A 60,948-nucleotide genomic window follows, 5' to 3' on the forward strand; every position below is an offset into this window, starting at 1 on the left:
TGAAGTCCGGAGGGCCCAATTAGTCAAATCCACTCTCCTCATCTCCACGCTTGGGCCCCCTGGAATTTAATAAGATGCGAAAGAGATAGTGGTGTGCGGAATGCAACGGGATGTTACCGCATTTAGGCCTATCCTTCCCAAGAAAAATCTGCAAACATGAACAAAGGAAGCTTTTAATAGAAGAAGAAGGATATTCTGCGGACCTCTGGAAAAAGAACTAAGGAAGAGACTAGTGAAGTGCTTTGTGTGGAGTGTGGCATTGTATGGGGAAGGAACATGGACATTACGACGAAATGAAGAGAAATGAATTGAAGCATTTGAAATGTGGATGTGGAGAAGAACGGTGCGTGTGAAGTGGACAGACAGAATAAGAAATAAAATTGTGTTTGAAAAAGTGAGTGAAGAAAGAATGATGCTGAAACTGATTAGAAAGAGAAAAAGGAATTGGTTGGGTCTCTGGTTGAAAAGAATAATAGACGACATTAGGATATGTGGATCATATGCGGAGACTAAGAGGAAGGCAGAAAATAGGAAAGATTGGAGATTGCTGAGTTTGCAATGAAAGACCTGACCATGGACGGAACATTTATGTGTGTATGTTCAGAATGCCTGGAATATCGTGTCTAAGAACAGTCGTTATTTGCAAAGACTAGTCAATTCCATGCCCACTCGACTACAAGATGATCGAGATAAGAGGAAGATAGACTAAATATTGAATTGTAGTTTTTTGTTTTCTTTTCTGAACGCTTAATTGTTTGAATGTTTTAAGGCCGACGCCAGTAAATTTGATTTGTTTATGCCACGAAAGATATTTTTATTGAGAATAAAATCTTTTTTCTTTCCATTTGCAGCCACAATATCATAATGATAAAGTCATGGCATAATATATTAATGAACCTGATGTTAATTACTAAAATAATTGTAAAAGAGAAAGGAGCCATTATGTATGGTTTGCCTCTCTCAAAAACAGAACAAAAAGAACATAAAAAGCACGAGGTTGTAGTCGAACGCAGGACCTCATGAATAAGAGGCCTGAACGATACCATTACGCTATCGAATAATATACAAAATACTTCAGTTATAACTGTAGATATCAGGCAACGTGGTCCAACAACATGTAACATCGCCTGTCTCCGAATTGTAGCGAAGATACCCGAAGGGAACTTTGTTTCAGGAGAGCGGCCACCTTTTCTTTTTATAGCTGTACAATATTCTACAGTGCGATAATATGCACATTAGAACTGAAGCTTGTATCGAAATGAATGGCCACCATTTTAAAAAATGTGTTTAAATATCCATATTATGATTATTTTTCAATTTAAATTCATTCTCTAAATTGTACGCTAATGTGCTGTAGACAGTATAATATACACTGCATAATGAATACGTCCGCATGGTTAACTCAATTCGTGAGTAAAAACACTCATTGTTAATATAGTACTGCATTTTGATTAAACAAAAACCTAATGGAAATTATCGAACTCAAAATCGCGATATTTCCTAGTTTACGTATATGGTGGAAGTACTTTTCTTCCCTCCTATACCTAGTAAAGTGATTTGTTTGTGTTTTACGCCAGTATATCGAACTCCAGTAGTGGAAGGGCGTAGCGAACGGTGTTTCCGGTTCTCTAAAGGTATAGCCAGGTTAATATTAAAAATGTTAGTAAAAATAAAATGATGTCCCTGTATATAGATTTGTTATGCTTCGTGCGTACATCCTTATTAATATTTTAAGATTAATTTTATTTATCCTTGGTGCAATGTGTATTACGTTATGGCATGTTGGTTGGAGCAGTGTTTCTAAATCCATAAGAAAGTCGATGGATTTACTACAAAAGAGAATAATCAAAATTTGTCTGAAAAAAACTACTTGATTACCCTACTAAACTTCATTATTTGGATTTTTACGTTTTCAAATTTGAGCTGATATATAAATATACATTACTGACTTTCTTTCATAAGAAAAAGAAAATTTTCAACAAATATTTGCATGATTATAATGCGAGAAGAAACATATTATTTCATTTTACCAGAATCCAAAAGTTCAGCGGCTGCTGATATTAAACATGGCTTCAATTGCGGCTTAAAACTTTACAGCAAATTAAGTTCTCAGTACCCTATTTCAATTAACATAAGTATGATTAAATTTAAACTTAAAATTAAAGAAATTATTAAGAGAACTTAACATAAGGTTAGATAATTAATTGTTAATATTAGTCTTATATTATTATACTAGTAAATATTGGTTATGAACGTTTTCAATTGTGAATACTCTTTGTGTAATCTGTGCTATTTTATTGCTTATATTAATTTGTTTATTTTGTCTTCTTCTTTCTGCTTATCTGCAGAGCGGATTTGAACTCCCGACCATGAGCGTTTCTTCATACGGGGATAAATTCTTTAACTCATATTTCTGTTTTATGTATCTAATAGTTTTAATGTGTCTTTGTGTCTGTTACATTTTATACGTATTTTTGTGGTTTTCTTATTTTACTAACTGTAATTGTAATAAATTAATAAATGTATATTTAAATTAAATATTAACTTAAGAATACATTGAAGTGTAGTTTCAATTTCCTAAAATTTTCAAACTAAAGACCTGAATATTTTTACAGTTATAATGCTGTATAAATATTCTCCGTAGAAAGTTTAATCGAATCTGGTTAAGAAATATAAGAATTACTAACGTTTTTGTAAATTTAAATGGCATCTTGGAAAATCGCTACTCTTTCCACAAATTTCAAAATTTTTGTCTAAAATTTTGTCTGCCTTTGAGATTCTCATTACATGAAGAGAATTTTATGATATGAAGCACTTCTTTTAACCACATGTCTGATAAATATTTCTACTGATAGGATCTCGGTTTTATAATTGGAATTTGTGAGACGATTGAGTTGCAAGAGAACCTTGACACATCATGATAAATTGTAATTTACAAGTTAGGCCTATTATGTTCGGAACAAGAGAAGGAAGAAAAATAATTTGAGTGTATGTACTGTAAGTTCTGGAATCTTGCCAAGAATAGCGAAATACAGCTTCCTTAAGTTTGGCAGAAACTTTTGTTTCACGCATTTTATCCTCAAACTCAGCTGAAATTGGCATGAAAGGAAAAAGCTTAAAGTGTCGCTGCGCTCACAGAGATAGGATAGTTAGGAGTGACTAGAGTATTCGAAAAGTAGACACACGTGAAACCTTATCAACAAAAACTTCCTTTAATTTAGGAAGAATTCCGGGAAAAGACTAAAGCTTCGAAAGAAGCCGAAGAAAAGTAATAACAGAACTTTACTGTAGAGTTTAAATTAGAATGTGTACTAGCATAATAAAGAGTGAGGTTCTGAGAATCAACCCAGCCTCACATAATAGCTGTGTTAAATCAGTAAGACCCTTGTCCATCTGTCCACTACATACACATACACGCATATACAGTGTGTTAACAAATATGTGCAAAAATTTTGAGAAATGTGTAGAGGACTTAAAATCGAGCAAAAATGTTCAATTCGCAGGCGGAGAGTTTCTACATCGTTCACAGGAGTCGAATACACAAGCAACTTCAAGTGTCCCCACAAGTAGAAGTCCAGTGAGTTGAGATCTGGTGAGCGTGGAGGCCAAGCAGTTCCACCTCGCCCTATCCATCGGCCAGGGAATGTTGCATTAAGATGTCTACGTACATCCAAACTGAAATGTGTGCTAATGGAGCAACACTGTCGGACAATACGTGCTACGCCAGGAATTTGGGAGCAGGTCCAGATGTCAATGCGACAAACTGGTGCCTGTATTCAGGCAGGAGGTGACATATTGAACAGTTCCTGTAAACAAATATACAGAAACTGAAACTAATACATCAGTTTTGTAGTTCGAAATAATCCTCCTTGTAACCCCTATAGAGCGGCAACCAGGCATTTCCGGACTTATGTTTATATAACCTTTTTTTCTTCTCTACATATGAGGAAGCGTTACCTGAAGTTTTACCCACTATTTTCGCTACATTCTGTATATATTATATTAAACACCCGAAAACAACTTTCCAAGTTCTTAAACTTACTTTATCATCATCATCATCATCATCATCATCATCATCATCATCATCATCCAATTCAAGCACTAGATCTATACTGGGATCTATACTGTTCCATAAATTGCTATTCTCTCGTTAAATAAATGACCTTTAAACTATTTCAGTCTTTAAAGTATAGGTAATTGCAAATGTGATATTTAACGACCTGTTAGCTATTTCATCTTTAAACGGAAAAAAATCAAAACGACAGAGCCATCGTAGCCGGTGCAAATAATTCCCTTATTATACGTGCGTGTCGCTATGGTAATATCACAGTCTACTACTGTCCGTTACTCAGGAGAAGACGAGCGGAAAGAATGTGACCTTCTTGATTATCGCTGTTGATTATTATAAACATCTCTCAGATAAGCATCCCAGTAGCCAGGTTATTACTCGTGCAGGAAACATGAGTAACAATGCGTATGGAAATTATAGCTAAGTTGAACAGAAGGAGACCTAATGTTTCCGCTTACTGCAATACAAATATTGCACGTGTTGTCATACGTTATCTGTTCACATCCCTTCCTCCTCAGTCCGCTCTTGTCTTCTCCCGAGTCACCGACAGTATATACAGTCACGAAGCTTGAGTTTATGAGGGTACTAGGAACAATAGGCTGTGCAGATACTATTTCGCATTGTCTGTAATGAGGCGATAGTAGCGATCCTAGTAGTTAGCAACTATCTATGGATGCATATTTACTTCGTATTGAGCTTCGTGACTGTATATACTAGACTGTGGTAATATTGTGTTTTTGGATATTCATTGTTTTCAAACTTCGCAAGTAGAAGACAGGCTTCAAATACTGACCCAGGCCAACTTGCAACGATTCTTAGTACAGATTGATAGAGAAATAACCCTTCCTGTTTCGGTACATCTCATTCAAGTGTCCATTAGGGCTTTGAATTTTCATATGGCTACAGTCTATGCACCAATAACTTGGGAAAATTGCAAATTGAGAAGAAATTCTGTTTTACTGTTTGTACAGAATTTCCTTGAGGCATAGTAATGTATTGTTCTCTCATTCTTCAATGCAGTCACACATCTTATTATTCTACAAACTGTAGATTTATAAACGTGAATATGATCCACTTTCACATTCTGAAACGCTCCTATTGCGTAATAGCGCAAGGCACTCAACAGCTGTTACTTACTGATACTGTCTTACTGCGTGCGCTTTGTTTTCCAATATGATGCCCTATTTCATTCAAGAGAGTCATGAATGTGTCTTTCGATAATCTAAATGTAACCTTAAAATCAATATTATCGTATTCTTCTAGAGGATTCGATCTGTCTCTCAGTATTCTTGGTTTTGTTAGATGTTGTACCATATCAAACATAACCTATACGTCAGACGATTCTATAATAGTAATAAAATTGTTTTATTCACAAAACGTTTCCTATACACACATGAATCTCGGGTTCATTGTGATATGTAAGTTATATTACATTTTACTTACCTGTTTCTGATGATTTCCACGAATTTACTTAATACTGTCAGATACAAAAACAAGAAATATAGGCCTACGTACAATATGGCGGCTAACGATTCACTAACAGTTTACAGCTCCGATTTTCGACCTATAGTTTACAGAGGGCTTTAACGAACCAATAGCTTTAAAGATCATTCTTGCATCGCTTACTGACGCTAAATGAACAGTTAGAACCGATAGTGTTTAACGAACCTATAAATGCTTTCTTGCAACCCAGCATAGTTTACTGCGGTCTCAATGGTCTCATGCAATACTTTTAATGGTCTTCTAACAGATCGTCGTCCAGAAGGGCGGTAATGTAGCACTACCGCCTTTGGCCATCTTTCTGTTGGCACTCTCTCGACATGCTATTTCCAATTAATTCTGTAGTTTTGAATACAGTTTTATAAAGCAGATCTAGTCTTTCAGGTAAAGCTCCCTGAATAGCAGATTTGAATAATTTCAAGGGAAAAATTGTTCCGGGGCCGGGTATCGATCCCGGGACCTCTGGTTGAACGTACCAGCGCTCTACCAACTGAGTTACCCGGGAACTCCACCCGACACCTTTTCCCTTGAAATTATTCAAATCTGCTTTACAGGGAGCTTTACCTGAAAGACTAGATTTGCATAATATATACGTCACGTTAACAGAAAACCACAATTCCAAGTCACACAGAGATTGTGTGCACTCGATGTGGGTCTCTGGCGTTTCGTCAGCCCACGCGAGTTGTGTGGATATAAAGAGTTGTGTGGATATAAAGGGAAAAGTTGAGACGGTGTTGGGTGGAGTTCCCGGTTAGCTCAGTTGGTAGAGCGCTGGTACGTTCAACCAGAGGTCCCGGGATCGATACCCGGCCCCGGAAAAATTTTTTCCTTGAAATTATTGAAATTATTCATTACAATTTTATAAAGTTGGACGTTCAATTCTTCCAAAATTTCTGTATTTCGTTTTATATCGCAAAGTGTTTATCCCACCATTTTCCTATGAATCTCCCCCCCCCCCCCCACGGGTTCAAGTTTCTGATCTATAAGTCGTGCTAAAATGTTCTACACCTTTAATCTTGTATGTTTCTGTACAAACTTAGATTTCAAAACTGAATTTATAAGTTAATGCCGATAACTTTTACAAAATTAGTAATTTTAGTATCAACATCCTTTTTTTTTTTTTTTTCGTATGAAAGGTGGTACCCTAAACAGTTAAATGTGTTCACTTTTTGTAGGATTCTGTTTTCAATACAAATTTTACTTCTTGTTGGATATTTAACTTTATAAGGCATAACTTTGTACTTTTCTACAGAAACTTACTTATTATAAGTTAATATATTGAAAAAATAATGCTCATTTAGTGCTGATTGCCTTACAATGAAATTAATTACGATGAGTTACAATATATTGTTGTATTAAAAGTATCCTATTATCCCTTAAACACTGTATCGAGAAGAACTTCTCTCTATATCACATGACGGTACTGGTACATATCGGAAATAAGGAATATCGCACAGAGTTGCATTGCCAACATTTTCTTCAAAATATTTTCGACTTTCATTCTCGATCTTGTAATAGCAGCACGATAAGGTGACAATATACACATTATAAGATTTGGGATAAGTATGATCCTTCCTTGATCGACAATCTGCACTGAGGTCGGGCGATACGAAATACGAAAACTTTCCATAAATAGAATCCTAAAATCTTTTCAATTTGTTGAGCTGTGTGTTCGGATATCGGAAGAACTTGTCCAAGGTACCATATTTTGGATAAAATAAACGTGTTTATATGCTACACTTTTTGAATAACATTTAAATTTCGACTGAGATATCTTTGGATTCCATATCTGACTTTTCTAACAATATCCTTCCAGTTTATCTGTATAACATCCATGACATTGGATGTAAATACCATCCCTAAAATTTTCATTTTATTGACATTAGTAAATCTAGTTGGTACCGATTGTCCTCTTCGAGTTAGGACCATGAAAGTAGTTTTCGTATAATTAATGATAGAGCTTGCCAGAACTATTGGGTTAAAACTGGATGAGTGTTGCTAGAAATAGGGATGAATGGCGGAAACTCCTATGGACAGCCAGGACCCATGATGGGTTGTCGAGCTAAGGATGATGATGATGATGATAGAGCTTTATGTATTCTCCAAGGAAATTGTTAATAGAAAAAGGAACATCTTCTGCGGACCTCTGAAAAAAAAACTCAGGAAGAGACTTGTAAAGTGTTTCGTATGGAGTGTGGCATTGTATAGGGCAGAAACATGGACATTACGACGAAGTGAAGAGAAAAGTATTTGAAATATGTATATGGAGAAGAATGGAAAGTGTGAATTGGACAGGCAGAATAAGAAATGAAGCTGTGTTGGAAAGAGTGGACGAAGAAAGAATGATGCTGAAACTGATCATGAAGAGAAAAAGAAATTGGTTGGGTCACTGGCTGAGAAGAAACTGTCTACTGAAAGATGCGCTGGAAGAAATGGTGAACGGATGAAGAGTTCAGGGCAGAAGAAGATATCAGATGGTAGACGACATTAAGATATACGGATCATATGAGGAAATAAAGTGGAAGGCAGGAAATAGGAAATATTGGAGAACACACTAGTTTTGCAGTGAAATACCTGGCCTTGGGCAGAACATTGAATGAATGAATGAATGAATGAATGAATAGGGACATTGCAATCAAAATAAAAATCTTAATCACTTGTTATTTATTTTTACATATAGGCTAATTAAATAATAAACTAAATTGAAGGTTTTCTAGAGTATTTGTTACACAATACTACCAAACAGAAAGAAAAAAAAAACAAGGGACAAAAGTTGGGATGTATCTGTGTTAAGTATTTATTACAATAAGAACCAGATTGACAGGTCTTTTGTCACATTATTAACTAGTTTGATTTACTCGGGCATTTGCAACAGCTTGACATCTCTTTGGCATGCTTCGAATGCAATTATCAATCTGGTCTTATGACATTTCATTGAATGCTATGGGTAGTATCTCTGATGATAGCTGCGTGTGGTAGATGGTTGTCAAGTTGCCTCTGAAGCAAATTCTCAGACATGTTCAATTGCATTTAGGTCTGGGCGAGGTGGAAGTAGAAGATGATTGATCTGAAGAGTCGACCTGGGTAGCGCAGTTAGTATAACGCTGGCCTTCTGTACTCGAAGTTGCGGGTTCGATCCAGGCCCAGGTCGATGGCATTTAAGTGTGTTTAAATGCGACAGGCCCATATCAGTAAATTTACTGCATGTAAAAGAACCCCTGCGGGACAAAATTCCGGCACATCGGCGACGCTGGTATAAACTCGGCAGTTGCGAGCGTCTTTAAATAAATCATAATTTAATTTATTTTGATCTGAAAATCTTCCAGGGCTTCCATAACTACTGCAGCTCGATGTGCACGTGCATCATCATCAAGAAATATAAATCTCTCTTGACCAACGGCATCACGCCTGTTCAAAATGCACTCCCTCACCATCTCTTCTGCGTACTTTGACCTCTCAGTGCTCCATCGTTTATATGAAGTTCAGTTCGACAGCCTAAGGACAAACCTGCCCAAACCATAACACCTTCTCCACCATAAGAAACTACTCGTTGGACATATTGCGGCTAACTGCGATTGCCAGCAGACCTGTATACTCTCTGACGTCTGTTGTCATTAAAGAGGCAATATCTGGACTCGCCAGTATAAAGGACATTTCCCCTAAGAATACCTTCTTCGATCCTCTGATTGACCCATGCTAATTTTTGTCTGCGATGTATTGGTTCAAGTGATAGACATCTTAGCGGTCTATAGGACGTCAAACCTTCTTCCCAGAATCTATTTCTTAATCTTTTGATCAGATACCAAAAGGCCAGTGACGTTCTGAAGGTCTTGTTGTATATGTCTAACTGTAGCAAATTGTGTTCTTCTTGCTGGTCCTGTCGAGGCGTAGCCTTACGATTTTATCCACTGCCAGGTCTTCTGGTTACCAAACCTGTCCCCCGAAAACGAGAAAGTATTCCTACTCTAGAAATCACACTCTGGGATGTACGTATCAAATCTGCTATATCAACCTGACGTTCACCTCGCTGCTCTAATCGAACTACCATTTCTATCTGATCGCTTGACAAATGATGCCTCTGCATGTTCATTCAAAGCATATTAATGAAAACAGCAATCTTGATGTTAAAACACAATTTAAAATTAAATTAGAACTTGGATGTGTGAAATCTGATGGCACAAATTGTGATTATTTACAAATAAACAATTGAATTAGGCTTCAAATTCTTGTTGATATGCAACATTCAGTTGTTTTCATATCCAAACACCACAGTCTAGTATAGGCTATACAGTCACGAAGCTTAATACGTAGGGAATATTTAGCAAATAACAGTTGTACTTTAGTTGCTAGCCACTAGGGTCGATACTATCGCCTCATCACAGACAATATGAAATAGTACCGGCGGAGTCTATTGTTCCTAGTACTCTCAGTTGCTAACCGCTTGGAGCGTTGTATCGAGAGAAATGCAAAAATTCACCTCAAGCTTCGTGACTGTATGATATTAGACTATGATAATACCATAATTATTTCGAGAAAATATTTGGAAGTAATTGATATTGCAATATCCCTATCTTTAGTAGTTTATATATTATTATTATTATTATTATTATTATTATTATTATTAGGGAAGGCTTCTCACGTGATAGTCAAATTACGTCGCTGGTTCAGGATCTAGCTGAAGGGGTAGATAGAGGCGGAAGAATCGATGCAGTTGTGATTGATTTTTCGAAAGCATTTGATTTGGTGCCACATGACATATTAATAGATAAGTTAAGTAGGCTAGGAATAGATAAAAGAGTGGTGCTATGGATCCAAGAATTCTTAAAAGGTAGAACCCAGAAAGTTAGAGTAGGTCATGAAATATCGGAAATTGGAAATATAAGTTCAGGGGTGCCACAGCGTTCTGGGTCCATTACTCTTTATAATATACGTAAATGACCTATGCCAGAATATTAATATTACATCAAATGTGAGGCTATTTGCAGATGACTGCATTATCTATAGAAAGATTAGAAATAATTCAGATGTAGATGCTATTCAAACAGACTTGAATAAAATTTATAACTGGGCGTTAATGCATAAGATGAAAATAAATGGTTCTAAGAGTAAATCTATAACATTTTGTAAAACCCGAGGGGAAACTAGTCTTAATTACGAATTCAGTGGTGTTGTAATTCCGCAAGTACAATGTTGTAAATACCTAGGAGTGAATTTAAACTCCAAACTTTCTTGGGGAGAGCATGTTGATAATGTTACAGGTAAGGCATGGAGGGCACTTCACTTTATTATGAAAATCTTGAGAAAGGCTAGCCCCAAATCGAGGGAAATAGCATATCTAACGTTAATGCGACCGTTAATGGAATACGGAACTACATGTTGGGATCCCTATAGAATATATCAGATAAATTCCTTAGAAAGAATCCAGTATAGGGCAGCTAAATTTGTTAAAGGTAAAAGAGAAGATGGAAACGATACGATAAAAGAACTTAAATGGGAAACTTTGGAAAACAGACGTAGGAAAACTAGAATAACAGCATTGTATAGAGCACATCTAGGTCAGAAAGCATGGGTAGACATAACGGCTCGGTTAGAAAAGCCAACGTACTATGGTAGAAACGATCATGATTTTAAAATCAAATGTAGGAAACAGAAAACGGATGTAGGTAAATTCTCATTTTTAAATAGAACTATAAATGATTGGAATGACCTACCTGCATCGGTCTTTGAGGGCTGTCCTTCCTTAAGGAGTTTCAAGAATAATTTAAAAAGTTGTGTATCAAGTGCAAATTAAAATTAAGGTGACATTTAACATTAATTTTTTAAGGTGACATGTATTTATTTAGCCTGACGAGTTACTTCCTTGGTTTGAATTGTAAATTATTTAAAAAAAAAAGCGTGTAAGAGGGCCTTAGACTAGAAATGTTTAGTTTAAATGTAGTTCTGTTTATATGTACAGTATGCATAAGGGTGTAATTATTTGACTTATTTGAACTGTTGTATCAGTGAAGCGAGGTGAGTCAGTGAAGTTATGGTTTTATAGTGCAGTGAATAGTTCCTATCAGTGATAATTTATAGCGTCAATGAAATGTGTTCTATAGTGTCAGTGAAATGTGTTATAGTGTGTCAGTGAAATGTGCCCTAAAGTGTCAGTGAAATGCGTCAAAGTGCCACTACAGTGAGTGAGATGAGAATAAAGTGAAAGACTATTGAAACTTATGTAGGGCCTATACATAATTATGTAGGTTGTAATGTAAAATTAGGTATTTTATTTATGTTTTATTATTATTGTGTTAAATTATATTGTGTATTCTTATTGTATTGTGTATAAAATTGTATTGTGTATTGTATAATTGTATTGTGTATTGTAAATTTATTGTGTATTGCTTATCATTTTTTTTGTGTATTGTTTATATTGTGTATATCACTGCCACAGGGTGCTTGCCCACTTGCAGTGTAAATAAATACACACATACATTATTATTATTATTATTACTATTACTATTATTATTATTATTATTATTATTATTATTATTATTTTGTTTCGGTAAAGGGCCGCAGATTATGCAGAGAGAGCTATTGCATATCTGGCGGGATAAAGTGATTTTGTGCATTAATCGATGCAATTGCCCACTTTCTTTTATTTTCTATTTCATCTTTAATTTTTTATTGTAAAAATCGGAGATATGCTTCTGGTTTATCATTTTTGATATCCTCAACCCATTTTAGTATACTTCATTTTCTCTTCTGCCTAGAATATTTTAGGCCAATACTTTCAACTGCAGCCTTTTTTTAAATATCTGTTAAGTTCTTCCATTCTTTTTCTATATTTTCTGAAATTTTGATTTGTTGAAGTTGTTTCTTTATTCTACAAGTATAAAGACATTGAATACTACTATCTCTCAATAAAGCTACTTTAAAAATAAGTCAATTATTTTCTTGCTTGGAATTTTTTTATTGTTTCTTTTATTCCATAGTGATGGTATTCTAATAGGGATACTTCATTTACTCCAAACAGTTTAATACACACAATTGAATGCTTTGTTGAAGTGAAGACATTTCGTGGTATACAAATAGCTTCTAGCCACATAACTTATCCTTTTCATTTGGAAATTTGAGAACTGTGACATAACAGTCTCACAGTACGCTCTGTAATTGCTGGTACACACAAGCACACAACATTTAGGAGTCATCTGTAAATAAAAGAATATGGATAAATTAATTTCATTTTTTAAATAAAAGTCTAAACTTCCTTTATTTCAGTTCCCTGAATTTATTTTTCTTTTAGGTTATACTGTACCTATACTAGAAGTAACCGTTATTGTGTAATTCATCTTTTGATTCCTTTTCAGACTTTACTTTTATGATTCACTTATTGTTAACAGTTTGGTGACGTACATGTTGTCATACTACTGTCCGTCCGAGTGTTTATGTCGCAGGGTCGTCCAAACAGGGGAAATCACATGTCAGTTACTTCCTTAACCGGGCCTTTTGTTTTAAACACATTTACGTCTATATAACACTTTTAAGTTGCAACAAAATAATTTTTCATAATGGTTTTGTTACATTTATGGCTTAAAAGCCCTGTTAACTTAAAAATAAAGAGGTGTTCAAAATAAAGGTTTCGTTTAGAGAAATATAACAGTGAAAATCGCAAGTTTCTACGACTTTCCGTTCTCTTAAAACTGCGTGTATAATGATACACAGACTGTAGTCGTGACGTCACAACTCCAGGTAGTTCACTGCGATTCTTGAGCTTCACTCAATAGCGTTTCGTACGGTGAAGCAACTAGTGTCTTATTATTTTATATATAAGTTTGTGTGCTATTCTATCGGAAATGCCTCATTGTCTTATTTTTGGGTGTTCAAATATTACGAACACATTCATGTATTTCCTAATCGCCAAAGATCACCGATTAGATTCAAAGCGTGTGTGAATCGAATAAATCGGTGTAATTTCGAACCCACCCGGAATTCTGTCGTTTATTCTGAACACTTCACACCAGAAGATTTTGAAATTACATCTCGGCTTAGAAATGAACTTCTGCGTATCAAAATAAGTAGATCGGTTTAAAAAAAGTGCAATTCCTTCTTTCAAAATTGAAACCGGATGAAATTAATGGACCTCATCAATGCCAGAGAAAGACTGGTGCATATGTAAGGAAGAAGATTATAAAACAAGCAATAGACTAGTCATTTACAAGTTCATGCAGCGAACTTTGTGAGGCAGTGAACGAAGAAGCAGGGACCAACAAGTGATGATACCAATTTAAACACACATACAAATTGCAATGAATTAGGTGTGCAGTGTGGGCTGGGGAGTGAAATTTTTAGGGGTATTTCAAACTGTGAAAGTGAGGAAGTAAATGATATCGATGTATCCTTCTGTGAAACAACTAGTAGCAGTAGTGACGAGTGCACTGACTCCATAGGAGAAGAGGTTTTACCGAAATATAACAATTTAAAAATAGACAAGAGTGCCATATTTTTTATTGTGTAGAAATGTTTATTCTCTCTATTCGGCCTTTGTCCAATAAAAATTTCGATGTGTATATTGATACAAATTTATCAGTTAAAACTTTGAATTTGCTTTGAAAAATGCAGGTTGTAACAAGTTTTTGAAATTGATTACTTTTTTCTGATCGAGTTAACACTAACATTGAAACAATTATTATAAATGGCCAACAATATGTTTATAGGAGGTAAAGTTATTAAAACCTTATAAATGGAAGGAGCAATTTATTGGTTAAAAATGTATCAATTAAGGTAATTTTTTAATGTTCTGAGTGTTGGTTGCAAAATATAATAAATTATGGTGATTTTTTTAAATTAAGAACAATTTCTAATTAATAAAAATTCTAAATTTCCCTTCTATCGGCAGTTTGAAAGTTTCTCTACTCATTGTTAGGTCGGGGTATTCGTGACGAATTTATTTTATTACACATAAAGGTATGACTTTTCTGTTTCCTATTCCGAGGGGATTCCAAGAATTAATCCAGTAAACAGTTTGTAAGCTACATATCGTATGTTCCTGTTATTTACTTCCCGTAAATCTTCCCTTTCAAAATTAAGACTTCGTCCTCACCATCATAACATGCCTAGTAGTATTCAACGTGTCTCTGTTTAGTACAACAGCGTGAAATGCATTATGAAAATTATGTACTCATAATACTCGTACACTCAACACTTTCCTTTACATACCTTACCATTGCACTTCCACGGCAACAGAAACACTCTCGATGAGTTGCTGAAGAAACACCAGTCCGCTCTATATTCTCACTGCTTTCTTTCCATATTCTTACAATTTTATATTTCCTGGGCTCAAATTGATATGGCCTGATTCCAGCCGTGATTCATGGAAATAACTATTTCATGTAAGACATGACACCAGACACCAGAAATTTACACTAATAATAGGAAGAGACTGATGCAGGAAGAAGCTTACAATTACCGTTTGCTGCTACTCAGGGCCTGGCATACTCGGCATAGTGGAGTTGTGACGTCACTTCTGTAACTCCGGGGTTTTAACTGTGGATTGTCGCTGTACTATTAATAGTACGACGCTCGGGTTTTCACAGAAACTAATCTCTACACCTACTCTGTTAGAATCATTTTCTACCTAAAAGTGCATTTTTTTTAAGTTGACAAGGCCTTTAAGAGTAACTATTTTAATACTTTCATTAATAATAATTCAGTTTAAGTAATGAATAGTTTGCAACGCTGTTACAAGATGCGTACTTCACCCTAAGCCAGAGTACCGCGGGGACAGAGTGTAATGGCAGTCTCCTCATCACTGCCATCAATGCTGCAGGGAAGATTGTTTCCGTCTAGTGGCAAGTGCTACTGAATTCACTGCCATTTAGCAGTTTTTTCTATAAACCAGTGGCTGCTGATTAACTGAGGCAAGTGAGGCCAGGCCTCAGTCAATTGGCTTAACTGAAATGAAATTTTGTGTTTTTATATAATATTCTGTATTAGTCATTTGAATGAAGCATATATTGCTGCAGAAGTATTTGAAAACTTTGTGATGTATATAGACCTGTTTTGCAGTAAAAATTTGTTCCTGCGGCCAGAATCGCTCGTGTCGACTCTGACTTCTGCATTTCATAAGTTTTCGCGGGCTTTGTGGTTGAAATTGAAACGTTGTATCTGAGAAACAATTCGTCTGGCCTCGTGGCCTGGTCAGCTTTCCCTCCTCCCATCCATGGACTGTCTCAAGGGTGGAATGGATTGGGTATAGCAGTGATGACTTGTCTTCCTAAATAGGCCATAAAGAACATAAAAATTTCCGCTTTTTAGCAGGCAGAGACCCACATTGTTCTCACCCGTTATGTCTTAGTTTATGACTTAAGCGAGAGTGTTGTACTATTGTATTTCATAGTACAGTAGTGAGGTGGTTCAATGTTGTTATGTGTTTCGGAAAATATAAACAGAAATAGACGCTAGGAATAATGATGATGTATTTAATCCATTGTTAGAGTGTCCTTTTTCGATAAGAAATTATATTGAAAGAAAGGAAGTTTTAAATAAAGATATAGCTTACCGAGATACCTACAGCATCGCTGACAATTTTCTTGACAGATAATCTTAAAATGCGAGTTTCTATTGCATCCTGATATGTGCAACATAAATGCTTAAGTAGTAATGTGGTGCAAAACAAATTTAAATAAAAATAAACCTTGTTTGTTGTTGTTGAAGGAAAAAGATAAAAAGGAAAGAAAGGAAGAATACTGCTAGAAACAAAATCGATTTCGTAGTAAATAAAAAAAGAACACATATTGGCGAAGGAAGATCCTATTCCTCTTATCTTAAGGAATTAGTGTGAGAAGTTACTGTTATTGAACACCTTCCACTCTGCATGAATTTTCGTACCACCATTCACAGAAGAGATGCAGCTCTTTGCTTGTTTCATTCTCTTGAACTGAAACAACCCAGAACTCACCACGTGGAGGTGGCTGCATGTCGAGTCCCGCCCTGCCCATCCCAACCTCCCTACCATGTGGGCAAGTGCATTCCATCATTCCTTCTTTGTCATTTTCAATTAATGTTCGACTTGAATCAGTATTTAGGTTTCAATTTCATATCTTTTTTGTTTCAATTTATAAAAGTCACATTATTAAGGTACTATAATCAAGCACTGCATGTCAGTACAACGAAAAATATGAAGAAATGCTTGATGTCATGCTTTTAGTCTGTCATATATTTGTTTCCCTTCTGTAGGACCGTGCATATAAATGTATACACCATAGTTAAATGTAAGGTAACTTTCGGTACGATGGACAATATTTTTTACATGAATTTAGGTAAGTTTAATTCCTTTTATTACTGATCCAGGTTGTCGTACTGTACAAGATGGTCCTAATCACAATACCATCAGGAGTTACTTTCAGAGTATGTTATATTGAGACGATGAAGATGTTTTCCATGTAGTTCACACTATATTTTGTCATTATGAATAAAACGACGAAGTCTCTCCTTGTTTTACAACAATCTTTCATCCAGAGTTCATTTGTTCTCTTTCGTAAGTCACATTTCCGTTGAACATTATAGCAGTTCAGTCCAAATTCAGAATTAGTTACACGTTTAATAAATTCTTGTGATTTTTCTGTTTCAGCAGAAGAATCGTAATTTTCGATTGCAAGTATAAAATTTCGAACAAATCTTCAATGTTAGATATTCTAACTTTCTTGATGATGCAAATGATACTGATTAAAAAAATTAATATTCTTAAATCCATAGGCATTTTACATAATCATTTATATAATATTTAATTTTTAAACTTTCTAAATTGCATATTGTGGGCTACTATGATAACCACCTATTGTACTGATATATCCCTTATTTGTCTCCATTCCATATATGTATTTTTCTGGCATTGTTTTCCGGACCTATATGGTCATCTATCATGGTAGACGGATGTATTAATAATAATTATTTGTATCTAAAATTTCTGCATTCTTGTAGCATAAAAGATTATTGATTATTGCAGACAATAGTAAAATTTATTGTAATTTTAGAAATTACGATTATGTCCTTTATTATGGTGTTGCAATATCAAAGTTTAAAGTTTGCATTGCGATGGTGTAGGTCGATAAATGATCAACTGTTTAATATTTCAAGTTGTATACACTGTGAATTGTATGTCTCTGTTGGGTACAATTTTAGTTCTGTTTCTTATTCCAATTTCCGTTATTACGTCCATATATTTCTTCAGTAAAATAAGTGTTCTCGAATACAAGATTAATACATTTGTATAACATGTAATGAGATTTCTTGAAGTCATTCCTCAAAATTTAGGTAAACAAATTTTTTTGTTACAAAATTGCAGTGACAGTGACTATTCAGTGAATACTCGATGAAATAATTTAGAGAGCGGAATTGTAAACCATTATCTGAAGTTAACTCTGCAGTTTACTATTACTCGTCCATGTGAAAACAAAAGCATTACACTCTTTCCTTTATCGATCGTACAGTCGTATCCAAAGAAACTAGACACTATAAAAGAGTCAGTTTAATTTATTAACAGCTTACCATCAAGTACATATTGTAAACTTAAATAGTACATACTTCAACTGAAGTATTGTAGCTAATGTAGATGTAAATGTAACGCATTCGCATTAGGTACCAACCACTTTCACTATAACGATCGCTATCGATCAACATATTTGAAGAGAATTATACCAGGTGTCCCATCTGCGCCGTTTTGAAAACGGTTATAGAAAACCTATCAACAAGAGAGCACAAAGGATTTTCTAAATTTCAGGGACAATGCTTTCATTAAATCAATGTGATAGCGATTGTTGCTGGTTTAGATCTATGGCTAAATATACCGAAAAAGAATTGTAGTTTGTAATTATTATTATTATTATTATTATTATTATTATTATTATTATTAATGTTATTATTATTATGTTTATTATTATAATCATCATTATTATTATTATTGTTATTATTATTATTATTATTATTATTATTATTATTATTATTATTATTTATTAACATCACTTTCAAGCTACTGCCGGTAAAGCCTTCGAGTTGCAGTTGCATTTTGCTTTGTTTCACCGTAGAGCAGAACAAAGTCAGTGTCCTCATCATTTGTAAATGCACCAGGATCTTCGTTTTTATCATTTATTAGTAACAAAACAGGAACAAAGTAAATGGACCGGGCTCATAATCCTGTTACTAGTTGTACTTGACATTTCAACCAGTAGGACAGTCGAGTCAATCCGTTCCCTAAGCCTCAGAACTAGGCAGCTATTTAGCGTTTTATGTACGAAAGGAAGTCACGTTCAACAAAAGAGGACGCAGATGGGCCACCTGGTAGCTATGCTCTACATTAGGGTTGTAGTAAACAATGGTGTCTGTACAAATGAAAATAGCCGAAATTTAAATGAAGTGATCACTTAAATAGTGCTTACACTGCAAGGAACTTCTTTGAATGTCGAAAAATGTGGTAGATGCGTAAGAATAACATGAAATATCACTGATTATTTTTCATGACGAAATCGTCGTGTCACAAAGTGGATGGCCATTGTATGTTTTAATTTCAAATAAGAATTGATTTATTCTTGATAAAAATTGTGTCGTGTGTATCATTTTGGGGTAAATTGACTGGGCAACAAAATATTCAGCTGACGCTTCATAAACCGAAGATTCCTTATAATAATTATTTTTAAGGAGCTATTACTATTAAACTATTACAGAAAATAAACGACACATTTTTTTAAGAATTTGAAATATAATTTATTTCACTTCAATGTAATTAGTGTCAGCGAGATGATATTTGGCGAAGTTGATTCTGAGATTTGTCATTTTATTACCTGACAATCGTTTTATAGTTAGTATAAACCTCTGGAAAATAGTAAACAGATAATCAACTCAAGTGGTAATCGAACCCACGCCTGAGCACACCTCCGATTTTCAAATTTAGTTTATCAAAACATTCAATTAATATGATGTAATTTTTGTTACTTACATAATCTTACTTCATGAGCTGCGTAATATTAATATGAATTGGCGATATCTGATTATCACAGTTACACGTCCAGTAAAAGCTCTCTGCACTTTTGTCCACTCAGTAATCACTGTAGTAAAGTCAACTTCAACTTGAAGAACTTAGAACAGATGCAGCCCAGTACCTTTGCTGCCACAACTTGAAATGTTTACAATTTTAATAAAGGAAACGTGCAGTGGAATAAAAATATCTCATAAAGATCCAGTTATTGAAAAGACTACAATTTATTTTTAAATCGACAAAACTGATTGTGTAATGATACATTACTGGATTGTAGAAATTTAAAATTAATATAGGGCAGATCAGATAAGATCAGATCAGACACTAAGGTTTTGCTGCAAAAATAAGGTTCAGATTAAAATAAAGGGTGTATTTAATGTACGTAAATTATTAGATATCACGAAGTTACATGTCAGCATTTTACCACAAATAAATTTATACAGAAGTTACAAACAAGCAATACATAAAAACAAACAAATAGAAAAAAAGACAGATATAGAAATGAAGCTCAGATTAAGAGTAGGGGAAGGCCAGAAATCTGCGATAACTAAGGATTTGGATATTAAAATTGCAAAGGATGCGATAAAAGAAATGTAGGGATGTGATCAAGAAATGCAACTAAAGTGGAACTGTATAAAGATCGATAAGTTTGAGAGAGAGAGAGAGAGAGAGAGAGAGAGAGAGAGAGAGAGAGGAAGTGTAGAATCAAATGAATAGAGAAAAAATATAAATAGGCCTATTTATTGGAAGTGAGAATAATGAGAAAGAAAACTTATGTGTAGGTGGAGTAGTGAAAAACTGAAAATGAGCGCAAATAGCAAGAGTGAATAATAATAGCGAAAAAGTGTTAAGAGAATTGAATAAGTGACAACAAGAAAGTGGTGCTAAAATTTGAACTTTGTAACAGTAAAATAATATAAAAGAAAAATAGGAGAAAAGGTCAATGAAAAAATTAGGGTATATGACACAATATGATAATGTATAGACAAAGTGAAATTAAGATTTTAGTGAATATTAGAGAAAAAGGGGGGGTTGAAAGAAGTAGCCTATGTATTATCTCTGGTCCTCGTCCTGGTCCTTGTCCGGGTCCGGGTCCTGGTCCGGGTCCTGGTCCTGGTCCGAGTCCTGGTCCTGGTCCGGGTCCTGGTCCTGGTCCCGGTCCGGGTCCAGGTCCTGGTCCTGGTCCTGGTCCGGGTCCGGATCCTGGTTCTGGTCCTGGTCCTGGTCCTGGTCCTGGTCCGGGTCCTGGTCCTGGTCCCAGTCCGGGTCCTGGTCCTGGTCCTGGTCCTGGTCCTGGTCCTGGTCCGGGTACTGGTCCTGGTTCTGGTCCTGCTTCTAGTCCTGGTCCTGGTCCTGGTCCGGGTCCTGGTCCGGATCCTGGTCCTGGTCCTGGTCCGGGTCCGGATCCTGGTTCTGGTCCTGGTCCTGGTCCGGGTCCTAGTCCGAGTCCTGGTCCTGGTCCTGGTCCTGGTCCCGGTCCTGGTCCTGGTCCGGGTCCGGATCCTGGTCCTGGTCCTGGTCCGGATCCTGGTCCTGGTCCTGATCCTTGTCCGGGTCCTGGTCCCGGTCCGGGTCCTGGTCCTGGTCCTGGCCCTGGTCCTGGTCCGGGTCCTGGTCCTGGTCCGGGTCCGGATCCTGGTCCTGGTCCTGGTCCGGATCCTGGTTCTGGTCCTGGTCCGGGTCCTGGTCCTGGTCCGGGTCCTGGTTCTGGTCCTGGTCCTGGTCCTGGTCCTGGTCCAGGTCCGGGTCCTGGTCCAGGTCCGGGTCCTGGTCCTGGTCCGGCGGGTCCGGGTCCTGGTCCTGGTCCTGATCCGGGTCCTGGTCCTGGTCCGGGTCCTGGTCCTGGTTCTGGTCCTGGTCCTGGACCTGGTCCTGGATACAGCAGTTTTCCTTTGTTCAAACATATTAAATTGCCCTTTCATATCATTTTTGTTGTATTTCTTTCTACGTTTTACCCTGATTACCTGTAATTTGTAAGTACGTTTCATGCAGTTTTTATTTCTTCCACCAGACAGTATTGTTATACCATAAAGAAATTTAAAGAAAAAAAAAATGGTCTTGTGGAATGAGAAAAACGCTAAGAAAATAACATCCCAAGATAATACTGCTACATAATCAGTGCATTGATAAGCATATATTTTTCACGAAGAAGTATACAATGGTAATACTTATCATTTAAAATTATTTGGACCACAAAAAGCAGCAAATATTCTTCATTTAACAAAGGAAATCGGATGTTGTATTCACTCACAAATTCAAAGCTACAAATCTCTTGAAGTAATTTCCAAAAGAACCGCTCATGTTATTGCAAGAGCGCAGTGAACAAAATCTATTTTATAGTACAACTTCTGTCACTTATATATGTCACCAAAGTTACACTTATTTCTAGTTTAATTTCATGGTAAATTTAAAAATAAATACCAGGAAATTATCCGTGTATCGAAATTAGCCGAGTTTTCCCAATTGATTAGGAATTATATAGCAATAAGTTTTTCGAGAAATAATACTAAGAGATTAATTATCAAGGAAGTACAGTAATTTAGAGTAAGGTAAATAAAAATTACAAATTTTACTGAATAGAAGCTTGTGTGGAATTGAGGGCAATTTTAGCTACAGAACTACGACGGCACGAGAAGGCAATAGCAGAATGCAGTTAATTCTCAGTTAGCAAGATGCAGTGTTCACAACAGTAATTCAGAAAACGGGAAACTTCTATAACACTATGATATGCCAAAGCATTTAATATTATCTGGAAAATGAAATTATGATTTAACAACATTCAAACATTATACTAATTTTATAATATTATAAAACTATTTTATCTTCCTGTATTTAAGGTGCGATTACAATTGTAGCTGTAGATTTAATTTTTCTAGAATTTGTCTTTATTAAATTGGTCTTTTCAAAATTATTTCACACATATGTAGAATACATATGCACTCATGTAGGCCTAATGGATACGAATAGGAAACTACATTGTGTAGCTGATAATAATTTATTTAACTGTTCTAATGTTGTTATGTTAATGCCGATTATTGTATATTATTTCAGGCACCTACCATCTGCCCAAAGCCATTTCGTATGTTTTTTTTTTTTAATTGCAACAAAACTCAATATTTTGTGTACAATGTAAATTTAATAACGGTAACATTAAGTAACATCCAGTGTTATACTTAAAATATTGGTACAGTAACCATTTAGATTATATAAACGCAAATAATTTATTTTTATTAGCGTTTCTCGAAAGGATACATGCTTCAGTTGCCTTTGATATAACATTGTTAGTCCGAAATTACATTTATGACTATTAATCGCTCTTTAATTGTTCCCTTTAATTTACATTTCCAAAAAAAAAAAAAAGAACATGACAAAGAGATTTATCAACTTACTTTAAATGATTTTTAATCCAAATAGGCCTAATATTCAAAGAAAATTCTGGACGCTGTTTTCTTCTCATAATTATGTAAATAATTTATATTTAACTATATATCTAATTGTTTTTGTAATGGCTGCTCAGAGTTCGCTGTGGTGCTCCATGGATGGGTAATTTTTTAAAACATTGATCTGCGAGTATTGCATGATATTTCGTAAATTATAAAATATTACGGAACTCATGTTCAATAAAAATGATTTGTAAGTTTTCTGAAACTAGTTATGATAGTAAAGGGAAGTTGACAGAGTCCCTTTTCTTTATTCTTTGTAACTTATTTAATTTGCAAAAATAAACTGTACGAACTGTATGCTTTCAACGGTTTCACTACATCTAATACAGTTACTTAACCTTTATTTTAAAAAACATCTTTGTAGAGTGGAATAGATTGTACAACTAATTTCATCTTCGGAATATGTATGATAAGAACTTCCTTGTGTTAAATATTAACGTACCTTGTTAACATGTTTCGACCTATTTTCAGTAATCTTCGGAACTGGTCGTTGTTGGTCTTGGCGCCTCTTGTTTCCTGTGTTGGTGCGTTCGTAGTGTAGAGTCAAAGAGTGTATGTGTTTTGAAATTGAGTTGTGTGTTGACTCTACACTACGAATGCACCAACACAGGAAACAAGAGGCGCCAAGACCAACAACGACCAGTTCCGAAGATTACTGAAAATAGGTCGAAACATGTTAACAAGGTACGTTAATATTTAACACAAAGTTCTTATCATACATATTCCGAAGTGATACAGTGTTAAAAGTTGTGTAATCAAGATGTATAACTAATTTCAGTTGGCTCTAAATACATTGATACAAATGGTGCGAACTTGAGAAAGAGCCTAAACTATGTTTTTCCTTGGTATCACTAAATTTAAATGTACTTATTATCTGTTTCTATGTAGAACGGGAACATTGGGATATTTTCTTAGAAATCGTCCTTTTACTTTTCAAAAATCCCTGTTTTTCAGATGTCATTCATTAAAATCCTTTGCTCTAATATAAATTTCAGTGGTGTAATTTGAGCGAGCTAATCTAGAGAACTGAAATGTGAGGATTCGATCGTTAAGTGTAACTGAAGTGGAGCTGAGGAAAAGATCTAGGAATAATTAGTTAAGTGTTAAGGAGAAGACGCATAGAATAAACCAGTGAAAGGGAAATTAGTAAAGAGAGTTAAAATAAGTCATAAATGGTAAATAACCAACACTGAGTGTTTTATGTAGTACAGAGAGGAAGAATCTGGGAAGTGCAGTAGACAATAAATGAAAGTGAGTGCAAGTAGGGAGAAGATATACCAATGAAACAGAAAGAGATATAAGTGAATTGAAGAAGACTACTAAGGAAGTTACTACAAACATTCGAATTTTGTAACATTGAATGAATGCAAGAGTAAAATTCTGAGAAAATGTCAGTGAAAAATAGGGAAAATAATGTAGTACAGTAAAACGTAGAATATAGATACGTAAAAATTAGTGAATTTTAGTCAGAGATAAATATGCTTGAAGATAAAAAATTAGGGATAATAGTAATAGAAGATAGCAATGACAGTAGAAGAGGATTAGTTGGATTGTAGCCGAGAGTGTTTCTAAACAAGAATAATGTACACAAGTATTGCATAGTTATCAGGAATAGGATAGACAGAAGATAAAGAGTATTACAACTACTACTACTGCTGCTGCTGCTGCTGCTGCTACTACTACTATTGCAACTACTACTGCTATTGCTGCTAATATAAATTGTTGTTTTCTATTTGTTTTTACAATGAAACGACTTAAGAGCCATAATCAGATAGTTCACCCTTTTCAATGTACCAAAATAAAAAGAAAATAATTGTTATTAAAATGAATTTTGCTGCACTCATCTCAAAGTTTAAGTGTGCTGTGATTTCCGAAAACGGTTAACAGCTACTCACTAACGTGTGCTTAATAGTAATATATTTTTTAATTTCTGTAGTGACTCTTGTCTTCGTCTCCCTCTGGAACTGAATTGATATTCTCACTGAATCAGTTATACTGGCTTAAATATTTAATACTGGGTTGCAAGGGACAGTGAAGTGCATTCCATAACCTCTCCTATCCAAAACCCAACCTCAACCTGCTCGTGGTGCAAACTGCTTTTACAGATGAGGCTCTGGGGACCGAGTATTGGCGGTATAACCACACCATCAGGAATAGAGGAAATGCTATTTCATCTCTTACGCTGGCCTGCCACTGCGTAGAAATGTTTCACAAGTGGTACTTGTGAGAAAGGTCGGTGGACTCTAAAACTCCTCCCGGCCAGGTCCGATGGACCCATTAACCAACGACAGGTGTGGCCTTCCAGTCATACTGGGGGTTTACGTGAGTGGGTGATGTAACCACCATTACAAACAAAAAATTGGTGCCCACTTAAAAAACGGTTACACTTATGCTAATCTGTGAAGTTCTACCTGATGGATCCACCACAGAGAAATATTGGAGAGCAAGAACGCTAATGGCTTCGTTGCCAAAGCCCGGCATTAGATAACAACAACAACAACAACATATTTAATACTTTAATTTAGACGTGTAGTTGCAAAATCAGATACATCACTTTTTTTCCGAAATGAGTTAATGTTGTATTTCATATCTTCATATGATTCTACAACTGTTATAGCACTGTTATGCTCCAAAGCCAGATACATAACATGGATTTGTATAATGAAAAAGAGAATTGGTTGCAAATCCTTAGTTCCTTGCAAACGTTTTTCCTTCGTACTGAAAAATTATGTTTTGATTTTGCAACTATACGCCTCAATTCACTAATGGAACGGGTTTTATAATCTTCACATAACCGATACACACTCTTACCCACCCATGCACACGACAGACACAAGCTGTCACTGGCCTTCATAGATTATTTCCGATACATGTAAATCTTATTTTAAGGGGAGATGTTGCATAAATTGAATTCTTACCTATTTTATGATAATTTCTTCATTTTTGTATATATAAATATCATTGCTGCAACAATTTAAATTTGAGATTACTTACTTATGACTTTTAAGGAACCCAGAGATTCATGGCCGCCGTCACATACGCTCATCATCGGCCTCTATCCTCATCAAGATAATCCAATTTCTACCATCATATCCCACATCACTCAAGTCCATTTTAATATTATCCTCTAATCTATGTCTCGGCCTTCCCAAAGGTCTATTTCTCTCAAGCCTCTCAACTAACAATCTATATTCATTTTGGAGTCGCCCATTTGAGTTTAGTAAAAATAATTGGGGCAGAAATGTTGGGGGGGGGGGGAGTATCAAGGCACTGTAGGTCACGATAGTGAATATATCTGAGCCATTTTTAAGATAAGTTCAAAACCTCTTTGTCATTTTACTCCTAAAAGAACATTCTTTAAAATGGTTGTATCATAAATTTGATATTCGTTTTCAAAATGTGAAAATAAAGAATACATCTTAAGAATCAATTTTGGAGATACCATTAGAGAAACATGTGAGGATATTATTTTATCAAATGCAACAAAATAACAAATCTCTGTTACACAGAAAGTTTCCTAATTATCTAAGAATGTGTGTTTCAAATAAAATCCATGTATTAATAGTTCGAAGATATAAAAATATTCACTCTTTGTATGAGAATGAAGCAAAAAATTAAAGTTACCAGAAATTGCAATTAAAATTTAGTGTAATTTAAAAACTCTGTGCTTTAAAAATGACAGCCTAAAGGGTTATATAAATGTGCATTAAATTTTGTGCGATGAAATTTTGAAATTTCAAAGATTATTTTAAACAAAGAATTTTTCTTTTTAAAAATTCACTCGTTTTCCACCACATTTTAACCATTCTTGTTCTTTGAAAACCCTATGCATCAGTTTTAAAGATAGCGCTGCAGTAGTTGACAAGGGCATATATCCTCATTAAATTTCATGCCATATATATTTCTCACATATTAAAGTGTATTTTACAGCAAAAACATTATTTTTCATTCAATGGTTTTCCACCATATTAAAGCCATCCTCCCTCCTCAACATCGCAAGTAGCATTTGCAATGAATTTTCCTATTGCTTTTCTTTTTGTATTAAAGTTTTATTTTCTCATTGCTTATCTATTTTTATTTAATTAACATTAAGCAGGAATCTGAATGTTTATAGAATAATCCATTAACTGTACGTAAAAAAAAAGAAAATATGACGCCCGAAGTTAATTTCACCTCTGTCCATTTCAAGTGGTGGATAGTGGTGAGAGTTGCTGGGAAATATACGAATATATTCCCGCATTATTGGCAATTAGTTCGGTTTGGTTAAGTGGTCATAATTTCACCTTAAAACATTGGCGATGAAAGAGTAATGGAACAGAGGAAAAATTCTCTCCGGCGCCGGGTTTTCAGCTCTTGTGGATAAAGCATCAGCACATAGAGCTGAAAACCCGGGTTCAAATCCAGGCGCCGGAGAGAATTTTTCTCCATTCCTTTACTCTTTCATCGTATTATGATGCAGAATATCTGCATGGAAATATCATATGTACTTCGGTACATTAGAATAATATATATGACATGCGTAAATCACTTCGTGATTTAAGACGGCGATTATTCCGTCGGATCCCTACCAACTAGTCACTCATAACGAGTGCACCTCAGCACATGTGTGGACTTCAGTCCTACGTTCATAGACGTCTATGACGTAGTGCAGAGGGCGGCCACTAGAGGGAACCCAAGAGTTGGAACTTAAACTGAGACGATTCTGTCCAATGCCGGGTTGGGTATCCGGTGTGGCTTAGCGGATAAAGCATCAGCACATAGAGCTGAAAACCCGGGTTCAAATACCGGCGCCGGAGAGAATCTTTCTCCGTTCCATTACTCTTTCATCGTATGATGACGCAGAATATCTGCATGGAAATATCATATGTACTTCGGTACATTAAAATAATATATATTAAAATATTGAGTTTAGAAAAAAATATTTCAAAATTTTTACCATGTTTCCTTATTAAACTGAAAGCTAGGATGGAGTTTTTAATGTTGCTGTTGTTTTCTAATACCAGGCGTTTGACAATAAAATCACTTGACTTCCTGCACTCCAATATTTTTCAAAGATATTGTCATGGTCAGCCACTGAAGCACAGATTTTGAGGGAGTTGTTAATGTAGTTTCAGACAAAATATCACATAATTTTAAAAACTGCTAGCCATTCATAATTACTAACTACATTCAAGAAAACAAAGCAAATGTATGAACTTACCTTACAGTAAGTCCATTGCCATCCAAACATTAATTTCAGTGCACTCTAGTGACAGCAAGAGAAAAAAGGATTTCTTAGGACTGAGGTTAAAAAAAAAGAACTAAGAAAAAACGTAAATCTCTTTCCTATTGTATGGCCATAAATATATAATTAATTCATAATGTACAGGTCCAAAAGTTTCTAAGCGTGATGTGCCTATCAGGAAACAAAATATTTTAATGGAAAATGCGACCACAAGTGTCTATTTATCGCTATATTGAGTGGAACCAAGGGACGGAGCGTGATATTCAGACATATTGTTAGAACATAAAGAAACAGGTCGCCAAATAAAATGAAAGGTTTGATGATAGGTAACATTAAGGAGTATATATAAATTACTATTACTCTAACAGAAGCTTTACTATGAACAAGTGGGGAGAGAAACATGGGAACACTCGGAGGGCAATCTATCTGAAAATGGCTCTTAGAAGTACAATATTTATACTACTTACGCCTGAAACGACAACAAAGGAAACAAAATATATACCTTAAACAAGACCAACACGTCGTTGTTGTTTCCTCATCTTCATCTTCCGTTGCTAAGTGCTCCAATGATGGTCCAGGCATGGAACCTGGCAAGGATTCAGGCATGGGATCTTCCATCGATGATGCTAGCAGAGGAGTTATCAAGGGATCTCGCATAGGCGCTGGTAAAGGATTTTGGATGGGATCTAGCATGGGCGTTAACAAGGCATTTGACATGGGATCTAGCTTGGTTTCTGGCATGGGAACTGGCAAGGAATCTTGTATCGGAGTTGGCATGGGTGTTACCATTGGAGCTAATATTGGTAATGGCAAGGAATCTGACATGGAAGCAGGCATGGAATCTAATATGGGTGCTGGTATGGGATGTTGCTTGGTTGGTGACATGGGAGCCGGCACGGGATATGGCCTGGGTGATGGCAAGGCATCTGACATGGGTGATGACAAGGAATCTTGCATGAAAGTAAGCATGGAAAATGATGTGGATGTTGGTATGCGATCTGGCTTAGTTGGTGGTATAGGAGATGGCATGGGTTCTGGCAAAGCATCTCGCATGAGTGATGGCAAGGAATCCGGCATGGAAGCAGGCATGGGATCTGGTATGGGGTCTGGCTTGGTTGGTGGCATGGAATCTGACAAGGCATCTAGCATGGGTGATGGCAAGGAATCCGGCATGGGATCTGGTATGGGGTCTGGCTTGGTTGGTGGCATGGAATCTGACAAGGCATCTAGCATGGGTGATGCCAAGAAATCCGGCATGGAAGCAGGCATGGGATCCGGTATGGTGTCTGGCTTAGTTGGTGACATGGAATCTGACAAGGCATCTAGCATGGGTGATGGCAAGGAATCCAGCATGGAAGTAGGCATGGAATCTGGTATGGGGTCTGGCTTGGTTGGCGAGATGGAATCTGACAAGGCATCTATCATGGGTGATGGCAAGGAATCCGACATGGGAGCCGGCATGGCATCAGACACTGGAGCTAGCATGGGTTCTCGCAAGGAATCTGGAATGGGTGATGACATGGAAGCTTGTATAGGATCCGGCAGGGGTGCTGTTATTGAACCTGATATAGGTGTTGCCATTGGAGCTGGAATGGGGTATGGCAAGGAATCTGACATGGGATCTAATATAGGTGCTTGTATGGGGTCTGGCTTGGTTGGTGGCATGGAAGCTGGCATAGGGACTTCTATGGGTACTGGCATGGGATCTGAATAGGTTGCTGACAAGGAATTCGCAATGGAATCAGACATGCGAACCAGCATGGGGTCTAGCATGGATCCTGGCATAGGCGCTGACATGGAATCTTGCAGTGGTAGTGGTATTGGATCTGGCATGGGAGCTGTCATGGGTCCTGGCATATCACCTGGAATGGCTGCTGGTCTGGGTACCGGCACGGGATCTGGCAAGGATGATGTCACAGAAGTTGGCATAGGTGCCGGCGTGTAATATGTCTCGTCATCTAGTACGGGACGTGGCCCAAAAAATATATATCTTAAACAAGACCACCAGGCATTCCTTCTTCGGTGCCTACCTTCTGCTGGCATGGGTAATGGCATAGGACCTGGCATAGGCGCTGACATGGAATCTTGCACTGGTAGTGGTATTGGATCTGGCATGGGAGCTGTCATGGGTCCTGGCATATCATCTGGAATTGGTGCTTGTCTGGGTACTGGCATGGGATCTGGCAAGGATATTGTCACAGAAGTTGGCATAGGTGCCGGCGTGTAATATGTCTCGTCATCTAGTACGGGACGTGGCCCAAAAAATATATATCTTAAACAAGACCACCAGGCATTCCTTCTTCGGTGCCTATCTTCTGCTGGCATGGAAGCTGGCATGGGTAATGGCATAGGACCTGGCATAGGCACTGATATGGAATCTTGCACTGGTAGTGGTATTGGATCTGGCATGGGAGCTGTCATGGATCCTGGCATATCTGGAATTGGTGCTGGTCTGGGTACTGGCATGGGATCTGTCAAGGATGCTGTCACAGAAGTTGGCATAGGTGCCGGCGTGTAATATGTCTCGTCATCTAGTACGGGACGTGGCCCAAAAAATATATATCTTAAACAAGACCACCAGGCATTCCTTCTTCGGTGCCTATCTTCTGCTGGCATGGAAGCTGGCATGGGTAGTGGCATAGGACCTGGCATAGGCACTGATATGGAATCTTGCACTGGTAGTGGTATTGGATCTGGCATGGGAGCTGTCATGGGTCCTGGCATATCATCTGAAATGGCTGCTGGTCTGGGTACTGTCATGGGATCTGGCAAGGATGCTGTCACAGAAGTTGGCATAGGTGCCGGCGTGTAATATGTCTCGTCATCTAGTACGGGACGTGGCCCAAAAAATATATATCTTAAACAAGACCACCAGGCATTCCTTCTTCGGTGCCTACCTTCTGCTGGCATGGAAGCTGGCATGGGTAATGGCATAGGACCTGGCATAGGCGCTGACTTGGAATCTTGCACTGGTAGTGGTATTGGATCTGGCATGGGAGCTGTCATGGGTCCTGGCATATCATCTGGAATTGGTGCTGGTCTGGGTACTGTCATGGGATCTGGCAAGGATGCTGTCACAGAAGTTGGCATAGGTGCCGGCGTGTAATATGTCTCGTCATCTAGTACGGGACGTGGCCCAAAAAATATATATCTTAAACAAGACCACCAGGCATTCCTTCTTCGGTGCCTACCTTCTGCTGGCATGGAAGCTGGCATGGGTAATGGCATAGGACCTGGCATAGGCGCTGACTTGGAATCTTGCACTGGTAGTGGTATTGGATCTGGCATGGGAGCTGTCATGGGTCCTGGCATATCATCTGGAATTGGTGCTGGTCTGGGTACTGTCATGGGATCTGGCAAGGATGCTGTCACAGAAGTTGGCATAGGTGCCGGCGTGTAATATGTCTCGTCATCTAGTACGGGACGTGGCCCAAAAAATATATATCTTAAACAAGACCACCAGGCATTCCTTCTTCGGTGCCTACCTTCTGCTGGCATGGAAGCTGGCATGGGTAATGGCATAGGACCTGGCATAGGCGCTGACATGGAATCTTGCACTGGTAGTGGTATTGGATCTGGCATGGGAGCTGTCATGGGTCCTGGCATATCATCTGGAATTGGTGCTTGTCTGGGTACTGGCATGGGATCTGGCAAGGATGCTGTCACAGAAGTTGGCATAGGTGCCGGCGTGTAATATGTCTCGTCATCTAGTACGGGACGTGGCCCAAAAAATATATATCTTAAACAAGACCACCAGGCATTCCTTCTTCGGTGCCTATCTTCTGACATGGAAGCTGGCATGGGTAATGGCATAGGACCTGACATAGGCACTGATATGGAATCTTGCACTGGTAGTGGTATTGGATCTGGCATGGGAGCTGTCATGGATCCTGGCATATCATCTGGAATTGGTGCTGGTCTGGGTACTGGCATGGGATCTGTCAAGGATGCTGTCACAGAAGTTGGCATAGGTGCCGGCGTGTAGTATGTCTCGTCATCTAGTACGGGACGTGGCCCAAAAAATATATATCTTAAACAAGACCACCAGGCATTCCTTCTTCGGTGCCTATCTTCTGCTGGCATGGAAGCTGGCATGGGTAGTGGCATAGGACCTGGCATAGGCACTGATATGGAATCTTGCACTGGTAGTGGTATTGGATCTGGCATGGGAGCTGTCATGGATCCTGGCATATCATCTGGAATTGGTGCTGGTCTGGGTACTGGCATGGGATCTGTCAAGGATGCTGTCACAGAAGTTGGCATAGGTGCCGGCGTGTAATATGTCTCGTCATCTAGTACGGGACGTGGCCCAAAAAATATATATCTTAAACAAGACCACCAGGCATTCCTTCTTCGGTGCCTATCTTCTGCTGGTAGGTAATTGGAATGTGGTGGTGGCATGCGATCTGGCATGGGAGATGGCATGCGGGCTGGCCTGCGAAATGGCATGTCAAATGAAATGGGAGCTGGCCCACGAAACCTATATCTTAAACGAGACCAGAGGCTCATTGCTCTTGGCGTGGGAGCTGGCATTCCAGTTGGCATGGGGGCTGGCACGGGATCTAGTATGTGACTTGACATGGGAGCTGGAATGATATCTTGCATTGAAGCTCGCATGGGGTCTGGGATTGGTTCTGGCGTGGGAGTTGACATGGTTTCTGGAATAGGTACTGATATGGTATCTTGCATGGGAGCTGGCATTGAATCTATCATGGGAGATGACATAGGCGCTGGCATGGATGCTGGCCTGCGATTCGACATGGGAAGTAGCCCACAAAATAAATACCTTAAAAAACGCCAGCAGCAACTCTTCGTTCTATTGTCATCTTCTTCTTCTGGTGGGTTCTGTAATGATGGTGCTGGCACGGGTGATGGCACGTGTGGTGGCACGGGAGGAGGCACGGGTGGTGGCACGGAATGTGGCACGGGTGGTGGCATGGGATCTAACATGTGAGCTGGGATGGGTTCTGTCATGGTAGCTGGCGTGGTTTGTGGTTTTGTACCTGGCTTGTCTTCCATGTATCCTGGTAAGTCTGCAAGAAGCAAAATAAACTTGATTGTTATGCATGTGTCACTGCATTCACTTGCTTTCAGTGAATGACATAGACCTAGTAGTAAGGCGAGGATACGTATTCAACTGCATACTTTACGCTCCATTTTCAAGTCATACAAAATCATTTTGTACATGTTTTGAACGACAGTAGTAACGAATATACAAAATTAACTGTATCTTTTTTTTTTTCATATTTCAGGCGTTCCTGTGTATATTAACTATTGAGCATGCTATGCAGCATATTTTCAGGACTTCATGGCATAAAGCTCCAAATTAGCATACTTGGTAAAAACAATAATAATCTTAATTGTCAGCACACAATATTTTTCTCTTAACTGTACTCGATGGCGGAAATTCCTTGCATATGCAATGTGGATTGGCAAAACCAAAACAATCACACTATGCATTTGTTCCATTGCACTACTGCGCAACAAGAACCATTTCCAAAGACATCTATCTACCTGACTTCATCATCATCCATACAAGTTTTAGGTCATGTGGTCTATTAGATCTCATAATAAAGAGTAATTTTCTCTCAAACTCTTTATGGGGCTTCCCAGAAATCTTTTCCCCTAAGATAGATAGTGAAGCATAGCTTTTGGGATTCTGTGGGATCTCATACATCGCAAACGTCTCATGCAATTGTTCTCATATTTTGTATGAAATTGAGTATTGATTACAGGCCGAGTTCTTCCATTACTTCATCGCTGCGCTTATGGTCTCATTTTTATATAATACTGTTCTCCGCATAAATCTTATTTCATTAGCTGTTCTTTCCCCTTAATATATTTGCCTCACTACCATAAGTCCATTCCTGTGGAGTAACGGTCACCTCGTTTGGTCGCGAAACCAAGTGGTCCGAGTTCGAATCCCGATCGGGGCAAGTTACCTGGTTGAGGTATTTCCGGAGTTTTCCCTTAAGGGAATAAGAGCACATGCTGGGTAACTTTCGGTGCTGGACCCCGGACTCATTTCACCTGGATTATCACCTCCATTTCATTCAGACGCTAAGTAACGTGAGATGTTGATACAACGTCGTAAAATAACTCAATAAAATAAAAAGAACTGCCATAACAGAGTACAGGGTTTGTTGAAGTCGTATTCTAGTGCTTTTCTGTACCAGGGAAGGTTTCATTACTCTATTGATCATTTACATAGTCTTGGAGTGTTTTACAGTTTTGCTCATTATTCTAAATAATTATCAAATGTTAATTTGTAGCCAATATATGTAATATCATTTGCTCTTTCTAAAATTTTGTCTTCCAAACATATTTTACTAGGGACAAGCTATTTTCGCCAGAAGGCGAAACTTTCTTTTTCTGTATTATTTCCATGTTATAATTTGCAATGATATTTTACTAATGTACTGAGTATTGTAGATCATTTTCTGTAGGTGCTATTAAAACTAGGTTATCCACAAATATTAATTAACATATTTTTAAATATCTGTTTATCTCCAACTCTTTATATCGCATGGCTCTCCATTCCTGAATAATTTTTTTCGTGTGCATTATAAACAGAAAAAGAGAAACACCGCAAATCCGTTTCAATCCTATGTTAATTTCGAGCTATTCTGAGGTCGTGTTATTCATTTTGTCTAAAATTAAATTTATCCTACCTGACTTAAAAATCCCATAACCACCTTCTCCTGTTTCACTTATTCTCAGTTGGCATCTCTTTTGATAAGTTTATTCATACACACTAACATCTATGATCGTATCACGTGTGTAGGATCTTTGGGTATATCTGTAGGCCATGGACTTTTGTTCTGACTCTGTTTTTATTGTCGTGTGTTATAAATGGCTTGTGTTCATGTAATTGATTTAGATTTTATTTTAATGTTCATGATATTGGTGATTAAGGGTGTTATGAATCATGATATGCAAATTTCCAATCCAGTATATGCCTTCGTGACTGAGGGAAACCATGAAAAACATGAGTCAAATTGGCTGGGCACGGAGTTTTAACCCAGAATTTTTCGAATATGGGCCTAAAACATTACCAGTTTTCTTTATTGCTTATCCATTTTTTTAATTTTATTGTTAGTTACAATTATAACAATAAACGTTACATTACAATAGACTATTAGGTCATGCTGTGTTGTGCAATACTGTCCAGTTGTGCAATTAAACGGTCTTCGGAGTAAACTTTGTTACTTAATCTTTCATCCAGTGTTCGCACTATGTAAGTTTTCGGGGCACTGTACTGGAATGTGACGCTTTTTAGATTGTAATAATGGTGAGGGTATACCTTGCACCAAAATATATGACGGTCTTTCTTCCTGGAATTGTAAACCCTCGTAAATCCCTATCTTCTTAACCCTTAGGCGCGTGGCATAAATACAATGTGATAATGACTTCAGGAATTGGCAACTCAGCTAAATTTTATATAAGTGTCTATCTGTAGCATACAAGAGACGTCTAATTTGGGTAGGATGAGATCGGTCGCGCTGTGAGGAGTAGAAATTTTCAGGTGTAGCTAGCTATATTGTATGTCGAGTTCTTATTGGCTACCATCGACTAATGTGTGATTCGGAGACAAATAGAAATGTCGCTCTCAAACATTCCATGTGACGTCATAGAGAGGTCGGGCTTCGCGATCAGCTGTATGCTCTGTGCTATTGAAGAGAGATAAACGTTTCAATTTCGATTACAAAGTAATTCATTTCACTTATAGAATTAGTTACAAAACACTTTGACATTTCGACGGCTTAGTGTCAAAGGACACTATCGCCAAAAATCGACTTTCTGAATTATTTGTAGTATCATGTTGTACAAAGTAGCCTTTATAATAGTGTGAAAGTAATATGTCTCTACAAGTAATAGTTTTTTTTTGTTTTTTTTTTTAAGATAGTGTTGTGTTAATTTAGACAGATGCTGAGTGTCAAACAACACTATCTAGACTTAGTTTTCTTTGACAATAATAAAATATAAACTAGAAGAACACTGAGTTGAGATAGTGTTCTTTGTCTCTAAATTATTTAACATTTCTAAGATTTTATTGGTGACACTTCCTCAGAACATACAACCAAGAATGTAATACAATCACCATATTGTTTATTGTTAAAGATTTGATAATTTTTTTATTAATAGAACACGCATTCTTAAATCAATTCAGTTTGTAAGAAGTTTACAGTTTGTAATAAACGTTCTATATCTGGACTGTACACCTTAATCAAGGTAACAGGGTTGATGAATTGGTATTAAATGATAAAACATAGGTAGCACAGTAAGCCTAAGGTTGCAGTGCATCCGGATCAATGATGAGCCCAAATGTTGGGGGGAGGGAAATTCAGGAATGCTAATGTTCAGACAGAAAACCTTTCATATTAACGTCATATTTTCAAAAATAATTTTAATATAGCTTTTCATAATCCCAGAAAGCATCAATGCAATAAATGTTATAAATATGATCACATGTCTGAACTTAAGAAGATAGAAATGGAGGCAGTTCGTCAGTCCCACATTGAAAGAAAGGAAGCAGCTCAAGTAAAAGAAAATTACAAAATTATGGCATCAGTGAACGTTCTTTACTTTTTTTAATTTTATTTCGAAGCTGTGCGCTACAATCCAAGTTTTAAAATGGAATGAGTGTTTTATAAACGTAGATTAGCTGTAGGCCTATATAATTTGACCGTGTATGCTGTAGCCAACAGAACAGCACAAAATTTTATATGAAACGAGATAATTGCAGAAAGGGAAGCTGCAGTAGTACCATCACGTCTCTTTGCTCAAATGAAAAAACTGCAGAATGGTAAAAGGTTCTATTTCATGTTCGATACTTGTGGAGGAATGTGCTTATATCAACCATGCTCCTCTACGCTGCGAATGTTTTTGACATACCTCAAATTGAACATATTTTTTTTAACCAGGACATTCACAAATGGACACAGTCCACGCGAACATTGAAAAAAAAAAACAACCAAACATACAGAAATATTTGATCCATCAGGGTGATACACTATACTTTAAGCTGTATCAAAAATAGAAGTGAAACAGAGTGATTTAATTATGTAAGAGAAATTCAGAAGACATTAATAAAGAACAAGAAAGTTGACACTAACGGAAACATTGTAAGATGGCTGGATATAGTGTGGTTCCAGTATCGGAAAAGTAACAGTGAACACTTATTATTTAAATACAAGTATGATGAAGAATTCCAAAAATTCAATGTACAAAGCAAGATTACACTTGGATTTAGGCTGGATAATCGTCAGCTTAAACCAAAGCATCAAGGAGCACTAAAAATATACAAGATTAGAAAATTAAAAATCTATTGCAACTGTGTAAACAGAATATTTTACCAGGAAATTACCAATTCTTTTACAATAGTTTAAAAATGGAGAACAGGAAATTGTAATATAAGATACAGTACTCAAAATGAAGAGCAATGAGTGATTATAAAATTAAGAGGAAATTTCAAATTTTTATATGAGAGGTGTAGATATTGATACTATTCAAAACATAAAATACTGAATCAAATATAATATAACATATTCATATTATAATTTTATTCTATGTCATTTAGGGCACAAATTCTGAGTTAAGTGTGTGTTTTCTTTTCATTACGTGCAGACAGACTTTTAAATGAACTGAATTTGTAGAATTCATTATTTTTTAAATAAATTGATCATTAATTGAATAACTTTTTCGTCCAAACCCTCATCAGCTGTGGTATATTAAAGTAACATTAGCAATATTTAAAAACACTGATGTTCTAAAATGCAATGTAAAAATGAAGATAACTTTGCTCTTTTATTATTTTATAAATGCACTGTTAAAATTATTATTTCAGATAATAGTATAAATTGATCTAATAATGATAATATTATGCTTTTATGCTGCGTAAATAATATTAACTGGTATTTTTATAATCTTACTGATATGTTCTAAGTTTAGATAATATTCCTTTATGAAGAAGAAGAAATTGATATTTGCTGCTCACCACAATAATTAAATTTATTAATTTGCATTGTCAAATAGCTATAATTTTTTATTAAAATGTTTAAATTCAATATTTTGGCATTTATTTTTAACACTGTCTACTAAATTGAAAGCTTCGTTAGTAACAAAGAACACTATCTCCAAAATGTGTTAATTTTTAAGACAATACTAAAATATTTCTAGAAAATATGTACTGTATTGTATTGTCTTTAGGTTTATATTTGATATATATACAGTATATATGATTTAAATTTTATCAACATATCTCTTAAATTAAAGCAGTAACAATAAAATGTACACAATTAAACTGTTTTTTGCCTCCCTTGTAAAGTTGTGATTTTGGAGTTAGTGTCCTTTGACATTAGGCGTCGATTTATTCTAAGTCTCAGATATTGTGTTTCTCTTGAAATGAATAGGTGTAGTGGTCTAATAAGTGTTACATACATTTGTACGCCAATTGCTTTTAGACCTACACTTCTAAAATGTATCTTATTTATAATTAATAAGTAATGATTGTACAATAAAACATTAACGATTGTACTGTTGGGTCGAGTGAAATCAGTCGCGCATGTGTGATTTTGGTTCGATGCTTGTTTCCTGCATGTAAGGTTCCTATATTGTACTAACATAATATGAATATCCCCACAAAAAATTGATTAAATCCAACATAAATAATTAATATAAGAACATCATTAATAGTATGTTATGAAATACCATATAGGTCACTCACCATTTAAATCCAATCTACAAATGAATGTGTAGATACCAGTTTTTCACTTTACACTGCTGAACTGTACATCACTGTATATAAATCTTGCCACCCATAGATAATGTTAGGATAAAATGAATAAACTGTCTTATGAAGAAACGAATTTAACAAATACAATATTACTAAATAACAAACAAACAACAACACTAAAGAAACATGAACTGTACATATATTTTATTGATCTGTTTCCTTTCTTTGCAAAAGTGACAGAGAAATATTTAGAACTTCTTTGCGGATTGGCTTGCTCATATCAGATTTGTTTTTGTATTTCTCTTTTGTTCAAAACGGTCAGTCTGTCGAATAGTCTATCTCTGGTTAATTTTATGAGAGTTGATATGTCTTTGTCTAGTCTTCTTGTTTTTTTTACAGTGCAGGTATATGTGCTTTAGAGCACTACGTTGCATCCGTTCTATGTGCATATTAATATCTATACCACAATTATTTCCTACGGCAGCAGGCCCAACACACTACGTTCTTCATGCAGTAGTAGTAAAATATTAAAAAAATAATGATAATTCAGTATCACCTGTTAAATACTGAAGGATTCCTACCAAAAGTTTAGCATAAGTGTTCTCGTCATTTTCTGTATGAAGAACTCGTAAATACTTGTATGTTACTGGCTGCTAGGTTAAATCGTTTATTTTATTCCTAATGTTCTTACTCCATACTTTTTCGATGTGCCAGGTGTAAAACAAGCGTTTATCGGGAGGGCCCATCGCAGTTACCCAAGCTTTATACAGTGCGATCCAAAAGTCCCTCCGCAGCTCCATTAGTTGTAGTAATCCTGTAGACAGCTGGTACGTAATCTTGTAGAAAGTTGACATTTTCCCATTAATTCCGGTTTGACAACCTCACATCCCCAGTCAATCATATGCTTAGCGGCCAGTGCTGCCACTTGAATTCTATGCCTGGTGGATTCTCGGCTGCACCGTGGCTACAGAAGCACTGCGGAGAAACTTCTCGCTCGCACTGTAGTAATATCTATTGCCCAGGCACTTGGAAGTTCTTCATTCGCCTTCTAGCTTCCCGGTATAATTTAGAGTCCTAATCCAAAAAATTTGATGCCAAAGCTGGACATTTTCGTAAACCTTTATAAAATTCTTCTTTCATGTCACTCATGAAGATTTTGTGGCCAGGATACCAATTTCTTGTTTAACACAATTAAAAAACAAAAGATAGCACATTTTCATCTGTCCTATTAGATATTAAGAAAGTCCCTGGAAATCCCTGATTCATTTCATCAACTGTCATTATTGCGATAAGTTGAAATCCATAATCACCCATACCATGGGTAGGCCCTACCATCAATAATTGAGGGGTTTGCCGGAAAAAGGGCGTATACGTCAATATGGCTAAATGAGATACATGCAATCTAAGATTTTAAAACGCACCTGAATAAAATGTTATACACGCATGCAGTCCTGTCCTGCAGGTATGTACAGTACAATCAAAACAAAATTCCGCTATTATAATTAGCGAATTATTCACTACATTTTAAACCGTTTTTCCGAAGAAGGGCATATAGGTCTATCCGCCTTTCTTCCGGCAAAGCCCTCAATTATTACTTTCTCTGAGCCATATGTTTTTAAAATTTCTCCCTGGGCTTTGTATTATAAGAACAAAATCTTCTTCTTTCAAAAAATGTGCTGTCATGTCAGGAGCAGTTCCTTGTGGCTTATAATCAGGGAAAGGAAGTTCATGCCCTAAAAATGTGAAGAATATGTATGCATTTATGCCGTAAAAATTGTTGATAAATATGCTACAAAGTATTCATTATCAGTCTGAGATTATTTTAACAGAATAATAAGGTATAGGTAACTTACGTTTAGTCTATGGATTTTGAAATGCTAGCCTCATTGCTGAATGTTCCATTTATACTGTTACAGTTCACAACTAAGCAGTGTCGTATGTTTTCTGTTGTCATTCTTTGCCTGTTGTCTCTAAGCATAGCTTTGTAGTGTGATAAATTTCGTTCTACGTCACAAGAAGTAAGAAGGGCTTGCACAAAAGCTGTGAGCTGTTCTACAGAACATTTTGTTGGTTTTTGGGGTGTTTTTCCTTCGAGAATATCTTGAATTTCTTTAAGTTGATAATATCCAGGGTTTTTGGAAAGAATATTTGCTGTTTTCTCATTCACTTTATCTCCTACATTTTTTTGGAACTGATGTTAAACTGGATATTGTTCTATCGAAATCTGCTCAAGACTGCAGTAAAGGAATACTAATTGCTAACTCAAGAGGCTCCCTATGGGGGCGCCATCGTTATGTTCAAAATTCATAAACATAAATTAGTCGTGTTTACAAGGTTACATACTTTTAAAAATGAGGGAAAGACAAATAAACATACATAATAAGCAGGTTCCCTGCATAAATGTTAAAATATGATGCTTTTATAAATAGAGGCAAAATATGCACATTAATGCACAATAAAAGTAATATAATTGTATTCAGAAATGTGTGATTCATGTAGATAATCTTTCAGCATATTCAAACAATGATAGAGAATAAATATGCAAATACATGAACTTCCTTTCCCTACTTATAATACAGAATACACTGATCACTGCTTTCTGTAACTTCCTGTATCCAGCATTACGCATCCCCTCTTCCGAAAGATTGAAGGCTTTCTCAGTATTATAAAGTCCTTTTTAGTTAAGAGATGTACTGTTTCTAAACTGGATTCTGTGACAGAGTCTCGTATCTCATTCAATATGGTGTCAAATGGTATCTTGTTAGCTATCTTACTGGCTGTTTCCAGGCGCTGAGAAGAAGAGAGAAACAAATGGCCAAGGTCACTTCCATGCCCAACATGTGTGTCCGTAAATTATAACTTCCAACTCTCTTATTTTCATACTGGCCGGACAAAAAGCATTAATTTTTGCTGCCCTGTATTTGTATATATGCCTTTGTCTGTTTCACGTAGGCATGTAATACTCAACTGTGGTAACAGGAAAAATGTTACTTGCTGTTTTCTGACACGCTCTAACTTACTGTATATAAAGTTTTCTCTGGTCTCCACTTCTGTGTTTTTCTTCCATTTATGAACTTCTTCTAAGTTTAGAAATGTTTCCGATTTAGTTGTGATATATTATGAATTTCATTATAATGTTTTAATCATTCATATTTGGTTGTTTCATATGAACAAAGAGAGCAATGATGTTTTGATACATTCTTACGCGTCACTGCTTCTAACTGATGCACCTGACTTTCGTGTTATTTCAGAGTTTGTTTTCTTGATTACTGAGCATCACACATTTCACATTTAATGATTTTGTCACTTTTAAACCTATTATATACAATATTATGTTTTTTTTTTTTTTTAATTTCATGCCTTTTAAGATTCTTCACATGATTGAACTGCGCGTCATAATAATCGCACTTGAAGGACTTGCTTACTTTCACAACATGCTTTACTTTCTTATGAGTTTGTACATTACGTTTATAAGAAAACTGAGGAACCACAAAACTTACATAAAAAGTAAGGTTATTACTAGTTACATTATATCAATACACATCTAAATAGCACAAATAAATAGAGAAACAAATTTAACAAATTACAGAAAAAACACAGACAATTCTATGAGATTTCGAAGGCTGCCGCCAGGATGATGGCATTGGCCTACACGATATAGACCACAGTCTAATACGCGTATATATACACATACACGAGATGGCTCTTACAACGGCAGATGACCGATCTCGACCAATCTCTCCCGACCCATCAGACACGCAGAAATTGAGACTCCTGTTTGCTACAGCTAGACGCTTGTAAATTTTACCCCTTGCTCGTTTCTACAGTTAAGTGGTGAAAGGTGTGAAGGAAGGGCGTCATGTTTTGGAGCAAAGTATAAATGTAAAGGTGTCGGCTTTATATGCAATGGAGTCATTCCACGTCAGACCGGACAAATTTTTGATCTCATATTTTTAGAATTGTTTGAAACTTCTTGTATGCTTTCTAAGGGTAAAAATAAGAGACCCATATTATTTTTCTTGGCCCCAGTTCTGGTTATTTTGAGATCTATACAGCATCAAAATTATTGAAAAATTGTACACATTGGCATATACAAACATTCGTTTCTCCCATTATGTGTATCGTATGAAATCGAGGTTAGTTTCATTTGGAAGGTTAAATATCAGGCTTTTAGCCTGTGTATAATCACTTGCCATTTTTATGTATTCACAGTACTTTATGCCATAATTATTATATAGGTTAATTTTGTTGTTCATAATGTTAGCAAACTTAGAATACCATTTTTAAATTATCAGCATGTTCTCCATTTAATTATGTGTAAGTAGACCAAAATTTCATAGTGGAAAAGCAATAAATGACAGAGTAAAAAAATACTAAATAAATACGCGCATAGAGCTCTGTTGCGCTCTTAATCCCTTGTAGCGGCACACTGTTAACTGTTGGCTGAAGTCTGGCATGCGACATCACACTGGCGACTGTCAGTCCTATTTGTTTATGTCTGAAGAAGATTGGCTGGGATATACAATACCATACCTAATCCAGGTCCAAGGCGGAATGAATTCTCTTCAGTTTGTTCCGAGATTTTCAAACGTTAGGGCATTAATAACACTGTACTATAGTATTACCACGAGTGTGTGGCGTAGTTTCTGTTATTGTTTTTAGTTGGTGCAATTAGTGTGTAGGCTAATCACAATGAGTAATAACAGAACCTAGACATGATCAGTGTTTTAATCCTTTCAAAGTAAGCAATCATAGTCGTAGGTTTAAGAAAGGGAAATTAAGGTGCGTGACTTCCAACATGCTTAAAAATTGAAAATGCAACACATTAAGTTGTCGTACAATCTTAGGATTTGTGAAAATTGTCGTAAGAAAATTTTGTTAATGTCAAATATTAGTGAATCAAGTGCTGTTCAAACCAGCAGTGTTGATATCTTAGGCGGTTCTAGTGTCCAGAACATTGAAGAAGAAACAACAGGCAATTCGGAAATTGATAAATAATTCAGAGGTGTCAGAGGTGTCAGTGACGGACATTGATAATTTTAATGAAAGTTTGATGTCAAGGGTGAGACATCAATTAAGAAGAAGAAATTATCACAGAAGAATTATCCCTAACAGAAATATCAGAAAATAAAACAGACACATAAGGAAAAGATTTTTCGCGTTGAGAAAAAAGGAAGTAGAAACAACACCAGATGAGAAGAGTAGCGGTGACACTATTGACTTCTGTCAATACTAGGGTAAGGTGGTACATTATGGATATAGGTACAATACGGATCACGCTAAGATTAGCGTAATTTTCTACAAGACTATTGTTGGTAGAACTGTTTTGAGCAGTGCGTCAAGAAGGAGGATCCTTGGTGTGTTTATCGTGTGAGTTTCAGTACAGCTGTGCCTTTCATTGAAGCTCTACAATTTATTTTGCATAGCAAGGTAAATACTTGCACATGGAAGATATTCAATTTATAAAACTGCACAGTATTTAAGTTCCTGGTGTAGCTTCAAACATAGCAGAATCATTTTCCTTTTTATACAGTCTTATGATGCCTTGAAATAGACGACTGTAGGTGCAAGTGTTGTCACCTATTGTTTCATTGTAACAATGAATGATCCCCATACATTTAACATTACTAAAGTACAATATGGATCAGTAGTCTAGGTACAATATGGATCAGTAGTCTAGGTACAATATGGATATAGCCTAGTAGTACAAATGGGATCGGGAGAAGTTAGACGATTATTTATTGTTGTAATTATTTTGATATATAGTCCTACGCGTATATTTTATATATCACAATTTTTTTTCGTTTTGTTGTTGATTTTAATATTTTTTTCTTACATGTTCATGGGTAGAGGTCAAGGGTAAAAACAGAACCTAAATGCAGACGAAAGTGGAAGCCATCGGTGATGAACACTGCAATTAAGAGCGTCGAGGAAGGGTATTTGTTTATGCGTGAGGCTTTCGAGTTATTTTTACTGCACTCCATAGAAAACTGAAGCTTGAAGAACAGAGAGCTACTGGGTGAAAGCTTCGTGTAGGAGACGCAATAGTCTTGGTTTAACACCTCTTCAGGTGAGGCAAGCCGCATTTAACTTTGCAGAGGGAAATCAGGTGAAACACCCATGGAATACGGAGAACAGAGTTGTAGGGATTGATTGGTTTCTCGCATTTCTAACGAGGCATTCAAATTCGAGTGTAAGGGAACCCGAGTGTCTGTCACGTGCCAGAGTTCAAGGATTAAATAGGCAACCAGTTGCGCATTTTTTCGGTAACTTGAAAGAAGTTACGGACCAATTTGAATTGTGTGACAAGCCTTATAATGTGTCCTTCTAAGATAGTATATCAAAAGGGGAAATGAAAAGTTGTTGTTATTATCAACGCAGAAAGAGAGGAAAATGTAACCATCATTGCATGTTGTAAAACATCACGTGGATTCATCCCTCCAATAGTCATTTTTGAAAGTGTTAGGAAACACCCAGAATTTCAGGACAGCTTGCCTCCAGGCTCGATAGTGGCAATGAGCGAGTCAGGGTACATAAATGAAAATCTCTTCTTGGCATGGTTGAATCACTTCAATACATATAAAACCCCAGGCAGAGTCTTGATAGTTCTGGACAATCATTCAAGCCATGTGAGTTTGCAAGCCTTGGAATATTTTCAGATGAATGAAATGAATTTTTAGGGTTACCGCCACATAGCACTCATGTCTTACAACCATTACACAGAACATTGTTTAAGTCACTTAAGACCAAATACCATAAGAATGCAATTGAATGGATACATCGAAATGAAAATCTTTCGAAGAAAAGATTCTGTCCCATATTCAATATGACTTGGAACAGCACGGATTCCGTAGGTGCAACTGTTAAAAAGTTTTCAATGTACTGGGATATTCCCATTCAACGATGACATTGTTCCGGAGGAAAAATTTGAACGTGCAGTCACGTCTATATAATCAAATAATGATGCCGAAAATAATGCTGGTCATGCAAACGCTAGCACCAGTAGGCCCCAAACCTCTGGAGAGCCCTTAAGCAGACACACAAATGCGACCAAGCCTATAGTTTCAGAAACTGGATCATCCACTAAAACTAGCGGCAACTTCTCAAGTGACAACTTCTCAGGTCATAAAAGTTGTTTTTCGTCACCAGAGGATACAATAACAAATTTGTTGCCTTCTCCACCTAGAAAGGAGTCGTGCCGAAAACGGAAACTGCAGACCTCTGTCCACCTTCCTTCCCCACAAAACATTGACACCACTCCTGTTAAGAGATGTCGCAATGAAACCACAAATAAAACCAAAATCCAAGGCAAGAAGCGCAACAGTGCTAAAAGGAAGTGTGTTGGTGTCATCACGGAATCACCAAAAAGAAAAGATGTGTGTGGATTCTGTTTGCTGAATTATTATAGTCCGGAATCCATAAGGAAAGGGGACTGGATTTGTTGTCAAGGGTGCCAAATGTGGTATCATGAAATCTGTGTAGGTGGAAAAGGTAAAAAACAGTTTGTGTCAAATGCCAGTGATTCTATATGTACTATGTAGGGATCCGAATTGTACCCACTGAGGTACATTATGGATCATTTTTTGTTAAATGTAACTTATTTTTCAGTGCTTAACATAAGTGAAGTAATTTTGTTTAAACACTTGTATCATATCAGAAAATGCCCAAAGATTATATAAACATAAAATCATAATGCACAGACATGCGTGTTGGTTGGAACAATAAAATCTGTCTTTAGTGATCCATAATGTACCACCTTACCCTATATATTTGAAGAGTGGTCATACAGTAAAATTAGGGAACACTGTGATGCATCTAATCACATGATCAGTGTTGCAAAAAACTTAGCTGCAGAGAGGGGAATTCTCTCAAATCCAGAATCTAGAATTGGATAAACTTTAGACACATCCATAGTGGAAAAAGTACTTAATTGACCATTACACTAATAATGATATAAGTCGCATCATGGCGAGAAAGTAAAACTTCGTTTCTGTAAAAGAAGACGGCCACAAAGTACAGAAACAGAAAAGATTATTGTTATCAGACTTAAAAGAAACATTTTGAGCTTTTAAGGTTAAATATTCAGACATACAAATTAGTTTTTAAAAATTTGCGGAACAAAGACCAAAACAATGTGTGCTTCCTGGAGCTAGTAGTACTCATTCAGTCTGTATGTGTGTGGTCATCATGAGAATATAAAGTTGTTAATTGATGGTGGAAACATTGCGAAATTAACAGCCAATCTACGACTGAGAAATTACAAAGATATGATTTCACAGATTGTATGTAACCCTGTATCCCTTAAATTTTATTTTTGTTCCTTCAATCGAACAAAAAATTTGACAGAAATAAAAAACATCAAGGTTAAATTTCCTTTATATTTGTCCTGTTTGAAGTGGAATGACTCAATGAAGATATTTGGTGGCCAAGGAGGTGGAACTCCATGCCGAAGATAACTCCCAGATCTTGTGAGAAGAAAGTAATTATAGAGGATTTCACGTTAAGAAAAAAGCATTGATTATAGGCCTATGGGTCTTGCCTAATACGAGCGCTCCAAAAGTCGCTCACATTAAAATTATGGTGTCTATATTGAGTAATGCAGTTGGAAAGTGCTATCGGCTACCGCATCATGTTGCTACAGCAACAAACCTTGTCGTCATTGTGATGTGTATGTATACACTGACGCTTGCAATAGTTCTTTGTTTATTGCTCGGCAAACATGTCGTTTTCCAAAGAGCAACGAGGTTTCGTTGTTGAACATTATTTTTCCAGTCGTCCTTGTACACGTGTTGTAGACGAATTTCGCAGGAATTATCCGGATGTGGTAGTGCCCAACAATTCGACCATAACGAGAGTAATCGTCAGTTTCAGGGAATGTGGATCAGTTGCAGACAAGAAGAGAACCGGGAGACCGGCCATTTTAACTCCTGCTAAACTGGCTGAGGTGAGAAATGTGATGGAGCGTTCGCCTTCAAAACGTTCGCGGAGACTCTGAGCTCCACTCTTAGAGTTCATGTGGAAGTGCTCAGAGAGCGATGAAGCAGTTACATTTTCGTGCTTATCATGTACGCAGTGTTCAAGAATTCAAGGAGCCTAATAAACAAAATCGCGTAGTGTACTGTAGCTTACATGGTTGCGGTCATTAGTTGACAACCATGGAATTGCAGAGCTTGACCGTGTGTTCTTCACAGGTGAGGCGTGGTTTCACCTTAGTGGTTACATGAACAGTCAAAACTCTCGAATTTGGTCCACCGAAAATCCACATGTGTTCCATGAAACCCCCTTACACTCTAAAGAAATTGGAGTGTAGTGTGCCGTTTCACGTCGTCGTATAGTGGGCTCCACTTTCTTTGAAACTACAGTGCCCAGTGTTGTGTACATAGATATCATTATACAGTTTATTGCGCTTCTTGACAGTGATGAATGTGATTGTTGGTTCCAGCAGGACAGTGCCATATGTCACACATCTAATGAAACCATGCAGTTTTTGCGCGAGCTTTTGGGTGAGCGTATCATTTTTCGAGGATTGTAGCGTCCATGACCTCCTATTTGACGTCCCCAGATTTCTTTATGTGGGGTTATCTTAAAGGAAGGGTATACAAAAACAGACCGCACACTCTGGAGGAACTAAAGAGTACCATAACAACGGAGATTAACAACATCAGTGTACGCGTGCTCAAAAAAGTGGCCGCAAACATGGTAAAAAGAGTTCGTACATGCCACTGTAAGTATAACACGGTACATGTCATGAACTGGATGCGCGATAGCAAACTCTGTCTCTGGCGTCAGCCGTTGTACAGACCGCTTATTTAGTCCTGACAGCTCAGCGACGCGAAAGAGGGGAAAAGTTCCGGAGTAGAGATAAGGGCGAGCGGTCGGTAAAGGAATGCAGTACAGCTTAATTGTACTGGAAACATGCCGCTCCACCGCACGCATGACATCCCGATCGCTTCGAAGGCAAGCGAATGAATAACCCATACACCCCTTGGCGTAACTAAATGGATTCGCCTGATCTAGGCGCACATCTCCGGCGACTGTCAGGACTAAATAATCGTACTGTACACTCCAAGTGGCGGGGATTACCAGTCTTACAGTAGTTTGAGGGTTTGAGTGAAAATTGTTTGTTTTTTGTGTTTGTAAATAGTGATTGTACATATTTTTGTGTTAGGTTTAATAGAGCTACTTCATTCTGTACATACAAGTAAGTTTCATCATAAGGTCATTTGTTTTAATAATAATTTCTGGAAAATGTTAATATAAATAATGTTTATGCTATCTTTCTCAGTCAAAATATGTCCTACGACCGTATATTGCATAACTGAAATATAAATTTAATTGGTCTAGTTCTAAGGACTAACATTATGACGTACTATTGAAAGTAGCTATTGCGAAAACAAAACAAGAAAAAATGCCTTTTGTATGCGCTATTGCTACCTGCTCAAACAGCCTACAACAAGGATTTCTGCCCGCGCGAGTATCACTTTCCACAGATTCCCTAAATAAGATGTGCGTAGGAAAAGATGGGCATATTTGTGTAAAAGGGAAAATTCTTTCAATGAAGAAAACGCAACAGTCTGATCTTATCATTTTGGTGAAAATTATTATGAAAGGGATCTTAAAACGGAGCTTCCAACTTTGAAACATAAATGGATATTACGTGAATGAGCTGAACCCCATCTAAATAGGCCTATACCGAATTCTAATCCCGAATCAAATAATGATCCTTCAGAACGCCGGACCCAACGCATGGAGAGGAGAAATAACAAAAAGATCCTAGAAAATGTGTTGGATTCCAGCGTCTCGAACACGGGAGAAAATTATTGTCCTGCAATTAATAATGGAAATGAACAAGTGTTCACTAATCCTAGTATCTCTGACACGAAAAAATTGATATTTTGAAAAAAAAATGGTTGAAATCCGAAAATGAGATGCTTTCGGACCAAATTACAGAGCTAGAAGAAACTTTGAAGGAATTAAAACATGAAAATATGCACTTAGAAGCCCGTATTAAGACTTTTGAAAATGAAAGTATTAAATTATCCTCCATTTTCAGTCCTCAAAAAAAATCCGTGTTAATAACTAGAAGAGCAGTAACTTGAAGGGGGAAAAAGTCGAAGATGTTGCTGTAGCAGTCACGTTACGAGCTCTGTCTAAAACGCCTATGATTTTAAAAGACAACTTAAATATCCATTACCTTCTCCTCGAACATTACAAAGGCATCTCTTCACCATAAAATGCATGTAGGTTTGATCTCTTTTAGTTTTGAGATCTTAAAATATAATATAAATAATACGATTGACATGGAAAAAGACATAATAATAATAATAATAATAATAATAATAATAATAATAATAATAATAATAATAATAATAACAATAATAATAATAATAATAATAAATGCAAGTGCAGCATAGCATTTCTTACGACAATACATTTGACTGTTTAGCAGGCTTGTGTACCCACGGGGCATGAAACGCTCGCGTCAATTTAAAAATATCGTGATTGCTCCACGCCAGTTCCTTCTTGCTGGAAAGCGTGGTCCGTTCACACGGAAGGACAAAGTAGTCAGTCGAGACGTAGCCATGGTTAGTTGCTGAAGAATGTATGGCAGGGATCGGAGAAAATGTCATCGTGATCATTAGCAATAGTGCTGTCGAAGGGGCAGCGCAGTAAACTGTCTTTGCTTCACTCTCTCCCTTCCAATCAACTCCCCTACAACTCCAGTACACAGACATCTATCAGTGGATACCTGATTATCAGGGAACGGATTTATATGGACTAAAAATATATGAAATATGTAAATATATATGTAGTTATTTTTACCAAAATATGGAATTAAATATGGATTTTTACCAAAATATGGAATTAAATATGGACTTAAAATTATAAAAAAATGACTATGTACGTTAAATATTGGTACATTTTAATCAAACTAAACAAAAAATATAATGGACGTACCTTATCTTCCAATGTAGTTTCAACAAAACACAATTTTTATTGTCTGTTACCATAACAATAGGTTACAAACATTTCTTTCAAGTGCTGAAAAGTGAATCTTGTTCTATTGTCTCTGAGGATAGATTTATACTGACTAAAAGAGCGTTCGACGTCACAAGAAGTAACTGGTACATAATTCAATTTCACAATGTCTGCTGGGGATAAGTCCAAGTTAATCTTCACTGTTGATTCACCACTCATCACAGCAACAACCTTTTGTAGTTCTTCATATCCAGGGTTTTTTGAAAGTACAGTGTCCACCTTAGCTCTTACTGCATCTGCAACTTTACCTCTACCACGATTCAGTTGTTCCACAGTACTATTTATAATTTCAAAACTTTCAGATAGTGAAAGGTGCCTATTTTGGAGACTTTTGAGCGTTTTTATGATGCATGAAAATGTATGCTGAATGTGAGCTAAGTCATTCTTCACACTTATGTCACAGGTAACTGTTTTCGCAGTATCAATTGAGACTGCATCTTCAGAGTCCAATGCAAGGAGAACATTGTTAATAGAGTCTATATGTTCGGCATAATATTCAACTGCTTCTAGCCATGTACCCCATCTAGTTAAAATTGGCTTTGGTGGCAATGGAATTTCAGGGTACATTTCTTTCAACACGTTAACTCTACTGGGAGCTTTGAGAAATACTTTTTTCACTGATGAAATCAACAAATCTACTTTAGGGAAATTGTCTCTGACCACTTCTGCCACACGATGAAATGCATGCGCCACACAAGTAAAATGAGTCAATTTAGGATATACAACAGATAATGCTTGTCCAGCTTTGACCATATAAGGGGCAGCATCGCTAATAAAGAATAACACATTATCGTACATAATACCCTTTGGCCACAGGATACCCATAGCTTCGTTGAACAGTTTAACTATAGTTTTGTTATTGCACTTTTCTAGAACATCACAATGTAAAAGAATTCGTTCAGAATATTGTTCACTTAACAAACCGATAACTACATTACCAACAAGTCTACCTTCTTTGTCGGGAGTCTCATCAATGGAAACCCAAATTGAACTATCTTTAATTTCATCTCTTATCTTCTGTATTGTCTCATCGTAGATGGATGGAGCATACGTCTTCCTAAGTGTTGACTCATCCGGGATTGTATGTTGAGTATATTTTTCAAGGAATTCCCTGAAGACCTTATTCTTTAGTTTGTAGAGAGGAATATCAGCAGAGATGAGAGAACGGCACAGGTCGATGTTAAACTCAGATCTTACATTCGATGTTGTTGGTTGTGTTAAAAACAATTGTCTCTGCTTGGAATTTAGTTGTTTGTTGGCCTGATGTTTACTAGTTGTAATGTGTTGTTGCACCAGGAACTTTTGTGTAGATGATACTGCACACTGACACAAATTACAAAATAATATTTTATTGTCAGTTGATAAACCATCTTCTTTAAATTCTGAAATGTAACTTGTTAGTTTTGATTTTAAATTGACTGAATGACGTACTTTTGGCATATTTACCGTCTTTATAGTATGATTTACAAAACTGAACCTATGTGTACTCTGACTGGCATTTAACTGTTGAGCTGCACAACTGAAGTCTGTTAAAAATTTTAAATTAAATTAATACAGTTTTGTAACTTACTTTCCCATTGTTGATAGGACTGCTAATTTTCAAATAACTCTGATGTTAAAGGGATTACTGAACATGTGTTTAAATCTCTATTGTTGAAATGTATTTTTAAAAGTTAATGGAATTTTGTTTTGTTTTATTGTTAAACCTAATATAATATGGACTGTTTTATATGAAATATGGAAAATATATGGAAATTAACGAAAATATGTACTAAACTCTAAAATATGGAAAAATATGGAAAATAAAAGTAGGATTTTTCAACCCTACACATTGTGAAACATAAAGATAATGCAAAACATAAATTATATTAGCTTTATAAGTAAATATGTATTTACATATAAATCCTTTCCCTGCTGATTATATTAGATTGTTTCTTTCTCAAAACCTTCAACGTCTGTTCGGAAACGTGTGTTTAAGGAAGAATGGGAGGAACAGTAGGTGTGCATATGGTGACAATGTAGACGCCTCTTCTGTTCTAAAATTATAATAGACACTTAAAAATCAAACATCTAGCGACATTACGACACGTCATAAGATTATCACGAAATCATAGGTAAGCATGAACATATCCAATGTAATTGTAAACGGAAATGTATGCAGTAGAAAATAAGTATAAAAATAATTTTCTTTTCGTAGGGCTAGACGGAGTCAAGCAATTAAAATATAGAAGAACGAAATTCAAATAACAGTTCCAGTATTAAATTATGATGGAACAAACTGAGTCAAAGGGAACTCCATGCAAGTTATATTATTGCTTTGGAAATCGCAAAATAAGGAAGGGGGGCTATCAATTAATTTCAAGAAAATAAAATACATGGTTGTGGGTAGTCGCAGCAAGGTAAATTTAGATACTGGGGATACACAAATAGAAAATTCTGAATCATTCAAATATTTGGGTGTTACCCTCAACAGTCAGGCCAAAAGTGATGAAGATAATAATAAGATTGGCCAAGGAAAGCGGGCCATAAGACAATTAAATACACTCCTGTGGAATGACAAGGTAACAAGGAAAACTAAGACAAGTATATATAAAACTATAATAGAAAGTATATGTACCTATGGATCTGAAACTTGGGAAATGAGAGACAGGATGAAGAAGAAATTGTTGGCTCTAAAAATGGATTACTGGCGCCGTAGTTGTCAAGTTTCGAGGATGGACCACATTAGGAATCAGGATGTCCGAAATATAATGCAGGTATCAGGAGATATCTTACAATCAGTGGAAACTAAACGCCTGATATGGTATGGGCATCTCCAGAGAATGTCAGCCGACCGCTGGCCTAATAAGGTCTTCAACTGGACTCCCCCGGAAAAAAAGAGAAGAGGAAGGCCAATGAAGAAATGGAGCGAGGAGGTTCAGGAGGATATGATCTGCAGGGGTCTACAAATGGGCGATTGTCAAAACCGGAGTACCTGGAAGTTGAGAAGCGGGAGACGGCGACAGCCGTAAAATTACTCGCAATACATACATACAAATCGCAAAATCATTGAAGAGCTAAAATAAAAGACAATTCATTAAAACATGTCAGAATAAAGTTGCTAACATTATTTGTCCCGAATAATCTGATGTTTTTAACAGTATGAAATTATCCACACAGACATTACAAAGGAGGATAAGGGATATTGAAACACTAGCTGAACGAGAAATAAAATCAAAGATGCATGAACAGTGGTCTAATCTCTCGTTTCAGGTGAAAACACAGATATTGATGCAGTATAAATGGTAATGTTCATCCGCGGAGTTACGAATTATCTCTCTGTATAAGAATATTTGCTCGATGTCATTACACTCGAAGGAAATACAATAAGAGAAAAGTTATGCCAAGCATGAAGAAAATATATAGAAGAAACGAATCTGAACAGAAAGTAATTAGTATCTATAGTAACATACGGGACTCGAAATACGACTTTAAAAAAGTCTACTAGGTGGACTAACGTGATATTAAGAGAGCTGGAAATAAGTGAGGACATTAAACGTTGTCATTGTATAACACACCAGACTGGCTTAGAATTATTTAAAATGCTCTCCATAGAAAATATCTATAGTATTATCATAGGTCGCCTGCCGCGACCCTACTTAGCCGCTATGTTTGTCTCTACATTCGATATATTTCCGAACAATTTTTTTCTGAACGAAAACTTGTAAAATCTAAACAAAGATCGTGACTAGCAGACGAAAATTTACGAGTTGTATTAAGAGTGGCAATTTGTGAAGTATTTTCCTAGGTTGTTGTAGCACAGCAAACATAAAGGTGAAATACAATACAATCTGTTCATCTATAAAACAATATTGTGTAGTCTACGTCAGATGATTGGGTTGAGAGTCCGCCACTGGGATCCGAACGGAGTGCTCTATACTCCTCGACTAATATTACATCTTACGTACTGCGGCTTGCGTCCAGTGATGTCATCGCGAGTACAAAATTGCCGACGGCTGGGTTATATCTTCAGTTTCAGCGAATGAAATCGTTTCTTGCAAAGAAGAAAACACAAGAGAAGGAGATGGTGGGTTAGGCAGTGGACACTACAACGCAAAGCTTTGGGAGCTTGAAGATTTATTGAAGGAGAACTTAAAAATCATCCTGAGGATTTCAAAAATTCGTTAAGAATGACAGAGGTACAATTTGAAGATTTGTTTGAGCGAGTTCGACTTCTTATAACAAAATATGACACAAAAACTGTATGAAACAAACAATAACTGCCAAAACAGAACTAGAATGTCACTTGAAATAGTTTATTTTCATTAACCAGGCAGCTTTAGGTTTGTAGATCTCATCGGTAGACTTTTCTGATCTCTCACTCTCAGAAATTTTCCTCATTTCCTGGCAAAAAACTTTTCAAGTTTTTAAATTTCATTATAAATTCCTTCGGTCCAAATGTTGGTATATTTAGGGTAGCAGACATTCGTTTATCCGCTGCTGCTTGTTTATCACGATCCCGATACTCGCCCAATGTTGGATTGTACAGAACATGTTTTATTTGATACCTATAGTTCCAAAAATTGTATTGTATCACTCTTACTAAATCTAAAAACAAAGCTAACAAGACATCTTGCTTCACTAAAGCCAGGCGGCTTACGACTGAAAATCAAACATGTTTGATCCCGTCACGACCGAATCGTGAGCTTTTGACGTCACCGGCAAGCTTACTACACCGCGTTCACATGGATAGTGGCTTACGAAAGCGTACTTGACAGAAGCATTTCACGCCCCGTGGGAAATGATGATACGCATTCTTATAGATAATATTTTACGATCCGACAGCGCAGTAACCCCTGCCATTCTTCATACTGCTGTATATGAATTGAAGAATATAGGCCTAAGGATGAGAGGATTCGTAAATGACATGGGGCCGTGTAATATGTGGATTCTGTTAAAGTTGGGTCGTGTCCAAAATAAAACCCAATTTCAGAATACTAACGTTCCTGAAATAAGTATATGGGCTTTTTGTGATGTGCCACATGCGCTGAAATTCTTAAGAAACGATCTTCTTGATAGTGGTTTTGAAATTTGTGAATGAGAATACATTTTTAAAACTTCTGAATTACAACAAAAGAGATCTGAAATACACATACAAGATACAAAATGATCATTTAACTCTGTGTGGAATGGAGAAGCAAAATGTAAGAAAGGTCGCAGAAGTTCTTTCTAATACAATATCCAAAACCATTTTGCACCTTATTCCCGAAGAAAAGCATGTATCAGAATTCATAAAATGTGTTAATGATGGATTCGATGTGTTGAACTCTAGCCAGCCACTAAATATAATTTAAAGATCATCTACGGCATAGAAACTGAAAAACAGGATCAAGTTTTAGATTAATTATTTCAATTGTTCAACTTAATGCGTGTAGTGGTAAGAAAGTTATTTTGCCATTTCAGAAAGGATTTTTGATTTTTATAAAGAGTGTTCGAGGTGTGTTTGAGGAACTGAAGAGAGACAACTACAAGTATCTTATGACATCTAGATTAAATCATTTCCGTCAGTAGCTAGCTGTTTCCAGCAAGATAGACCTATTCTTATATAACAGCTTCATGTCAGAGTTTTTAATTTATAGATCCTAAAGCACAGTTTAGGAATCACAACACAACTTTTCTGCTCCATTTTATAGTTTTTCTCAGAATTGAATAGTAGAACAGATATTGACTTACTCTGTGTACATATTTGTTCTATTGAATGATGCAAGAGAGCTTTCACACAGCCTCCTCTAGCATTTTCCTTTCTTCCTAGTGTCACCAAGTACAAAGTGCTGGCCATCCTAACTCCTCTCTTCTTTCGTATTTCGAAATCTAAAGAAGACGCCACCCTCCCTATATAATACGCTCTCTTCTACTGTTAAATTATTTTCATCTTCAACGAAAGACTTCGGAAGCTCTCTGTTGCTTCTTATTGTACCGTAAACCCTTGTCTTTCTTTCAAGAAAATGCCGTAGATAGAAGTTCGGTTCCAGAAAGTGTATATCGTGTCTATTTCTAATCTCTTTCCTTCAGTAGCATATGAGTATATTTCCATGTTACATATACGTTGTTATGACCTCACTTACCATTCTCACGAGAATGCCGTGTTTTACTAATTTTCCAGAATTGCATGTCCATACTCTTAGACGGCTTCCCTAAAGAATAATTTCCTCATTCAGGGACAGTTTCAACTGAAATTTTATTGACGGTTTGTGAATGTGTCTGTACGCTATAAATTTTTAGGGGAAGGAGGGGAGAAGGATCCAAAGGTAATAAGAAACTTCCTATCCAATAATATGTTACGACAATTAAAAGCCTGTGACTTAATCTACAAAAGTTGACATATGACAAAACAAACCCTTACGTAAAACCAGAAATCTCCGTGGCCCCCGACACCTACAGCTGGCCACCTAACTATGGAGATTTCCGTAGCCAGACGCCAATGTTTTAAGTAATAGTGCTCATTGTATTTTGCTGCGTGTATGCATATATTATAGTGTTACTGTTTTCCTCCGTTTTTAATGCATGTCTGTGGCGCGTAAGCTTTCACACTTTGTACAACGGATGACGTAGAGAAGGGCGGGGCTTGCCTCGTAGTCTGCGCGTGGCGAGTACCGTGTTATAGCCTACCTACCGTGGTATAGGTCTCGCAAGTAGAGAATACCGAAGGAAGGAATGCGAATGAAACAATGCGATAAGGAAGAGCGGCGGACAGGAAAGGTCATGAGATAGATTAAATGATATTCAAGAGTACAGTCGGAAGAGAAATGACATCTATAGAATGAGTCTTGCGTTATGATAGTTACATCACGACTTTAGTTTGTTCCGTTGCATGTGAATACGTGACTTGTATCGCACGGTATTATTATTTCATTCATAAACATATGTTACGCGTTTAATTAGCTTCAAATTTTTCTCTTGCTACGTTCTTCATTTCCACAACTGTGTCCTCATATGTTCATCTTGTTGGAAGAGACAGTACTTCAATCGGCCAGCATTTCTCGCCCCCTCGGCGTGCCTACATACACACGTCAAAACAGACAGCAACGCCACCATTGCTTTTCGGTAATCGTTCCTTGCGCGAGCTATACATGCGTTACTGAACGGGGCTGCAATTTTCAGCATATGTTGTGAAAAATGATGTAACTTAAGTTAAAACTGATGTAAGTAAATGTAACAAATTCATCGTTATAAATATATGTGAACGTGTTAGGACATAAATACAGACGGTATACCAAAAAAATTGTTATAATAAGGTCTACCCATTTATTCATCCATAGAAACCTATTAAGATGTGCACTACTTTTGGATCGCTCTGTACATTGTACAAGCTATGTGATAGGTAGACGTTTCTATGGCAACTGGTCATTTGATGGAATAGCCCCATATGTTCAATGCTTTTTTCTTAAAGTGAAATCTTCTATGGGGGATTCTAAATAGACAGAGTAATTAAATAACATTATTTCATGATATGAATACTAAGCTTTAGGTTGTTCCATGTTAATTTATCTACGTAGGCCTATTTCCATGATTTCAATTTGGATTAAGTTCAACAATCCTTTGATGATTTTTCACAATAACATGAAGCTTCAAAATTCAGGTTTCTCAAAACTTTAAATTTTGAGTTGTTTTCTTTTCTAAATGGGCCGTCGATATTGTATTCCTCCTCTGACTGTCTGCACACTTGGTTAAGAAACAACGATTTAAAAATATGATACGATTATATTTACTGTCATATTAAAAAGCTAGAGAATTTCATGTTAAAATGCTTAATGTTTTTGCTTTCTCTCAAGAACCTAATGTATTTTAAACTTCAAACATTTAAGAATAGATTCTACGAATTGTGACTAATTCAACAAGTGAATCGGGCGACTAGTGAGAACTGGTTACATGACATCTCTGGATAAATGCCATATTCGCTACTAATAAGAATTCAAGTCTCCTGAACTTGTGCACAGAGTCCGTAGATATCCAGAGTACCACAATCCTTTGCGCCGGAAAACCGACAAATCAGTCATTGCAATTCCAGCGCAGCGCTCGCTATTTGTCGTATATGCTACAGTTGTATAGGAATGAAATAATATAGTCTAAGTCAGAATCAAATAACCTACTCTTAATTTTAAGGGCCACGGACACTGCCTAAATTGAGCTTTACTTTAAATATTCCTATCCCAAGAGTGTTGAAATGGAATAACAATGGTGGCCGATTAGCTGATTGTGCTACTCTGGGTATCCACGAGCTGCTTGTGCATAGCTGAAAGCAATTGTATACTTCGGGATGTAAACAGTTACTGTACCTTCCCGGCTATCGAATTGGAAATAATGAAGTCCAGCCTCCAAATTCTTCAGATTCTGCGGGTCCCCCTGCCTGACTCTCTTCTCCCACTCCGCATTCAAGTTGTTAAATGCCCGCTGTTGGTCGCTGCTCGAAGCCTCCACCATCATCGGCGTTTCCATCTTGTCATTTTCTTCTTGTCGATCTAAAAGGAAGTGTAATTCTTGGTTAAAATCTTCGTAATACACTGATTGGTAACTACGAAGAGGATAAATGGGTAGCTACTGTCCAGCCGAATGCTTATGTCGTATCCCGGTTTGCCCCAAACGTATCTCCTGTCCTCTCTGTAAGAACTAGTGGATACTCTTCTCTGCAAATATTTGCTGTACAGAATTGGAAATTTACGTAGTATTATACAACTGTTTAAAATAATTTAAAAGAAAGGGCACGGTTAAGTAAGTAGGCCTAACTGCTATGTGATTTCCCCTGTTTGGACGACCCTGCGAAATAACCACTCGGACGGACAGTAGTATGGTAACTTGTACGTCTCCAAACTATTAAAAATAAGTGAATCATAAAAGGAATCAAAAGATGAATCGCATAGTAACGGTTACTTCTAGTATAGGTACAGTATAACCTAAAAGAAAAATACATTCAGGGAACTGAAATGATGGAAGTTTAGACTTTCATTTAAAATGAAATTAATTTATCCATATTCTTTTATTCACAGATGGCTCCTAAATGTTGTGTGATTGTGTACCAGCAATTACCAGAGTGCTATAAGTGAGAGTGTTATGTTACAGTTCTCAAATTTCCAAATGAAAAGGATAAGTTATGTGGCTAGAAGCTACTCGTATATCTCGAAGTGTCTTCACGTCAACAAAGCATTCAATTGTGTATATTAAACACTTTGAAATATAAGAATTAGACACGGATTATCATTTAGTTGTATCCCCTATTAGAATACCATAACCATGGAATAAAAGAAAGAATAAAAATTTCAAGCAAGAAAATAATAGGCTTAGGTCTATATTTAAAATAGATTTATTGAGAGATAGTAGTATTCAATGGCTTTATGAATGTAGAATAAAGGAACACCTTCAACAAATCAAAATTTCAGGAAACATAGAAGAAGAATGAAATAACTTTACATATATTTAAAAAAAGGCTGCATTTGAATTTAGTGCCCTAAAAATTATAGGCAAAAGAGAAAAAAAGGCATACCAAAATCGAATGAAGATATCAAAAATGGTAAAGGGGAAGCATATCTCCGATTTTTACAATAAAAAAACTTGAAGATGAAATAGTACAGTAGAAAGTGGGCAATTGCATTGATTAATGCACAAAATCCCTTTATCCTCGCCAGATATGCAATAGCTTCCCCTACATAATCTGCGGTCTTTAACCGTAACAAAAAATACATTCAGTCATTCAGTCATTCATTCATTCATTGTTCTCCCAAGTCCAGGTTTTCCACTGCAAACCCAGCGTTCTCCAATCTTTCCTATTTTCTGCCTGCCTGTTTGTTTCCTCATATGATCCATATATCTTATTCTCGTCTATCATCGCAGATCTTTTTCTGCCCCCAACTCTTCTCCCTTTCTCCTTTCCTTCCATTGCATCCTTCAGTAGGC

At 36.6% G+C, this 60,948-nt stretch overlaps 2 protein-coding genes across 2 annotated transcripts; one reads left to right on the forward strand and one right to left on the reverse strand.

The window, feature by feature from the left end:
• The first annotated feature begins 19,272 nt into the window (after positions 1 to 19,272).
• Positions 19,273 to 21,550, forward strand: LOC138715750 (tetra-peptide repeat homeobox protein 1-like). The gene has a single exon (XM_069848800.1). The coding sequence runs from the start codon at positions 20,552 to 20,554 to the stop codon at positions 21,548 to 21,550; it is 999 nt and encodes a 332-aa protein (XP_069704901.1). The 5' UTR covers positions 19,273 to 20,551.
• Positions 21,551 to 32,535: 10,985 nt separating this feature from the next.
• LOC138715751 (tetra-peptide repeat homeobox protein 1-like) lies at positions 32,536 to 59,424 on the reverse strand. Its single transcript, XM_069848801.1, has 3 exons — positions 59,337 to 59,424; positions 32,608 to 33,280; positions 32,536 to 32,539 (listed from the first exon to the last, which is right to left on the reverse strand). Exons 2-3 carry the CDS (start codon positions 33,264 to 33,266, stop codon positions 32,536 to 32,538), a joined length of 663 nt encoding a protein of 220 aa, XP_069704902.1. The 5' UTR covers positions 33,267 to 33,280; positions 59,337 to 59,424.
• Between the last annotated feature and the right edge of the window lie 1,524 nt (positions 59,425 to 60,948).

This window comes from Periplaneta americana, chromosome 15 (genome assembly GCF_040183065.1).
Source record: "Periplaneta americana isolate PAMFEO1 chromosome 15, P.americana_PAMFEO1_priV1, whole genome shotgun sequence".
NCBI lineage: Eukaryota > Metazoa > Arthropoda > Insecta > Blattodea > Blattidae > Periplaneta > Periplaneta americana.

What these genes read in the sequence shown, in the direction of transcription:
- LOC138715750 (XM_069848800.1), top strand. Translation starts at nt 20,552, where the DNA reads ATGATAATGTATAGACAAAGTGAAATTAAGATTTTAGTGAATATTAGA.
- LOC138715751 (XM_069848801.1), bottom strand. Translation starts at nt 33,266, where the DNA reads ATGGAAGACAAGCCAGGTACAAAACCACAAACCACGCCAGCTACCATG.